Below are 72,089 nucleotides of genomic sequence, written 5' to 3'. Positions count from 1 at the left end.
GTTCAAAAAGTTTCTTAATCTCAAATGTACTTTAATAAATTCTCCATCATGAAGATCCAGAAATTTTGATTCTCCAAAGTGATACACGCTAATAGTATTATAATCTTAAGGTTATGCAATTCAGAACAAGGGATTCAAAATCCAAATATATGTTATGTTCAGTTTGTAGAAAAAGTGAATTGCATTCTAATGTTTGGGATCTATCTTTAAGAGAGGCTCTACCTGTATTTTTATTTTTTTAATGTATTTCTTATTAGGAAAATGGAATGCTCAAGTTTCAGGTTCATTGTTCTTAATTTACGCTGATTGTTTTAAAAGAGCACTATGATGCCAATGATGCAATTAGAGATTCTTAAGAAGCCTTTTAACGCTATTTTCTTAACCCCAGGATCTGACTTTGATTTGCTTCTCATGTAGCATGCTGATAAAGGTGTTTTTTAAAAGAATGCTTAATAATTTTGAGTTTTAGTCACAATTAACAAGATAAAAATTAACACATTGGAAAACTGGATGACTAAACGCCCCTGTCATGTTGTTATTTGTTAAATAATAAGGATTTGCCTTTGCCAGGAGCCTTGGATTTCAAGTGCGCTTGTGACCTTCCAACAAAATGTTACAGCAGATGATAGAACAGTAGAGTTGAGCAACCCTTTTCCACTCTTTTCTCAGCTTCTGGATTATAGTCTTGGTCTTAAATCTGCTGTCAACTCTCTCAGAGTTTATTGAGAAATCCAAGGTACTGAGTCAATGGTAATAATTTTGCTTTCAAGTAAAAAAAAAAAGAAAAACTTATGACATGCCTAACTTTGTTTTAAAGACAACCACGAAATGAAGTCCTTGCTGCTGTGACTGGGCTCAGAGAGCCAGACCTAAGGGAAATAAGTTAGTGGCCTAATAAAGCACCGATGATCACCAATGATCAGTTTACAACAGGCCAGGGGATATGAAAACCTCTTCAAAGACCTCACAGAGAAATCAGTGATGCTGAAGATGCACTTAAGAACAGCTTAGAAAAGGCTACAGCTACTCTGTTACAAATTCTTTTCTCCTGAAGTTAAACCTGTCAAAAATCTCTTTCCCCTTGGAAAAGCATACGTTACCACATATCAGTTGAAAAGCACTAAGAGAATTTAGTGGGACAGTTGAAAAGTCCCTTTTGGTGGGCGAAATAGATCTTCTGGAAAGACTGCATCGGAATCAATGGCCCCAGGTTTCCCTTGAATGGTGGCCAGGCAGCTGGGTAGGAGAGTGATTTACAGGACTGACTAACAGGTGTCATGCTGGGCCGGTAGTATATATGGAATGTGTCCGTGGAGGAGAAAATAAAATCAATTCTGTAATGAAATATTTGACTGTAGTTGGCAAAAGATAAATTTCAGACAAGGAGTCGTCCTGAGGCAATTCAGTAGGAAATGAGGGACGTTGTACATTGTAGATAATAAGGAAAAGGCCACAATCCACACTAACATCCCAGATAGGTAGCTAAAGAAACAGCGCTTAGAATTCACTAATTGTCAATCATTGAAAAACCAAACAAAATAAACACAGAAAACCCAAACCACAGCAATAGGGCTTCTCAGCTTTATTGCCAGTCCTGAGCTGCCTTCTTCTCTTTCCTGACTGTGACGCAAACTTTACTCTACATTCTCCAGGTCAGTTGACTGTACTAATCAGATCACATAACAAATCACTTAGTTCTACCTTCTGTTCATTTCTGCGTGTGTGTGGACACAGCTACAGAACTTGTTTTTATTTTGAAATATTATTGATATTCCCTCTAGATGTTGTATCTCTCTTTTTTTTATAAACAGCCCTATGAATCCCTCCAAAATAAGCATGCTTATTGTTATTTGGATTTTAATTTCTCTGACTGCCAATGAGGTGAGCATGTTTTTAATGTTTGTTAGTAGGATTTACTCGTCTGAGAGTTGGCTCATTGTTTGGAGTCCCTGGTTTTTTGAGCTTTGCAGGACATTTGATCTGGTCTGAAATGTCCATGGAGACTCTGGGACTGACCCATCCTCCTCCCTCACATGCCATGACCAGCTGGCTACCGAGGCAGGAAGGGTTCCTATTGGCCATGCAGCCACAGAGTGATTATTGGACCAATAAAATATCATAGTCTTTTAAATGTATTAATCCTGTCAACCAAAAATAGAAATAAACTCTAAGAGCCATTTGAACCCAGGCCTGCTTTCTAAGTATGGAGGTTCTGGACGGGCCCACATTTCAAGGACCTTGTATCATAGACCGAAGGTCTACATGGGTGTTTTGGACAAGACCAAATGTCCACTAATCATTTTGTTTATCCCATTCTTATTAATTTTAAAGAATTTTTATACAATAAATATTAGCCTTTTTTCTATTATATGCATTAAAACTGTTTCCAAATCTAGTTTGTCTATAGATTCTGTTTTTGACATCTTCTAGCTGTTTACCCCCCGTCCCCAGACCCCAGGCTTCCAGGTTTCTGAATCTTCTGAATGATTTCCCCAAGGTACTTACTTTTTTCTGAAAAACATTTCACAAACTCCATGTTGATTTTCTTCTGATTACTGATGTTTAGATGATGGAAAATCATTTCCTTCCTACGATTTATTTAAAGAAGAGCATTTCTTGTCCTTGACCCTGTTCTCTAAACACTTAAGTTCTGATGTGTGATTACTCTTCACTGTGGCCGTTTGCTAGGATGCGATTCCAAGACTCGTGTGGCTCTGCTGGACTCAAATATGATACCTGATTCATCATAATTTTTATGACTTTATATTCCTTTGCTTTATTTGTTGGACCAGGGCTGATCTGTGGTCCACTGCGCCTAACAGTTGATGATGCTTTATCTCCAAGGACTTTCCTAGGACAAGACTTGTCACCACCCTACACACACACACACACACACACACACACACACACACACTGCGTGCACACTTCTATTTCCCCTTTGTCACCCTGTGTCCCCTCTCTTTTTGCTTTTCCCTTCTACTTTGACAAAATGACTTTGGGGGTAGGATGGGTGACACAAAAAATCAGTAATCACATAGTTTTCATCTCAGAAAAGATTGTATTGCTGAAACAAAGGGCAAACAGCAAACAGGCAGAGACAGGTCACCTTTGTACCTGCATGTCCTTCCAGGTGGACACGCTCATGCCCTCCTTTTGAGGGAGAGCAGGGAGTCACGAATCCTTCACTCCACTCTCCGTGTGGGCTCCATCAGCCCTGAAGAGCGTGGACGCTGTCCCTTGGGGTGATTCCTAGCCTAGCTCCCAGTGTTGCTGTGAGTTTTATATTTCTTTTTTAATGCTCTGCAGTTATTTCAGTAGCAAGCAATAACAGGTCCCATTTGGAGCTTCTAGGCAAACCCCATTTAAAAAATGACAAAAGCGTATCTATCCACAGAACTCTAAAACATGTTACTGCACACTGATCATTTAGTTTCATTCATAAAACATAAAACTTAACATTTTTCGCTAATATGGCTGCTCTCCTATGAAACCTAAGGAAAGAGAAGTCACCTCTATTCCAAGTGAGAAGGTTTTATTCTACAAACATATTAAGTAAGGAAAATGTTAAAGGAGAAGAAAGGGTAGGGGAGTAGACCGTGCACCAAGTCAATGCTTTCTGAAGCCCTGCAGGTGCTCATGGTCCAAGATTCAGAGTCATCTATGAAAGCGCAAGCTGGGAAGCAATAAACGCTCACTGCTGGGATCGCTGTGGGAGGCAGACTTCTGAACGCGTTCCTAAGTCTCCCCGCCCCCCCCCACCCCGCGCCAGCTGGAGAACACTCCCTGCAGAACCTCTTCCCCTGGAGGGTGGGCAGAATTTGTAGAAACACTGAGATTTTACTCCCTTGACTAGGTTACACTCTCGGATAAAGATGTAATTAAAGTCCCTAATTAGTTAACTTTTAAGTAGGCCTGACCTAATCTCGTGATGGGGCCTTTCTATCTGGGCCAGAGGCAGATAAAGTCAGAGGCTTGAAGTGAGAGAGACAGGCGTGCTCTCCGCTGGCCTGGAAGCCAGCCAGCAGCTGTGGCGTGGGCGGCTGCGGGGAGGCCGAGAGGCAGGCGCCTCCAGGAGGTGAGGACCTTGACTGACAGCCAGCCAAAAACAAAACAAAACAAAACAAAACAAACAACACAAACATATCAGTTCAATAGCTGCAGAGAAGAGAATTCTGCCAAGAACCTGAATGAGCGTTGAGACCCCGAGCAGAAGACCCAGCTCAGTCACGCCCAGACTCCTGACCCTGGAAACAACGAGGTAATAGATGCCTGTTGTTTTAAGTCACTAAGCTGTGGTGACTTGTCATGCAACTGTAGAAAAGAAAGGCAGGCATGAATGCTGATGCTTTGTAGTTAAATGAACTAAAATATAATATAACATGTAAAACCACATAGCACAGAGCCTGGTGCAAAGTTGCTATCAATACTTATTAAATAATTACTCATATCCATTTATGTTACCATCTTTTCCAGGCAGTATACAATAAATATGATAAAAGAATTATGATCCAATACTAGTATGAAAATGAATATACATGATCAATTCTGAAGAACTTTCTATTGAATGCCTCCAACACTGTATCCTAGTGTCTTTATAATGTAGACTGTGTGCTATTATAAATGATAAAAAAACCACCTCATTTTTCCAGTCTAATTACAAGGAAGAAAGGGCATACTTATCCACTGAGTGGTGAGGTTTTATGGTGATGACTACTAATGAGTACAAATGAATGAAGTGGTTTTCTCTGTTTTTCTGTTTCCTTTATTTTACTAATTTTCAGGGCATTGGTTTTGATATTTCTTTCTATAATGCATCACCTTCTGGGGAGTTCTATAACACCTCACCACAAACTGGGTGACTTCTAACAGCAGAAATTTATTGTCTCACAGTTCAGGAGGCTGGATGCCAGAAGCCCTAAATCAAGGTGACAGCAAGTGTACTTCATTCTGGAGTCTCTGAGGAAGTCTCCCTGTCTCTCTTTGAGCTTCTGGTGGTTGCTGGCAACCCTTGGCAATCCTTGGCTTTTATCTTATCACTCTAGTATCTGCCTCTACTACCACATTGCGTTCTTTGTGTCCCTGTGTGTCTTTTGTTTCTGTCTGTTACCAGGATATTTCCAGTGGATTCATGGCTTACCCTAATTTATATGATCTTCTGTCCAGCTCTCCTTAATTACATCTGAAAAGACCCTATTTCCATGTGACATTAGATTCTGAGGTTCCAGGTGGACATGAATTTTGGGCACACACTGTTTACCCGACCTCATGCAGTAATAGCCATAGAACACAGCACTCCACTGGACATACATTGGTTGCTTAATTAGTATGCAAACAAATTCATAATTAAGTAATGTGAGTAATTATATAATCAAATAGTGATTTGTTATATAATTAAAGAGAAAGAGCAGTGTCAAAGACATAAAATATAGACTGCGATGAATGGAAGGAACACCAGGCTAACTGTAAAGTGATCTTAAGTTCCTTATCAGATAGAAGATTATCAGCAAATTTGTTAACTCTCTCTCAGTTTTATCTTTTATGAATTAAAGGAATTATACATGATGATCTCAATGGTGCTTTCTAGTTTCAACATTCTACGATTCTATTACTCTTATCTGTCAATCAGTTAATTTGTGATAGTAAAATGGCATAGATGCCAGTTGGGAGATATCAGTGTAATTTTTTGCACTAATTTTTCTGTTTCAACTTAAAGGAAAAGATAAAAGTAGCTCTACCCAAGGGCCTGTGCTTATAAATTCATGCCAAGTAGGTTGAAGGAAACTTCCACTGTTAACACAAGAAGGAACTGGAATTTGGATCAGTATCTAAAGACTAAATAGAATTCATGAGAATTTCATACCAATACGAGTTTGGAAACAAATTAATAGGTTTAAATAAGTGAATGGTGCTCATAATTCTTTTAGGACACATGGAAAATATGCATCCTAAGACCATAATGTGCTCATTTATGTGGAACTTTTAAAATAGAACAAAGAATTTATTAAGAGAATGATAAAGGAATAGAAGAAACTTGGCTAGAAATGTTTCCGTCCTCTCATCCCCATAAATCTATCAAAAATTAAATAAAACAGAAACCCTTCACCCTGGTGACAATTGCAGACATTGCCTGCCCACCAGCCCTGCCTCTCTCTCCAGCCCATCTGCCCCCCCCACCCCCTAGCTCGTTCGTTCTTCCTTTCACTCTCTGCTCAAATCTCTACCGACTCCCCATCTGCACCAACAAATGATGTTTTCCTCTTTCACTGAGAAAAGAGTAATGATGAAAAACAACAAGCAGAAGAAATAAGTCAAGTTGATCAAAAGATACAAACTGTTATTAAAAACTCAGTAAGGCCTGGGTAGGTACTAAGGTACAGCATGTTGCCTCTAGTTAACGGCACCGTACTGTGTACCTGAAAGCTGCTGAGACAGTAGATCTTGAAAGTTCTCATTGCATACAAAATTGCAATTACATGAGTTGATCAACGTTAACTAAACCTAGAGTGGTATTATTACACAGTATATGCATGTGTCACATCATTATGTTGTATACATTAGACTAATACAAGGTTATGCACCAATTATACCTCAGTAAAACTGAGGTAAACAAGAAAAAGAAAGAAGAAACATCCGCATGTGCTCAGCGACATCCGTTATAATGCCAGGGCCTTGGCATTGCCTGGCTCCCTGTCTCTCTGCACCAGCCGTCTAGGCAGTGACCCATTGGGCAGGCACACGGGTGCTCCTCTTAGGGCCTCAAAAACACGACCCCAGCAATTCTCCCCTGTCTCTCTTAATGTTGTTTTGTTTTCCTCTGTAGTGTTCCAACATGTAATCTCTTCCACTTAAATTTCAAAACTTCTAAGCAACAGCTATCTTGACCCCACAACCTCCTCCAGTTATCGCCCTGTTTCTCTGCTTCTGTTTGCAGCAAAAATGTCTTGAGTTATCTAATTCTTCTCTCATTCAGCCTGGAGCTAACTGCAATCATACTTTCATTTGAGCCCTGGAAAGCAATTCCTTTTGAGGCCACAGTGACCTGCGTGGTGACAGCAGTCAGCTTTTGGAGGCATGCCCCATCTGCTCCCGGGTGCATTCGGAACATGTTTGGCCCTCTCCTCAAAATGCGACCTTCACTTGGGCGTCCACTGCTCCTCCTGCATCTCCTGCCATCAGCTCAGCCACTTACTCTCTTTCCGTTCCTGGATCCGCCTTATGTCCCTGACTTCTCAAGTATCCACCTTCATCCTTACCTCTCTGTTCTCTCTGTAGCTTCTCTCCAACTCCATATTCCTCTTCTCGGTGTAGGAAATCATTCAGGCTCCCATGGCTTCAATTTCTCCATGTTTGTCTCCTTTGATGCCGTGACTGAAATATCCAGCTCCTTCCTTCTTGGATGACTAGTAACATCAACTTAAAATATCATTACAGTACCATTGATGTCCTCCATCGCCAGTACTGCCATGCAGAACCAACCTAGAAATATCTCTTGCTCTGATGATTGCAATGACCACCCAACTAGTCTTCCTCTGTCTCTCTCCTCTTCGTCCCAGTCTCCTCCATGTGGCAGCCCCAAAGAATGTTCCAATGAGTGAGTTAGATCATTCCAACCCTCTGATAATGAGAGGAAAAGCAAAGTCCTGTTAGTTACAAAGCCAGCCCTACATGGCCTGGTCCTGGCTGTCTGTCCTGTTTCATCCCCTGGCACCTTCCCCTACCCATGACATACTGGTCACACTGGCCCTCTTGTTGACCTTGACCACAGCATGCTTTCTTTAGCTTCAGGACCTCTATAGTTTGAGTTCATTCCCCCTGAAATGTTCTTCTCATTGAGTTGCTTCATTTTTCTGTTCCAATGTGTTTGATTATAGTGGTCTTTCCTGACACCTCTAAATAAGTATCAGAAGAAGGGTCCCAGTGGGGGATTTGAAGCCGCCTTCTGATGTTGTTTTCCTTAACTCTGATGTGTTCTTTCCTACGGCATTCCCCCACTCTGATTCCATGTATTTGTTTACTTGTTTGTTCATTGATTTTTCTCCCACTAGAACATAATCTTCATGGGAACAGTTACATCATTTTTGTCCTTGCTGTAGCATGAGTTCCCAGCTCAGAATGTAGCACACTGTCGGTGCTCCGCAAATGTTTGTTAAATGAAGGAATCACACAGGTAACAGCAACTAAACATAAATTCTGCAATATGACTTCTAAATAGTTAGTTTATAATCAGTATTTTTCTAAGTTGCATTTTACATTATGTGCGTGCACTCATTTATGATGGGGAGATTGAAGGCCCTGAGAACACAGTTGAAGAGGGAAAGAGGTTTTTATAGCTGAATGGAAACAACTTTTCCTTCTTTCCAGTATATAGTCAAGTAAATAGCATGAGTTAACTTGTTCAATTGGTTTTTAAAATCTACTCTACAGATTAAACAGCTGGCACATTCTGCAGATAAATCCAATAGCTCTATCTAATCTTTGCAAAATAAATTTAGAAAAGTGCAACTAAAACACAAGCCACTGTCTGTGGCCTGGATGAAGCAGGTTGACCTGCCAGACGGAGAATGAGCTTTGGGGACAGATTTGGAGTCACATCTTGTGCTGCCACCTCCTCATGATGGCCTTGACTGGATTCTTCAATCTTTTTCAGCTCCATTGTCCTCCGATGTGGGGATTTTCCCTCATATATACAGTAGGTGCTTAACGCACGTTAGCTTGTCCATATGTTTTTAATAACACATAGCTTCGGCATTTCACTTAATCAAGAGAAAATGTGTTTGATTTCTATCAGCCCTGGGTGTCTCGTTTTACTATCTGACCAGAATAAAATGTTCTCTCATAGAATTATCTTTTCCTTTAAAAGAGCTCTTGAAAATCTCTATCTTTTTAAATGTAGATAATATTGCCCTACTCTGCACTATTTATATAACTGTTATTACACAAATACTTCGAAAATTATATTAAAAAGTGTTAATTATTAAATTATTAAGAATAAGGTAATTTGAGGAATACCTAATCTATTTAATGGCTAGTAAATATGTATCAATATATATCTACCAAAAAGTGAAATATCAAGACATTTATTAAAATGAGATACTTCTTGAATTACACACAAGATAATGTTACAGATTACTACTACCATTATGGAATCCTATTGAAATTGTGAACTTTATTTAAATTTTCCCTATGCAACACAGGTAGTCTCCGCTTTTCACACTGTTGTATTAATAGACACACGAGTATATCAGGAAAAATAAAGTCTTACTTTGCAAGATGCAGGAGAATCCATCAACGCAGTGCTTTGTAGTTGTAAAAATAACATATTCTGTGGCCAATGTTAATGTCGGTGCTATCTTCTTCACTACAGAGCCACATGGCCTAGGGAACTTACACCTGTTTTCCCTTAGTCCACTCATGTAGAAAATGAGGATAATAACAATGTCTCCTCACGTGTTGTGAGATTTAAATGAATTAATAAAACAAAGCTTTTAGAACAGAGCCTGGCACTTTGCAGCAATCTATAAAAGTTAGTGATTTATTTTATTCTTGTTATTTGTGACTCCAGTTCTCTGTTGAGGTTCCTGGACTGATGTAAAGATTGAATACCAAGAAATATGACACCATTCTTTTTGAAAAGTTAATGTCTGTTCTATATCAATAGAAGGTCTGACTTAGGCAGCAAGTCAGCTTCCTTAATTGCAGCATTTTCAGGTTATCTCTTAATATTTACATAAGAAGCAAATGTGAGTTGATTTGTTGTGTTCATCATTTACTAGCTTTGCAACGTTTAATCTCTCCAAACCAGATTCTTCATTCATAAATGTAGATAACAGAACCAACCTTCCTGAGGTTATTGTGAGCACTCAAAATATTAATATGTATTTAATAGGTATTATCTGCTATTACCTATGAAATAACAAAAGAAAGATTTTTCTAAAAATTGTCTGGTCAAAATGCTAATAAAACCAGCTACAGAATTCTAAGAATTGAGTTATTAGGCACCGTAGTCTCTTTAATCTTTTTCAGTGCTGTGAGCTACTATGTTGCTTAACAGGTAGACAATCATCCTTATAATTGATGTTTTTTTAAATTAAACTGCATGGAGTTGTAATATGCTTTCAATAAAACACACCCACACTGCATTAGTGTGATCACTTGGAGGTTCAACAACTGGGAAACCTGAGCTACGTAGACCTATTCTTATTAAGAAATACTCTCCCACCTCAGTAAAAATTACTTAGAGAGTTAGTAAGTACATAGAATTTTAAAACTCTAACTTCAGAACTTCTTAAAATGCTTTTTAATATTTATAATCTCCTAGGAGAAAGTAGTAATTTGTTGCTTTGTTTTGGGGTCCCCTTATGGCTTCACAGAGTCGAGGTTTCATCATCTCTTACTCATCCAAAGCTTTTAGGTTTCATACTCTTGAATTCCTTCCTTCCTTCCTCTCCTTTTTTTCTTTCCCTTTCTTTTTTTTTAAATTTAGATTTTAGAAAGGTACTGCATTATGTATGCTATATGCCCTAACAGCTTTTTGAAGCAACGCCTATAACAAAATTCCTCACTAAAATTCCCCTCACCAAAATGTATAAATACTCATACAAAGTGGCATAGACTAAATAAATAAATAAATAAATACGTGTCAGTTTCTTTTTGAGCTAAATCATTTCACACTAGGCATTACTACTTTGTGACTTTTGGGAACATTTTTGATTTTCAGAGCTTCCAGGGCTTTGGAATTTCAGATAAGGATTTATGAAATGGTTGCCTTCTATAGTCCAAGTTTTCTCATTGCAAGAGTTGCGCAATGAGAAAATGAGGGAGCTGAGAGCTGCTTTGTAATTTTTCTCATCTTCCTAGGCTTCAGTGTAAAGCAGAGAATCACACATTCTCCACGAATGCAAGGGCGCCGCTCAGCCGCTCCCTTGCTTCCCCACCCTTGTGTATCTTTTCATAGGGAATAGTGATTGACGCCCGTAGGCGGTTTCTTCGGATAGGTGCTCAGAACTACACCCGTAGAGCTGCAGCTTTGCATTTTCCATTGAAGACTCACTTTCTCTCATTGCTCTGAGATCAACCGTAACATGTACAGAAACGTGTCAGATAATAGAAGACAATATTGTATTACTAGATTGTAACACTTAGGACTGTGAAGTGACATAGGGTTTCGGGAAAGAGAGCAGTTAATGCGAATTATTCCACAGGATTTAGCTGAGGAAGTAAAGCTGCCATAGTTTGTTTGTTTGTTTGTTTGTTTTTATACCTATTCCAGAAGAGAGGCAGGAAGGACATCAAATAAGTTAATAAAAATAAGCAAAGGAAGAAAAACAATATTTATGGAGCAACTACTCTGTCAGACCACATACTAGATTTTTTTAATGCACTATCATTTTAGAAACAACTTATATGGAACAGAGAGAGCTCAAATATGTGCTGGTGAAAAAAATGTGTCTAAGGATTGATAGACAATGAAGCAGTCCGTAGAGTTTACTTACATTGTGGTCTGGTATAACAGACAACAACTAGTGCCTTCATATCTTATGTGTAAGTAAGAACTGTACTAGCAGGATGTTTCTTTTACTTCTGTTTTTCATTAAGTTGTTTAGCAGTACGTTGTTTAGAAACAGAGTTCTTTGGTGGGTCACGTGGAGTACAGACTCTTTGGGCAAAGTGAGACTAATGGGCTCTCCCCTTGAAAGTGTGTGCAGTGCAAGATCTGCCCCCCGCCCCCGCCCCCCTCTACCCCCCGCACCCCGCCATCAGAGAGGTGTTGATCCCTCGGACCTGTGAATGTTATGTTTACATGGGAAAAGGGACTTTGCCGATGAAATTGAAGTTATGGACTTTAAAACAGGATTATCCTGGATTATCCCGGTGGCCCCAATTTTATCATAACAGCCCTTAAAAAGTTGAGAACTTTCTCCTCCGGAGTCAGAGAGAAGGCAAACAGGAGGTGGGATGATGAGGCCGCAGGGCAGATCTGAGAGGTGCAAAGGAGGGAGACAGCCAGATCTGCTAGTGTGGCCCTTGAAGATCATGGGGACCACCAGCCAGGGACTGCAGGAAGCCTCCGGAAACTGAGAAAGATCTCCAGCGGACGGCCAGCCAGGACACAGGACCTTCAGTCCTGCAGGTTGAGGAAACTGAATTCTGCCACAACCGGAAAGCAGACTCCCTGGGCTGAGTGAATACTTGGTTTCAGTCTTTTGTGAACAAGAGCATAGAAACCAGCCAAGCCCCATGGAACTTCGGTAACAAGCACAGAAACTTGCAGAACTGTGATATAATAACTTTGTGCTGTTTTAAACATTTCAAAGTCTGATCATTTGTTATGACAGCAACAGAATACCAGTGCACCGTATGGCTGAGTAGATGGACACATTAATAAGTATATGAATGCGTTTACTAAAAAGACAGACTTTTTATAGTCGAAGGTCCTTGGCTTTGGGATTTTTAAAAATCCTTTTTCCAAATTCTCCACAAAGGCATCCTTCCCCTCCAGATGACATGGCTTATTAGTGTAAAGTGGTTTTTAAAGTCTTGAGGAAAAAAAAAGGCTTAAAATGCTGACACAAAGCCAATTAATTTTCCATTTCATGAGTTAAAAAATTAAGGGAAACTTAGAGAGAAATTCATTTATTTTCAAAATCATGCTTTCCTTCTTTTCTCTGGGGCAAAACAGCCTCTACTTTAATTAGGGAAATCTTCCCCAGATTTGATGTTGGATAATAAATTCATATATCATAAGCTTACCCACTACTCCTAGAGATCATTTTTCATTCAGAACGTAATAATTCACACACATTCATTAACTCTGTTTAACAGCGCTAATTACAATGGATGCTAAAGTCTCTCATACTTCATTTCTTTTTTTCTCAATGTCATCTCATCAGACCTTTAGGACTCATGGGTTAAAAATATTACTAATTATGTTCACAAGAGCAGGAGCCACAGCTAATTTACCGGGGGGGCCTCCGTGCCTGGTGGCAGGTCCTCAGCATTAAATCTCTGGTTGTAGAACTTAACTATTTGCATTCAATGTCTATAAAAATGTCTGTTGTTCCTTCAGTCATTCATCATACACAATATTAACTCAATGTCAAAGATGTTGGTTTAATAACTCCTTGATGGTAGTGAATAAATCCTGTATGGACCCTAGCAGAACAGTTAAATATATGGAAGCTTATCATTATCACTTCTCTCAAAAATGGCTAAGTGGAGCGTGCTAGCCTAAGGACATCCTAGTAGAAATTAAGAGATCAGAGGTTTATTCCTGATTAAACTAACAAATGGATGTATGGCAGCAGGAAAGCCAGCGGAAATTACTATTTCCTAGGCTGTAAGTGTACTAGGAAATACACTATTTCCAGGTGGCAATTTGTCCATCCCTGACAATAAGAATTTAGGCCACGGTCCTCTGAGAGTCCATGCATATTTATGACTCTATCTGAATAAAGCATCTAGGTAAAGTAACTTTGGAAACCAGGGTTTTGTCTGTTAAATGTGTGGCCCAGACAGATTGCTAACTGACCTTGAAAAATGGTACTGTGCAAAAGCAAACCTTCATTCTACTGTAAATGTTGTCCTTTCGTTCTTATCATCATTTTAATGCTATGACAAGGCTTAGAAGGCTCGAGAGGTTATCTTGCAGCAAAAATTCTAATAAAAAATAAACATACTAATGTTTGCATTTTGACTTTAGATTGGGTGAATAGTTAAAATGGCTTTTTTTGGCTTGATTTCTTTTTTTTTTTTGTATTTGTAAAATTTATTGTGATCACACCTTAGTTTGCTGTTAATATTTTCAGTTTATAACAGTCGATGGATAATTATCCATTTCCTTTATATCATCTTGAACAAGACAAGAGATGGTTCATTTTTATGACTTTATGATATATATTTAGAAAGAACTGTATATTTCAAATATGTTTAGTCAACATTTCAAAACTAATTTTTATTTGCTTTGTTTCTTTATCATTTGGCAGTCTTAGTAATAAATATTGATTTTTCTTTTTAAACTAAAAATAGTAATTTTTAATTATAAGATTTATTATCATCAGGTCAGTTTTTAGATTCCTATTAAAAAGACAATGATCTGTGAAAATAAATACATAGAGAGAAGAAAGAGAATGAGAAGACACAAGGAGAAAACACCAGCCACTCAAGGCAGAAGACACTTAATGCCATCTACAAATAGACTGTTTTATATCTTCCTTTCTAATCTAGAGGCCATCTTTTACCTGGTTTATCTATCCAGCTTTCCATATGTCTATCATTATCTAATTATTTATTTTATTTTTTGTTTTTAATTAAGAGAGAGGTACAGGGACTATGACATGTACATTCAGTTGTCTAAGAGAGAAGATGAACAGAACATATGTTTTGAGGTTCTTTTGGTGTTTTTTTTTTAGTTTTAAGGCTCTATGGTTGCTGATAAATATATAGAGTACCAAACACTGCACATTTTATGGGTTACTAATTTATTTTTTACCTTTGCACTAATTACAACATCCAGCTCAGCATTTCATGAAAGCAGTGAGAATTGATATCCTTCCTGGGATACTCATCATAAGGGGAAAATGTTTAATCTTTTACCGTGATAGTTACTGTAAATTATTTTGTATGTCTTTACCAGGTTAAAAAAGTTTAATAGTAATCCTAGTTTTCTGTGAGTTTTTTAATATTAAGTCAATGTTGAAAATTGCTGAAGATATATTTGTGGTTGTAGAGATAAGCATATTTTTTCAATTTTTAATTTGTTAATGTGGTAAATTCTACTGATTGGTTTAAAAATGGTAAACCAATACTGTATGCCTGGGATAAATCATACTTGGTCATGACACAATAGCTTTTTATACACTGTTCAAGTCAATTTGACAAAACTCAGGAGGTGTTTTGGGACCTATTTCCTCCTCCTCTAAAAGAGATTATGTAGAACTGGTTATACTCTTTGTCCTTAATTCTTTTAATGGAATTCTAGTAGCAAATAACTAGTATTGGTGTTTTCTTTGTGGAGAGAAATTTAAAACAAATTTTAGTAAATAGATATGAGATTATCAAGATGTATATTTCTTCCTGGGTAAGATTTGGTAGCTTGTATATTTCAAAAAAAAAAAACATGCTCTTTGCCTCTATGTGGTCAAGTTTTTTATCCTAATGTTCATAATGTTACTCCATTATCCTTTAAATATTTGTTTGATCTCTTAATGAAATTTGTTTTATTTGTAAGTATAATTTCTATATCCTGAAATCCACTACTATAAATAATAGCAGCAAAATATTCACTCATATATTACACTTCTTATTCCTCTGAGCTATTATTGGATCAAAATATAAACAATGCACCTATTTATCCTATTATTGCAGGATTAATGCTATACTGACTTTTAGCTACTTAACAAAGCCAGTATATGAATTGCTGATAGATATCTTTCAGCTGGATTCAAGACACTACATAAGCATCAGTATCATAAAACATATATTTAGTATGATTTAGAGCTATGAAAAGAGTTTAATCCTCTCAAGCCAGTGTCAGTTATAACCGAAACACAGAGTCGTGTATTTGTGAACTTTATGGTTAGGCAGATGCCACACCTCTATGACGCATGTCCCCTCAACCTTAATGTTTCAATGTGTCTTCTGTACTTATAGCTGTTATCTCCTACAGTTCTCTCCCTGAGGACTTTTTCCTTTTTTTTCCCCCCTTCTTTCTTTCCTTTTTTTTTTCTGTGCTGAAGTTCCTGGCAGAACAGTGCGTGAGAGAATGAATGTCTCCCAGCATCAGCTCTTAATTAATGGAAACAATCCGGTTCCCTTATGCTTTGGGTGGAATAACTGAAGGGAGAGCACACTTTTCCTGGAGTCCCCAAGTTGGACTGAGTCTCAGTTTTTGTTTTCATTCCTTAGATATCATTAGCATGTCATTTTATAGTTTACTTATAATATCATTATTTTATATCTATATCTTGTTGTATATATCTAGATAGCGTTGTTATTGTGAAAAAAGGAAAGAATAAATACCAACACAGCTACTAATGGCTTTGTGGCTTAAATCCATTTGTTTTAGAAGGTACTAAAATGAAATCTAGGCTTCCTGCATTTTTAATAATTTCTTTAAGAGTTTTCATTTTGAACTCAAAATATTCATGAAAATAAACCTAGAAAATATCTCAATTAATGTTATTCAAATGATTTGCTCTGTTCCCATAAAAGTGAGTTATTTAATGGGTTTAGATTATTGCTCTGGAACATTAGTCATTTATAATTATGTCTTGTTTATAGAATTAAGGAATGAAAAGTTGTTTTCTTTAATGATCCAATGATGCAGTAATCTTTTCCTTTTCAATTAAAAATTAATTTGCCTGCTAATGAAGACAAATAAAACATCAAATCTAATTAAGATAGTGTGAAAGGTTGTGTTAACCTCAGTAACAAGGCCTAACAGACAACTAACTACATAAATACCAAAACTTGTTCCTTTTTCTAGAAGGTCCTAGGGGTAAAGGCAGCTGCAGACCATTATTTCTCTTTTTGTTTTAATTGCCTTTAATAGATGAACAAGAAAAAAACATTATAAATAATGCACCATACTATTTTGCATAAGGTAAACAGAACAAATGTACTGGATGACAAGTTTATAACAGCATTATTTTAAGAGCCATGCTGCTCCTTGAATTATCTATATTTCTCCTGTCTCGTTGTCACTCAGCTAGGACAAAATGTATTGAAAAAGGAACAAGAATAAATGAACAGTAGAATAACTAAAAAAAAGCATTAATAATAATTAGAAGACAAGAAAGTCAAGGTATGTCCAGTTGAAGTGTCTTAAAAATTATGTAAGTTTGGGATTATAAAAAAAGAATAGCAATAATGATGTAGTTATAAAACTTTATTTCCACACATTTTCATTGAAATATTTACTTAATTTTTGGTACTAGATTAGCTCCTAGGGTTGTGAGGATGATTAAAAACGATCAAACCCTTAAGAATTCACAGTTTAGCAGAGAAAGTAGAGATGTAAAACAATGAGCTTATGATATTTATCAAGATAAAAATTTGTTCATTGTGTTTATGGAACCCAGAGGATAAATGATGTATTTTATCTTGGGAAATCAGAAATATTTAATAAGAAAAATATAAAGAGGTTCTTAAAGAACAATAATTCCAAGTATTAGGCAGTGGACACATGCACTAAAATTGCATGATATTTCCATGGCAATCGGAATGATATTTGCAAAGAAAAAATGGTAAATGGTCATTCTTAAGTCGTTTCTTGTATCAGTTTGCAAAGGGACACAAATTCCACAAAGTTATATAGTTGCAGCTATATAGCAACAGATGGTTCTTAATGTTGTCTAAACTATGATGTTAGATTAGATTAAATAATTTGTGTACTACCATAAAAATACCAAAATGTAGCCAAATTAAAAAAAAAAACACATTGTAGGGGTTTTTTTTCCTATGAAAGTTTTCTGAGATTTTACCTTTTCTACCCTTGGTGTAGGTCTTGGTTCTTAGGGTAAAAGACCACTGTTGGCACTGCTCCCACAGCAATAGGCAAAGAATGTAGTCCTGCTGGTGTCTTGCAGAAATAAGTTTCCGATAATTATAAAAGCTTTAGTGAATTTTATTTGACTCACATTTTTAAAAATACATGAATTTTTGTATGATGAGTGGGTAAAAAAGCTGTGGTACATTTACACAATGGAATACTATTTGGCCATAAAAAAGAGGGAATCTTACTTTTTGCAACAGCACAGATGGACGTGGGGATTATTATGTGAAGTGAAATAAGCCAGCCAGAGAAAGACAAATACCATATGATTTTACTCATATGTGGAATTTAATGACCAAACTGAACTAACAGGCAAAACAGACTTGTATACAGAGAACAGACTAAGAATTGTCGGTGCAGAGGAGGGCGGGGAGACTAGGTGAGGAAGGTGAAGGGACTAAGCAAAACAAAAAACAAAAAAGAAACCCAAAATTCATGGACAGAAAGCATTGTATTGATTACCAAAGGGAAAGCGGGGCGAGAGAGGAAAACAAGGATAAAGCGGGGGATGAATGGTGATGAAAGGAGACGTGACTCGGGGTGGTGAACACACAATACAATATTCAGATAATGTATTAGAGAAGTGTATACCTGACACCTATATAATTTTATTACCTGAAGTCACTGCAATAAATTCAATGAAAAGGAAAGTTTAACACACAGAGAAAGGCAACATAAGAACATACTGAAAATAGAAAATGTATTTAAATCATCGTTTTTCTAAATAAGAAAGCTATTCACATATCCAAATGGTAAGTTCACTGAAATAAATATCAACATTTTGGTGGAAAATTAGTATTATTTTAGTAACAAATTATAAAAATGAATCTAAATTAAAATGAACTTGATTCTTGCACTTTGTTATCAGGCTTTTTAGGGCATGACCTAAGATAAAAATCATATGATTAAATCTGCTTAAGTTTTAAGGAGCTTTGGTATTATAAGCTACGAAGGAAGAAGTTAAGATGTAGCCCTAATTTATCCATCTCTTCATGCTGCTATTCAATTAGTCTATCAGCGGCTCAGTGGTTGTTAAATACAGAAAAAATTCTGTACTGGCTAATAAATACCTACCCCCTTGAGTCCCATGTATTTCCATATTCACGTTACACTCGTTGCACTGGCCAATTTCTATGACTTCTCAAACTTCCTCACCATTCAACAGTCAAACCGTCAATGCCTAGCATAGTAGGACAGCTCCATTATCAACTTGGCTTATAAGTACATGTTCTATACCAGTGGTTAAACGTTCACTCCTACAATTATTCAACAAACATATTTCAAGTAAATGAAATATGCTGCACTATACTAGGCAACTCGTGTACAGTGAATTAGGAAAAATTAACAAACAAGCAGGAATTCTTCTAGCCTTCATGAAACTCTAGTGGGAGAACAAATATTAAGTAAATTACCACAAACTAGGTACAGAACTTAAAGAACAGGATTGTATAGAAGAATAAAAGGTTGATCAAACTTATATTTAGGGATAAGATAAGCCATCAGCGGCAATTTAATTAAGTCCTGAAAATGAGCAGATATTAGCAAGGCAAAATGTGTTTGGGCAGAGCTAGTGATTTTTTTTTTTTTTTGGCTGTTTAGTCAAGATTGGATAAGTAGAGAAAAACAAGCAAAAGCACAATATAACTTATTTTCAAGAATTAAAACATACAAAAAATATTGTTTCCTTCCTACCCATCTCAAACATATTTTCAAAGACAATGCATTAATTAAATCATCAAAAATGTGGAGTGAGAATAAGTTGTGAACTTGAAATCCCATCTAAATTTACAAAAAAAAAAAAAGACAATATATGTGAATATTTTTTAAAGCATAACGACTTGGATCTCAGTTAGAGGAGGACTAGAAAAATATGAGCAATTCCTGACATACATAAATAGATGTGATTACGTTGAAGAAGAAAGCAACAGTCCGCTAAATGAGAGGGAAACACTATTGAAAAAGGGAGTGTTCAGGACCAGCGCGAAGGCTGAATCACTGGTAAACTGAGAAGTGGTCATTAGGTCTTTGCACTTAATCCCTGGCGTAGGTCTGGCAGCAGGTGTGCTGAATGTGAGAAAATGGATCACTGGAGCAGAAAGAGTTAATTGGCCTCCATTTCTCAGTCTCATCATTTTTCTTTTGTAGGCTAATATCTCAAGTTTTTTTCTTGGTACATAGTTGCCCAGTCAGGGATTAGGTTTTCTGACTTTTGCTGAAGGTAGGTGTGGATTTGGAACACGGATATTTTTGACATTTCTCAGACATCATCAGCCATCTGCAGTACTGATCTGTTTCTCTCACTCAATTAGGTAAGATGCAAACCATTCACATGTCTAAGCTACGACAGCAGAGAGACTCCACAAAAACAGTAAATTATATTTGTTTCTTATGAAATAGTTCAGAGTAGTACTACTCTTGCTATTTGCTAGTTGGCTGTGCTCCAAAAGATCAGAGTTCATTCATAACCCAAATTATCTCTTTCTCTCTCAATCTTTCATTCTTTATCTCTTTCTCTCTCATCATCATCATCATCATCATCATCATCATCATTATCCATCTAGATTCCGGCACTTACCACGATTTGTAATCACACACCATAACTGATGGTGCTTTACCTAGTATATCTGTCTTGCTCCTTTTTCTAGAAGACTGTGAAGACTGGATGCTGGTTCACTTCAAGATGTGCTTTCCAGTCTGTAAAATGAGGACTGAAGTCAGGCAACACATGGAGAAATACAGTTAATGCCATGCCTAAGAATTCATATTAATGAATATTCCTTCTATTCAAAAATATATGACAGAAGCATATATGCATACAAAATCATTTGGAAATAATAGACTTTAAAAATTTCATCACTGAGGAAAAATACCATAGATAGGGAAATTAACAAAATAGACAGTTAATAGTGAAGTAGCAAGTTAGAAAACAAATCAAGAAACTTTCTGAAGTCTCAACACATCAGATCCTGGAAAGTATGACAGAAACATTAAAAATTTTAGTAGATAAGAGGCAGAGTTTTGAAAGACAGCTAAGAGGAGTTCTAGAAAGAGGATAAAAAGGAATGATAGAAAAGGAATATTTGAATAAATTATTGAGGCCAAGCCAAAGAAAACCAAGTGTTTTTGGTTGGAATGCAGCTTGAAGCATTAAACCAGTACCTGTCATTGAGTTGGTAATCAACAAACAGGGAATTTTGCTATTAATATCATCACTGACCTGGGAGAAATCACCATACAACTGGAAAGGCAGCACAAGCTATCACATGCAGGTATCACAAAATAATTATTTTCTTATATTTATGATTAGAAAAATATTCTATCAAATCACATAAATCTAAACGTGACTATGATTCATTGGGTTACAATCATGTTTAATTATTTATTTATAATTACATTTAATAACAAAACACTTTTCTTAAGACATGAGTTTTGGTCTTCTGTTGGTGGTGAATTTCTATGTTGACATTGCTAAGTAAAAAATACACTATAACAAATGTTTTAACTGTTAAAAGAATTTGTTATTGCTGAGATAGCAGACTCTTGAGGCAAAATGCTCCATGAGTTAAATGGGCTTTTTGTCAGAGCGAGAACTTTGTGCTTAAAATGCACAAAAATTGTCGGTGCATAAGTGATGCACATTTTTCAAAATGTTGATCTTCCGTAGTTGTAAAACAAAAGTAAAATTTAATCTTGAGACTATTCTTTATGTCGTTAAAACAAAATAGTTCACATAGAAGCTATTTTCCACTAGTATTGTTTTCAGTCTAAAAGAAAAGCAGGATATCTATAGCTGGGCAACGCGAGATCATCATAGACAGGAGGCTAAGGGGAAGAAACCCTGGGCCTTTATCTCAGGTCTGAACTTCATCACGTCATTTAAAATCTCTGGGCTTAACATCCCTTCCCTGTAAGGAGATTGTGGATCATGAATACCCACACTAATATGTATGTGTGTACAAAATTATATATGTACACATATATATACATATATAGTTATGTTACTTTTATTCTATTTACTTCTATTTCAATAAAAAATATTTACAAAAACCTGAAACAGACCAATGCAAAAAAATTTTCATACATGACTTTATGCCATGTAGACTTTTTTCCCCTCCAGAAATACGCCGTACCGCATAGAACGTTGTTATGTATCGTTAGTTCCTTTCCTTGCCTTTTTCTGATTCTAGAGGCTGCCTTCCTTTCCTGTTTCATGGACTCCACTTTTAAAGCCAGCAGTGTGGCTTCTTCACATCTCTCCCTGACTCTGGTCTCCTGACACCCACGCCTTTGTGAGCACCTTTGTTAGTACAGTGAAGCCCCCGAGACAGTCCAGGATAACCTGTCCTTCTCAAAACCCTGAATTTAGTTACACATGAAAAATCCCTGCCATGTCCAATAACATATTCAAGGTTCAAGGGATTAGGGTATGGACATTATTCTTCCTGCTAGAGTGAGTACAATTTACGTAATTTAGCTTAATTTTATTAACATATGACATAGCAAATCGGATAAAGTGCTTCTTAAATATCAAATTCTTGTCAAATGCCTTAATGGTAAAAAATGAATGAATAAAACAACATCTGTTTATTGTAAAGTATATATGGCAATGGATTTCTCTTAAGTAAAAGCTTGTTTTGAAAAAGATGTTATTTTTCCAACATTTTGGACTTACTGCTATATAAACTTGAACTATTCTACAAGGTTAGATAAACATAGCCCCAGATTTCTGAAGAGAGCTTGGTAAAGCTGTGAGCCCTGGATATGTTGCTGACCTAAGGTATAGAACAACAACAACAAGATAACATTGAAAAAGCAATTATCCAGAACTTCTGACATTTTTTCTACTGTGACGAGGCAAATCATGGAATAATTGGTCACGACGCCACTTCATCACAACACAAAAGGTGAAACAATAGTGACATCTTTCAATATATTCATTGGTTTTCCGCGTCTGTATAAGATGGCACTAAAAAATCACATAAAATCCTAAAATATATTTTATCTACTAGCAGGAAAGTTCATCTGATTGACCTTTGAACTCCCATCATTTTGAGAGGTTTTCTCAGGAAATAGATACTAAATGCAATGTTCTCCTCTCTTACACAAAATATACTGAATTTTCAGAGGACAATCTTTGAGCCATTTATCGCTAAATTAAAAAACAAATCTCTATTACTCTTTTTAAATAAAATACATGATTTTGAGAAAAAATGCCCAGGGACAGTTTCACTGATGCACCAAAATTGATGGGCACAGGTAGCTTCGTAAGTGAGATAAATCTTTTGGCTCAAGGTCACATAAACAGCATCCGTCAAGCTGCCAAAACACCCAGGAGCTTATTTGGTTAACCCGCCATTTGGAAGAGGACACTGGAGGAGTCCGCGCGGCCCAAGGCATCCTTCACCCGGCTGCAGACAGAAATCTGCGGATACGTGGACGTGACGCATAGCGCTCTCAAACCTCAGCGGTTCCCTTATCTCAGCCAACCCAGCACTGAAACATGGATTCCTACTTGTTTTCTTGCTGACGAAGCCGTCACTGGCAGACACCTTGCCAAATCGAATCTCACTGACTTCGAGAGAAAGCAAATGCTAGACCATAACTTCGCTGCGGGACGTATCGGAGAAACCCGGTTTCCTTTGACACGAGCTTGTCACTGTAGAGCAGCGTCAGCAATGGGAGCCCACATTCCATTCTCAGTTACGGGCTTTTGTGAGTCAGCGATTTCAGCACTACAGTGCCATTAAGCTGACTCAAAATCCAAGGACTGCACAAAACAAAACGGAACTTAATCATTGTTAGATCAGAGATCTCGTTAGCATTTCAACACTGTATTCATGGCAAATAGCAGCCTTATTATTTAAGTTTACTTTAGGTTGGAATGAAAATGTTCTTCCCTGTTTAATTGATTTCATTAAATCTTTTTAAGGAGAAACAGTTGTATGGCGTGAAAAACAGTAAGAATCAGAAAAACATTTTAAAATACATTTGTATACATTTTATACATCAGGCAAACATTTCCACTTCAGTAACTTGCACAGGTGAAACGTTGTGCAATTGTCATCATATGCTATTTTCTGTAAAGGCTCATTGTTTCATCAGATTATAACAAGGGCCCATGACCCCGATATTTAAAAACTAGTTTAAGGCAGGACCTTTATACCACATACCAATGCACTTATAATTACAGTTACTGAAAATAAATATATTTATTTAAAATGTCCCCAAATGTTGTGCATATTAAAAAGGTAAAATACAATTAAATGAAATTTATATACAGGTGGGGCAAATAATATGGAAAATAATACAATAATTAATAAATTACAATACAAGAATAAACTCTGTGTTTTCCGTTCTTACAGCTGTAAACCTACTTTTGCCCCATCCTGTATGTTAGAGACAAGAACTATTAATCTGCTCTCAATCTGCCACAAATCCTTATCCCTCCCTCCAATCCCGACACTCTACAGGAGAATTTAGTTCTTAAAAAACTTCTTTGCATCTTCTGTGATAAAGAATATGGAAAATGTCTAAAAAGAGTAAAAATAAGAAATGATAAAAAAAAAATCGAGAGACTAAGCCAGGTTATTTAAAAGTTATAATTTGAAAGAGACTTGAGAAAGAACAGTAGACAGAGAAAGGAAGACAGAGAGACAGAATTAGAAGTTTATGGGGTTAAAAAAATAACATAGATTAACACATATAAAAACACTTGGAACACAATATGGTACAGAATAAACGCTAACAAATGTTACTTCATTATATTCGTTCTCATTATTTTCATTGTTGTCATCATCATAACAACCATCACCACCGCATGTTGAGGGACTAAAATGTGAGAAGCTTCAAGGAAAATGGAAAATGTCAGAGACTTTGAGGTGAGCATACAGATAGCAACTTTTAAAAACTATTTTCCATCGCATGCATTTTGGATCCCCTTCCACATTCTTTGAGATGTTAAAATGGAGAGTAAATTTATCTTAAAGCATCATTGACTGTAGTTTTAGGATTATTTAGATATATATATCCGAGCAGGTACCAGGTCCCGGAAAAACCCCAGTTCTTGGGTAGATGATATTTTGAAAACGGGATTTGGGACCTGCCCTTCAATATACAGCTGCCGCTCAAACCGACATTGTCCACCCACCCTGAGGCCAGAGTTGCACGTTCGGGCACAGAGGCAGAGCCAGGCAGGCAAGAGCCATTGTGCTTCTCAGAAAGCCAGGGCCATGCTTGTCCCATATCCTGCAGATGCCCTTAAGGCAAGCAGAGAATTAGGTTTCCCCAACCTTATGAAAGTTTACCAAAAGTCCCTTATGAATTGATAAAGTGGAATTCATTTTCTTTTACCCTCCCTGGAAATCCTTTTTCTTATAAAATCAGTTCTACATCTAGAGCTTTGGAGACTATGTCTCCTAGGAATAGAGCTGCTACACTAGGTTTTCTGTTAAAAAGCTTTCTAACCATTGGCTGAAGTTCTTCTTTTCCAAAACTAAACCTCCATGTGAGTGACAAGAATGGAAGACATTGAATTCTGGTGACTCAAATGATTCAAGGATGGAAAGGTTCAGAACCTGAAAAATGCTAGACATTATAAAATACCAAAACTACTCATATTTAATTTTTGTGGAATATTTCTTTTTGTTCTAGAGTCTACATAAAGCTGAGTGGATGATGCTTGGAATATTTATGTCAAATTTATAACCACATGTCAGCCAGTTTCACCAATATGTTGGCTCTGAAAGAATTACCAAGGCAGGTCACTTGTTAAGATTGGAACAGAACAGTCGGATGGATATGTTTTATATAAGGTAACATAAAATAAAGTTTTGGTACATTCAAGAAGATTGATATCCTCACAGAATCTTCACTGATGATACAGCTATTTACTTTGAAAATATACTGCAAAACTGTTGTCTTGGGCAGTTGGAAGTGAGGCTAATATTCCTTTCCTTCTAGAAATTTGACCTGTCCAATGAGGTCTTTGTGTGTGTGAACAAGTGTGTTATGCACCATGGATGGACATCTGCTCCCCAAGCCACCCAGGACTGGGGTTAGAGACTGTTACAACTGATTTGCATTTTCTGTAGTGGGTTGACTTACACATAGAATGAGCAAACCAGGTGCCCATCGTCCCAGGATTTATAGGCTTCGGACAGAATGGAACAAGTCAAGTTTGCTCCCACCCAGCGGAAAACTTTGGTGTCTATGTGTATTATTTTAGCAAGAGGAGTGAGATGCTTTGACTACTCCCAGAAGGGAGTGAATCCAGGACATATACACTCTGTTAAAAGATATACTGATTCCCTATCCAAATTCCAAATTAACTTAGAAATAAAATAAAAGTGTAAATGTATGGGAGCCGATATATCACTTAATGTAAGATAAAGCAGACATTGGAGAATAGAGTTCATGTTTGCAGAGAGCTGGGCTTCCTAATACCATATTCCTAGACCTGCCAGCACTGTAAGCACCAAGGTCAGATACTGAACCCGCCCTCCTTCCAGAGGCAGAGCCGGCCCTTGGAGGACCGCAGCACAGTGAGTGTTCTCTCCGTGGATGTTTCACCCTCAGAAACAAGGCAGGAAAAGGGCTGGCCTTGTGCAATTGGGTCTTTTTTCAAAGTCACTGATGGAAATAGGCAAATATTCCTCTGTAAGAAAGCAGTGAAAAACATAAAAAAGATGCCAGCAGAGTTAAACCATGAAAAAAAAAATCCACAGTGTTAGGGCATTGCCTATACCCCGCTCCTTTGATAATCCTTCCCTCAGAGCCAGAAATCTTAGAAAGGAAGTGGACTGAAATCCAAAACAGGTATTTCGTGCCCAGGAAATAAGTCATTTACAAGACTCAATGTATTTTCCAGAAAGGCCCTTGATCGACACCACTAAATTGAGATTAGCTGCAAAGATCCCTTAGTTGTTTCTCTTTGCAGAAATGTGCATAACCTAACCCTGGGGGAAATGTGATGGGATTGCTATTTATTAACTTAGGGGTGAGTCCTGCCTTCCGATGAGGAATGGGGTGCAGACAGTCAACTTATTGCCAGCTATCTGCATCTCAGGACACAGCAGAGCAAACACTGATTTGAATGTGTGTGGTTCTCGTGTGCTTGTAATTAATTTTTTTCATTAAAACTATAGCTTTATCTATTTGGTGTAATTGTTTTCTCTGCTTGCCAAATCATTCTGGGATAGCCAGTATAGTAACACAAGATGTCTAGATGCATCATCATATATTACTGATTGGAGAATTGATTTGCATATAGGAAACGAGGAGCAAATTAAATAGACTTTGCAGAGACTTCTTGCCAGAGAGCAAGGAAAGGGAGGTCTTTGTATCGAAATGAGTGCTCTGGGGTCCATATTAAGTGAGAAATAGAAATAAGTCTGTCAAAACCTGGGATATATTGTTTATACCTCTACTGGAGGATAAGATAGTCTCAGTTGGGTGGTGCCAATTCGACATACCATCTGTCATAGGCACATAACTACACCAATATTTTTATTAAAAGATAATGATCTTACCTCTACTCATTTCATATTCAACCATCCACATAAGCAAGGACAATTTTTCTTATGTTTGTTTGGGAAAACTCTGACAAAGGCCATTCTTTTTTCTTCCTTCATTATTGCACTTGAAAGTCTAATTTCCCTTGATGAAAATCAGTTTTTCCAATGACAGAGAAAAGTAATTAAATATGTTCAGTTCATCGCTCACTTATCTCATTGCCAGCCATCTAAATAGCTGAATAATTGGGAGAAGAGAACAGCGGAAACAGTGATACGAGTTACAGGAAATTAGGAGCCCATGATTTGCCTTTCTTAGCACAGCCTGGCATTGACCTTTATATGACCAAAATGGGTACAACGGCTCATATTTACTGCCCTGGGTGTTGTGCCCTTCTCTGTCACACACTGATGTGAGCATAGCCGGAATAATTGAAAGTGACGTGTGTTGACACGGCTACCTCCATCTGTTTGAACTTGAAATCCAGAGACCAAAGTGCAGCAAATAAGGTGTCAGACATGCATTTTGCATTTTGCTTTAGCTTTTAAGCTTTCTTTCTTTTTTCATTAACTCTTTCTCTTTTTTGATATAATCTTTATTGTATTTTTTCCCATTACACCTTAGTCCCATTTTATCCCCCTTCCCCCAGCAAACACCACACTATTGTCCATGTCCATGAGTCCTTTTTCCTAAGCTTTATTTTTAACTGAAGATTTTCCATTAAATGTTTTGTTAAAAACAAGACCACTGCTTACTTGTGCAATTTAGTGGAAAGCTAAAAAAGGAAATGAGAATTCTTATACTTTGTGACTACTGAACAGAGCTGACTAATTATAGTGGGGAGTCTTTGGATGCTCTAGTTTCCTAATTGGATGGAGGGCTCTCACAATTCATAAGTGACAGAGCCGTTCTGAAGTACATCTCCTCTGAAATTGACACATGGAGACACAGTGCCAGCAGCCAGCAATGACCTTAAAGCCAATGGTGTGCTTACATATATTTATCTCTTCCTTATTTGGGCTATCATCTCTTGAAGCACCAGAATAAAACTACGTATTTTCTCTCCTCAAATAATCTAAGACCTATGTAATAAATAAACATCATTTACTTAAAACGGTATGCTGTTTACCATATTCTAAGTCCAAAAGAAATATAGGAACCCTAGCTATTAATAGAAAACATATGCATTTTCAGTCAGTAAGATGGCTTTTTAGGGTAATTATTCACAGATGATTTTTTTTTTAACACCATTACAGGCAACCCCGGCCAGCTATAGCATTCAGGCATGTCCTTATCTGGACGCCTTTGGAATCATGCAGGCAGGCCCTTCTTATTCCAGAAAGCGTGCCAGAGTACAGGTAAATAAGAGCAGTATTGTTTTAAAAATAACAATGCACATGATTTATTTTTAAGCAAGAGCTTTGAAGATGTTAGCATATGAAATATCAAAAAAATTCCCTGTAGAACTTCTCTGATATCATAAAACATGATGATGTTTGTGTGAGGCAGTCAAAGGTGCCATTTATATTCTAGTCTGGCAAGCGCTAAATATACTCTCTTCTCTTAATTCTGCTTCCGTAAGTGTAAAAACTAAAAAGCTGGTTCTATTCAGTTTGTACTGGATCGCCCCTGTTCTCCATTTGGAAACTAATAACAAAACCACACATCTCATAATCCTTTCTTAAATTCCCTGCAGTCTTTCCGGCTGCCCTTTCCCTCAGGTCTAACCTGGGTGCAGAAAAAGATCATAATACAGGCAATGTGGGTAAGATACAGATCCTGAGCTATGAGGTTTGAAAATAAATGGGACACTATTCTAACTACAGGGGACAAGCGACAAAATCTGGGGTTAGACCCACCCTGTGGCCTATTAGTATTATCAAAACCTCATGTCTTAGGAACTGATGTCACATGAATGGCTTTACTGCGGGTCCGTTCCTCTCTCTCAGTCCTGCCTTATCAGGGCTTGATTTCTTCCCCAGCTGCATTCATGGGCTCACAGCATGCTAGGGCTCTCTTAATTCTGATACACATTTCTATTTGTTGCCTGGCTTTACTCCTCAGAGACAAAATTGCTACCAGCATGTAATCCTTCTAGTTTATGAGGAAAGACAACATTTCTTTCCTCAAAGCCTATACCAACCCCAGGAAGAACTACCGGTCCCGCTTTGGTCACATGTGACCAAACCGACGAGGTTCCTCATCACCGCTGTAGTGTGAGGGTGGGGTACTACTTGATTATTACCACGAGGACCATAATGGCCGTCCTGGGAAAGTATGCAATCACAAATAATCCCTTTTTTTTCAGTCTCACACTAGCATGTAGATGGGATTTAAACCTAATTTCTGACAATGAAAATCCTTGCTTTTTTTTTTTTTTTTATTCATCCTGCTGTGTGTTCTACACATAAAGATAATAAATGATGACAAGTTTTAGGCAATGCATTTTTTTAACAGGTTTCAATTTGTTCTGATTCAAGTGGCCTTATTGATGTGGTTCTCCATATGCTCTTTGACAGTGATGTATTCATTTGTTAAGACACTGGTTTTTGTTAGTTTCTTCCTTTCTGTATTAATTATGGACTATACCCACATCATCAGATATGATAGCTTTGGCTGGCAATGAACTCTTAAAGTTGGTTGTACAGACATGCTTCCTTTTATTGTGGTTTATTTTATTGTGTTACACAGATATTGTATTTTTTTACAAGTTGAAGATTTGTGGCAACCCTTCATTGAATAAGTCTATCAGCACAATTTTTTCCAATAGCATTTGCTCACTTCCATTTCAGGCCACCATGATAAAGTGAATATTGCAATTAGTGAGTCACACGAATTTTTTGGTTTTCTAGTGCATATAAAAGTTATGTTTACATACAGTATACTGTAGTCTATTAAGTGTGCAAGGCATTATGTCCAAAAGTGTTCTATATATATATATCTTGATTTAAAAAAAAGTACTTTCTTGGTAAAAAATGCTAACCACCACCCTGAGCCTCAGCTGAGTCTTAATGTTTTTGCTGGCGGAGAGTCTTGCCTTGATCTCTGTGGTGTCGCTGACTGATCCGGGTGGTGCTGCTAAAGGTTGGGGTGGCTGTGGCAGTTCCTTAAAATAAGACACAAATTAAGTTTGTTGTATCAATCGACTCTTTCTTTCATAAATAATTCCCTGAAGCATGTGATGCTCTTTGTTAACACTTTATTCACAAAACTTCTTTCAAAATTGGAATTGATCCTTTCAAACCTTGCCTTTGCTTCGTCGTCTAAGTTTATGCAATACTCTAAATCCTTTGTTGTCATTTCAACAGTCTTTTGCAGCTTCATCACCAGGAGGAGAGTCCATCTCAAGAGACCTCTCCCTTTGCTCACCCGTAAGAAAAAAAACTCCTCATTTCTTCAAGTTTTGTCATGAAATTGCAGCAATTCAGTCAAACCTTCAGGCTCTGCTTCTAACTCTAGTTCTCTTGCTATGTCCACTACATCTACAGTTGCTTCTTCCACGGAAGTCTTAAACCCCTCGAAGTCCTATGTGTGAGGATTAGAATCAAACTTCTTTCAAACTCCTGTGAATGTTGATATTTTAACCTCACTCCATGAATCAGGAATGTTTTCAATGGCATCTGAAATGGTGAATCCTTTCAAGACATTCAATTTACTTTTTCCACATTCATCAGAGGAATCACTATCTATGACATCTATAGATTTACAAAATGTATTTCTTAAATAATAATACATAAATGTCAAAATTACTTCTAGATCCATAGGCTGCAGAACAGATGTTGTGTTAGGTTTTGTTAGCAGACACACAAGTGACACTGATCTCAATGGCCATCGCCATCAATGCTCTTGGGGGACCAGGCGCATTGTCAAATGAGCAGTAATATTTTGAAAGGAATGTTTTTTTCTGAGCAGTAAGTCTCATCGGTGAGCTTAAAATCTTTAGTAAATCATGCCGTATAAAGATGTACTGTCATCTAGGTTTTTATATTCCATTAATACAGAACTGACAGAGTGGATTTGACAAAATTTTTAAGGGCCCTAAGATTTTTGGAATGGTACATGAGCATAGGATTACCATGAAGTACCCAGCTACATTAGCCACTGAAGAGAGTCAGCTTATATTTTGAAGCTTTGAAGCCAGGTGTTGACTTTTCCTCTAAAACTAGGAAAGTCCTAGGTGGTATCTTCTGCCAAAAGAAGGCTGTTTTGTCTGCATTTGAAAATCTATGGTTTAGTGTGTAGCTGCCTTCTTAGCTAGGTCTGGATAACTTGCTGCAGCTTCTCCATTAGCACTTGCTACTTCACCTTGCACTTTTATTGTTACTGAGACAGCTTCTTTCCTTAAACCTCATGGACCAACTTTTGCTGACCTCATACTTGTCCTCTGCGGCTTCCTTACCTCTCTCAGCCTTCACAGAATTGAGAATTAGGGCTTTGCTTCACATTAGGCTCTGGCTTAAGGGGATGTTGTGGCTGGTTTAATCTTCTTTCCAGACCACTTAAGCTTTGCCTGTATCAGCAATAAGGCTATTTTGTTTTCCTATTATTCCTGTTTACATTGGAGGAGCACCTTTCACTTGCCTCAAGAACTTTCCCTCTGCTTTCATAACTTGGTTTAACTGGTGCAAGAGGGGTAACTTTCAGCCTTTCTCAGCTTTTCACAAGCCCTTCTCACTAAGATTAATCATTTCTAGCTTTTAATGTAAAGTGAGAGACGTGCAACTCTTGTCACTTAAACAGTTACAGGCTATTGTAGAAATATTAAAGAATAGCACCGGCCATATATGTACCCATACTGCCCAGTGGTAACTCACACAGCTAGAAGCACTTTAAACATTCTGGGAAAACAGTGCTAGAAAGGTTTCTTGTCTATTCCTAAGAGAGTGCGTTGTCAGTGGAATATCATATACAAACAGGAAAAAAATATTACTTATATGGAATATTGTTTATGTAATCATTTGAAATGTTTGAGTGGTTTTCTTCTGTTATCATAAGCTCTGCTAATATAAAGGTGGACATCAGTTTCAAATATGTTAAAATTCAACACATATAACATTTCAAGTTTTTGGGTAATTATTAATTTGTCTGTTTGATGTAATACACTGGACATGTCCTACTGTTCCACACTTAATTGCTATAATTATGTCACTTAAGTTTAACTATGAATACCTAAATTCTGAAAACTGTAATAAAAACTTCCACTTCCACCATGATTTAAAATTTTTCAGTTTTTTTAAAATGTAGATTTAAGAGGAAAAACACCAGCACTTGTTTTTTTTTAAGGAGACCGTGGATGTGACCCACTCTTTCTTTCTTTGAAATGATTGCAATGTATTTAAAATATTTGCTAGCAGGAAGTCATCGACTTGAAAGAGGCATTAAAAAGTCAGTTTCTGCTCTGGCTAGGTAGTTCTGTTGGTTGGAGCATCATCCTGTGTACCAAAAGTTTGAGGGTTCTATCCCTGATTGGGGTGCATGCGGGAGGCAACTGGTTGATGTTTCTCTCTTTCTCTCTCCCTCCCTTCTCCCAAACCAATAAGCATGTTCTCAGATGAGAATTACTTAAAAAGTCCATTTCGATTTAATGACAATAATAGCTAGATTCTAACTTTCCTAAAATCAGTGAAAACACTTCACTTGTGTTCCCCAGCCTTCCTGTAATGGGGCACATCCAGGCCCCCGCCCCGCCCCCGCCGCGCGGTAAAGGGTATTTGTAACGGGGTCCAGAAATTGGGGTGTCCAAGAAAAATATATTCTCCCCACCCCAAGGCAGGTCACCGGGGCGGAATGGGAGCCTTGAGCAGGGCCTAGGAGAGTCATTTTGCATGTCAATAACAAGATAGCTTCATTCCTCATGTGCAAAGAGGGTTATTTTGCATGTCACTAAGGCTAATCAGGAAGGTTTGAAAGACTTAATACGGAATGGAAGGTAACTGGGAGAGGAAGGAGGAGAGACGGGGGCCTGTGGGAGAGACTCTGGGGAACAGTGTGAAGACCATGCGGGGAGAAAGAGGAGAGAAATCACTCTCGCTGGTGGGCCAGGAGAAGGTGCCACATGGTTTTGGATTAAGAGCTGGAGATTGAGGCGATGCAGCGAATGGTGCTGAGACCCGCGAGAGGCCTGCCGAGCCGAGGCCCGGACTTCTGTTCTTTTTTCTTTTGAAGGACGATGCCCCTGACAGGCCCGACTGGCCTGACTGGGCAAAATGGGGAAGGCAGGACGGTGTGTGTTGGTAGGTGTTTTAAAGGGATTTTGAGACTTAAGGGTGACATGTAGCCATTAATCAAACCTGTATAATTTTGAATAAATAGTTCCTCTTCACCAAACTGCCATTCAGAGCCCTAATTCCAAGGGTGGCGGGCAAAAGACCTACAACTGAGGGACCCTGGGGAAGTGGGGAGGGGGTCTGGTCATTGTGTCAGTAATAGCATCTGGGCAACCCCCCCATGGCCATTTGTTCAGAAACACTCCCTCTAGATTTTCTTTTGTTAACTTTTTTTCCTAGAAGCATCAAAGCATTGGCTACCCTGTAAAAAGCTTATTTTGCTTCTTGGTTTTGCTCATTGCAAATTTGGGGCAGCAAAGTTTCATTATCAAAATACCTCTTGAATTGAACCAATATCATCTTTAGGTGGTTAGCAAAACTTATTTTGAATTATTTAGAACAGGGAAGTATGTAAATTGTAAAGCATTTTATAAATATTAATTACTAGAATAGATAAGTCTCTTTGGAACTGGAAAATATTGACTCTTAGCTGTTATTTATCATTTAAGTGGATAGCAAGATGTATGTTTTTCTTGTTCAAAATGAGATATTGAATAATATTTAGTTAGTCTAACTGAAAATAATTTGAAAAACACCTGTAACATAATTATTCCATTATGTTATAATCATTTTAAATATATTTGAAATCATCAAAATAGCATTTTAGTAGTTTTCTAGAATAAGTCTCATAGACTATGACTTTAAAGTATTCAAAAAACAAATATTTACTTATCTAAATACCTAATATTCTGCCAGGCACTGCAGAAGAGGGAAACGGATTAGATGACGTACTTTCCTCATGAAAGAACACGCTCCTTTGAAAGGCAGGACAAGCAGAAAATAGCTTTTAAATGCCACATGGGAACATATACCAGGTTATATCACTTATCTTCACCTTGATTAAGTCTGTGCCAGAAAGAATCCAGCAGACGGCTGTAGTATTAGCAAGAGAAGCGGACATTTCCGTATGCAGGATGTTTGAGCAGGGAAAGAGGATACACCAAGAGTGCCATTTCTCCTGCCGTGAAGACCTAGCCTGGGGACAGTCCATTTAGAATAAACACGTATTACATCTATAGCACAAAATAAGACAGAGAGATGCTTCACCAAAGGGGAGATTCTTACTGAATAATTATCTTCATTTATAAGCCCATGATATTTACTCTGTAAAACTAATTTACTGTCATCTAAAAATGGTTATAATTAACATTTTCCTGTGTTTCTGGTAATTTAATGTCTGTAATAGAGAGTGGAAATTATGGTTAGAATAAATCCTAACTTTATGCTCTGTATGTTTTTAAACAAATTTCAAGTTATTTAGTACTTTATTTTGAATATAATGAAAGAAAGATCTAAGAATTTCTAGCTATTAACTGACAAAATTATGGAGAAACTTCTAACTTTAGATAAGACATTTTTGAGTTCAGGACAATTGAGTCAATAGTGAGTCGATGGAGATGTAAAGCAACAAATTTACCTTCACTCTCATAGCTGACAGATATATACATGGATTTGAAGACTATTGAAAGAGAGAGAGAAGAAACTTAAATAATAAAGATCTGATTTTATTGTAACAATGGAATAACTTCTGTTTTTATCATAACACTCTGAAATTTTCAAAAGACCTTTAGTATTGGTCATAATTCTTCTAAGAAGCATCTGAACAACATTTCAATCATATTTACTCCTGACAATGTGTACTTCAATGATTATAAAGAAAGTCCTAATATTGCTACTTCTGTCAAGAACTTCAATGTTCCAGTTTACAATTAAGTTAATAGTAAATGAAGAGAAATATAAACCACAAATTATAAATTAATTTACTCACTTAGATTTTAGGTGTTAGATTTTTCATATTTGTATAACACTTTAGTAAGAAACAATCAGACAAACACTGTTATTTCCTGCTTTCTTGATTTCTAAAAAGATGTACAGTATGTCAATCAACTGGAATTTAGTAAAATTTCCTACTACGTCACAACCTTTAGAAAGAGAGTGAAGAGTATTGAATGCTTTATTTGCTACTATGTTTCTTGAAGTTCCTAGAATATAGTAAATGCTAGATTAATAATTGTTGATTGAATGAATAGCATGACTTCCTCTAATCTGCCTTTCAAATTTCACTATGTAGAGGCTGGAGGAGGACTATGTGTGGACATGCTTCTTTCTAACTGAAGTTTGCCAACATCTGCCATCATCTTTAATTCCCTTCATCCAGGGAAACAGATACTTCCCATTCCTCTTTAAATCTAGTTCCTTCACCAATATTTTATAGCTTAACTCCTGTTATCCCCAGGATCAGACTAAACTACCCTATCATCTACCTCTCTTTCCTGTTGCTTTTCTTCCTCTATTATTTTACCTGATAAATATGCCTCACCTTTGACCCAGTATTTCCTTCTATATAAACCCCTACTTCTCCGTTTTCATTCAATTTGTGGTAGTGCACTTCCTTACTTCTCTTTCCTTATTCAGAAACAATAGTCAGGATTTTGCCCTCACCGCCCACTGGAAGATGTTCTTCCCATGTTATTGCAAAAATTGGTTAGTTTCTAAATGAATAGGTACTTTGGGCTGGTAAAACACATAATCGGTTGCCATCTTAAAGCTGTGTTTTGACTCTACCACATTTTCTTCTAGTTCTCTGGTAAGATTTTCTCTATTTAAGGGCTTTCACTATTCATTTGCAAACTATTTGAGTGCTCTTCTTACACCCCCCTCTTATCTCTTATACATTAGTGTGTCTTAAACTTCTATCTTAAACCAGCACTATTTTCATGCTATATACTCTCCCTGGGTGGTCTCATCTACTCAAACTTTGAACTACTCCTTCCATGCCAGTAAAATCCATTTACTCCTCCATTAGTTTTATTCATTAACACTAAAATGGCTGTTGAGTATCCAAGCCACATATTCAAAATTCCAGAAATAAGTAGAAGAAACAAGGCAAGTATATGATTTTTGTCAATATTCTGAGGCCAGAGTTACATCACATAGTCACACTTATTGTCAAAGGCAATCCAGACGTGTAGTCCTTGACTGAGAAACCATCGCTCAGCGACAATCCTTCCCAAAGGAAGAGGTAGCCACATTTTGGTGATGACATTTCTGCCATAATTATATTGCCCTCATTAAATCTCCAGTGTCTGGAATGTCTAAAATTTTACTGTTGTAAGACCTACTCTCCCTTAAAAACTACATTAGTTTATGGGCTAACTAAGGTTCTATAAACCATTTTTAATAAAAGTCTCGTAGAATTAATTTAGCCCAGATATTATATTTTCAAGCATGACTTAGCATACTTTCTTGCTATTTCTTCTTTCCTTCGCCCTCAAAAATATAAAAACTAAAATTGTTATATTTTTCCAAAAGTAATTTTATTCTGTGAAATTGTTTTAGTCCTTATTCTATATTTGTTCCACCTGTCACACTCTAAGGGTATCTTAAGGAAGTTAAAAAAAAGACTGTTGCGCTGTTTTGGCTTAATGCTGAGAACAGTGTTGACTTGGTTTGCAGGCGTTAGCCGTTCTCATCACATCTGACCCAACGAACTTGAAAGATGTGTTCCACAGCTTGACAGAAACAGAGAAATTCAGCATCATTTTAAGTGTGTCACTGCAACCTTAAGGATCCTGACGAGACAAATATTTGAGAACTGCGACAATAGTGCTGAAATTAAGCTTGATACTGGATCTGAAATTACAATTCAGTTGTAATTCCTTTCTGAATACACGTGTGAGCGACACAAGAGAATTCTAAATGCTGGAACACCTGCTCATGCTCTCTTTGCTGCTCTTTCAACCGCAGTGTCCCTTTCTCTAAAATTTACTTTTTCTCTTAAGCAAATATATATTTGTCTATATTGTGGGTGATTATTTAAAGAACAGTCACTAGTCTTCCCTTTGAGACTTTCAGTGGGAAAATATTTACTTACCAACTAGGACAAGCTCTGTCCTGCCCTCATTCTGTTCCCTGCCTACTCCCTCAAGTGAATTCATAGAGGGCTTCCATGACGCATCATTCCCAGATGTGACCTTTCATCGAAACTCTAGCCACAACGTTATTTCTGAGAACTGGTCATCGCCTCCCGTGTATATATTATCATCGTAGATGGTCACGTTTTCGCATCCAAATGTGTTATATTCCCCCAAATTCAATCTTTCTCACCTGCTCATTTTCTCCAGTGGCGCTGCTTTATTTCAATATCCAACTTTAATGACCAAGGATACTTGGCTCATGGGTATATAACCTTGGGACAGCTTTTCTTTTAATGATGCAACTGTTGGAGGTTAGTGTCATGTCAAACATTTAGGACGCAGTCTTACAGAAAGAACTTTCTAAGCAGAATCTAAATATTCGGTTTTCATGAAGAATGGAAGGTGTAGGTATTCAAGTTCTCATTCCAACTCATGCTTTCACAGGTGTTATTAATATATAATACCCACTCGCCTGCATACTCTTAATTCTATCCTTTTCTACATGGAATAAAAAAAGTCCAACTTATTGAGTGTTACGGCCCCTTCAGTATGTATGTCAATATCTAGTCATAGATGTAGTAAGCATTTTCCTAAATCCAAGAGGTATCCTCTCATGATTGTAAGTTTCCATCTGAAACATAAATATTTTACTGCTGGAATGTTCTACTCTGAAGGAAATTTTCAGTCATTGTAGTGATCTTCGCTGACAAAGGCACAAACCTCAGTGTGGACAGCCTAATGAGGTCTTAGCCCCAGCGGAGGTAGCAAATAACCCGTTCCCAGGTTCACATTCTATGACACTTAGTATCAGCTGCCAACATTTTATTATATTGTGTGTTTAGTCTGGGACTCAAACCTGCTCATGCAAGATCAAGCTGATTTTATACAGTGTTTGCTTCTCTAGCCAAATAGTAATACTTGTCTCGCAAAAGGTCTTTAAGGTTCTAAGTACACAAGAAAAAATTACAGTAAGTATTTAATTGATAAATTTGTAAACTATAGTTAAGATTTGATAAATCTATGAGCTAGACTTAAGATATAGGTTGCAGATGTTAAATAGAAAGGGGCAGATTTGACTTGCAAAATCTTTAATAACAAATTGGCTAGCGGTTACTGTAGTATGTTGGGAAATGCTCTGTCTGGTTTTAGGGACTGTAGCTCCGCCGACAGACAAGAGGGCCCTAAGGCTTGAAATAATCAGGGAGGCCTTGGAGAAACAGGCCCCTGAGGAGACATAACCTGCCCCCCCCCCCGCCCAGCTGGGGCAGAGTCCCTGCTTCTCTGCTTGGCCCTGTGATGGTCGTTTGTGGAGGACGGGTAAGTCACCTCTGCAGGGATAAGAACCTAAGCCAGACATCTACCGGTATGGGAAGCAGACAAGAAATTGGGGGACATGGAGAAAGGGCAAAAAGGCCCGCACCCCTCGGCTCGGCTCGGACGTGGCCGCAGTCCTCGTTCCGTCCGAAAGCGGTCTCCCTGTGTCTTGGCCGCTCCCTCCCCCTGCCTGGCTCAGGCTCGAAACAGCACCAGCGTCAGTCCTACACCAGATCTGGCGGTTCCCAGGGAAATCAGGCCTAAAAGTAAATTCTTTAAAGTGTGCTTTGTTCTTCCCTCAGAAGCGCTAGCCAGCTCAGGCTGGGAAGGCAATTTACATTATTCGCCACCCTACCCCTATACTCTTGGGCCCTCCTATGTTTACTATGCTCTCCTGTTTAGTCATCTCTCTTGTTTACTATTGTCCTCTCGGATCCCTGTAAATCAGTGTATTCCTGCCATTTGTTTTCTCCAAAACATCACCTATTCTCTGTAAACATTAACATACTGATGTAATGAGATAACCTGTGCATTCCTGTTACCTGGCCCCACGGATACCCCTTTCAATAAAAAAAGCCGTTGAACCAAGGGCCTCCGGGCCTCCCCACTAGAGGGATGTGCCAGGTCCCCTCTCCTGGCACACAGAGAAGTGTTTGCGAGGACTCATGTTTATTCCCCGCATCCGTGACACCCCCAGATCAGGCTCAGCGGGATTCAGAGCCCTGCTCCCATCTCAGCGGGCCCCAGACGGTAACCCTCAGATCCCGGAGCCCGGCAGTCCCCGCTGGCGCTCTCCCCTGGCGCTCCCCCCATACTCCGCGCCGCGACAATAGTATATTAATCATCAAACAAGACTAGTCTGAATTTCGTGCTGTCATGAAACCAGCCTTCATTTTTCTCCAAAACCATGAGCAAGGTGTATCCTCTCTCCGCCTTCATCTCACTGACATTTCATTGTTCCATAGTTTTCTTTCACATACTTACTGTGATTTGTAATATTTGTCAATGCTTTTGAATTCCTTCTATAAAAGTCAGAAGAAGTACAGAGTTTATACTCAGCATCGAGTTATGAATTCTGTGCAGTTTGTCAAAAATCATGATCATAGTTCATTTTGGAAAAAATAATTTGGCCTTTTTACGAGACTAATAACACCATGCTGGACAGTCTGATTCCAGTCAAGTTTACTCCAAGATTCTGGAAGCCAAATAACACATTTAAGACAACACTGTTCGCTTTAAACACATCTCTAGGGGAAACAACGGGGCAATAACATTTAATAATGCATTTTTATGGGTCAGAGCGAGAGGCTAGACTTACAGTTTTCTTTCCAATTTTCTCCAAAGTACTAAAGAATATCAGTTTTCCCTGGTATTTGGCACCAATAGAGGAAATTGTCTATTGCTGTCTCTCCCGCTCTGAGAAGTCAAATGGAGCACCCAAGTCCTGCTACCTGTGCTCTGCCATTTCATCATTATCTTGACTTTTTACCTTGATAATTTTTTAAATTTTGATTTTCTGGTTATTTCATATTCAGAAGTTAATATATAGCCTGCCGAAATCATTATCTTACCATGTTTATTTCTATAAACATTCTTATAAGAATTACTTGTAGTTTTATGTATCGACTTTTCTTGCCATTTTCCTATCTGTTATCTGTCCAGTCTGGGGGGAGGGGGCAGGGGCTGAACTGGGGAAGTAAAGTACAAGTCACGGCCCTCCCAGCAGCGCCAAGAGAAAGACTCAATTACTAAATGCATTGCATATGGCCATGCAGCTTAGTAGCAGTAAAAGTTAGGTCCCCTGTGCTTATAGAAGTTTTTACCACATCAATTTACATATTTCTAAAACTAGCTCTTTAAGCCTATTTAGTTTCTAGAGTCATTTCTCTTCATTTTTAATAAAACTCCCCCCAAACGTCTTTACATTCCCACTTTCCTTTGTCTGTGAAAAGCCTGCTTTCTGGATCGCATGTGAACGCTCTCTTTGTTCTTTGAATTGACTCAGCCTCTGCATGCCGCTAAGTGTTCTGTCCGTTCCTTGAATTTCTCTTGTTTTCCGTTTCACTATCTCATGGTCAATCTCATGCCTCTCAGTTACCTTATATGAGGAAGGTATTGAAGGATTAGGAGCAAAAGAACATCACAATTTACTTTATTTTTTTTGTTCAACACACATTATTGAGAACTTGCCATGGGCCAGGCACTATTCTGAAGCAGTGGGGGGAAAAATCTTGCCTAAATGTAGCTTGTGTTCTAGTGGGAGAGGACAGACAAAATACAGACAGAAAGAAGACAGAGCAGGGGGATAAAGTGCACCAGTGGTGTGTAAATGTGAATCCATGTTCTGCAGAGAAGCAGAGCCAATGGGCTGTGTTCAGAAGGCCAGAGAGAGTTTTGTTTTCAGGGATTGCCTGACTGAAAACAGGCAACCAGAAGTTTGCTAGCAAGTCAGAAATTTGCAGGGTAGGCAGGAGGCTGGAAATTCCAAGAATTCTTTTTGTCACAAATGGCGGTATTTCATCTTTTCTTATGGCTGAGTAGTATTTCATGGTATATATGCTCCACTTTTTCTTTATCTAATAATCTATTGAAGGACATTTGGGTCATTTCTATGTCTTGGAAACCATGAATAGCGTTGCAATGAACATAAGAGTGCATATATCTTTGTGAATAAATGTTTCTGAGTTTTTCAGGTAAATATCCAGAAGCAGGATTGCTGGGTCATATGGCAGCTCTATTCTTAATATTTTGAGGAACTGCCTTACTGCTTTCCATAATGGCTGTACCACTCTGTTAACAAGTGTCTCCTCAATAAATTTAAAAAAAAAAAAGAATTGACGTTGCAGTCTTGAGGTCCAGGGCTGTCTAGAGGTGGAATTGTTTCCTCCTCAAGGGACTCCAGCTTTTTCTCTTAAGTCCTTGGACTGATTAGATGTTTCTCACCCATATTATGAAGAGTCATTTTCCTTCCTTGGGGTCTATAGATTTCAATATTAATCACATCTACTAATACTTTCACAACAACATCAACACTGATGTTTGATTCAACAACTGAGCACCACAGCTTGGCCAGTTCTGGTGAGACAGAAGCATCTGGGTCACAGTGTGGTGTTTTCAGGTAAAAGCCATCAAACTAAAGGCATAAGGAATACATTTCACATTTGGGAACAGAGTAGCAGAGATAAGTTCATCGAGGGGCTGATCCTTTGTGCCTTTGCACAAGGGTAGAAGTCTGGCTTTCCTCTTAGTAATAAGAGAGGACTTGGGCACATAATCTTACTTAGTCTTAAAATAATCCCCAGGCTGCTATAGTAACTACAGACTCTGGGGAAACAAAGGCAGGCACAGGAGCTCCCTCAGAAGCTTATAGAAATAATCCAGGCTGGTGTCCATGGCAACTCGAAATAAGGTGGTAGGCTTTGGGTGGTAAGAAGAGATAAGAGACATGGGAAAGAAGGTATTTGAGGGCACTGTTACTGTCCACCTTAGAATTCTCATTGCCTGAGTGTTTCTGTAGCTTCCCGTTGAATGCCTGCTCAGATGGCAAATTGCTGAGTGACTTAACTTTTCAGTGCACCGTTACTGCAGAGCTTTCCTGCTGATGTGTCCCAGCATACCGGTGTCTTGGGGAACGCTAAGCCCTTCAGCCTCAGAGCATCTGCAAAAGGCTTGGGGTGGTTGAAGCCACTGGGTCCCTTGTCAACATCTGCCAGCGAGCTTGCCTGGGGCTCCGAGTTTCCTCCAGTTTACTATAGGGGGCCATATAAGTAGTATCATCTGTGTGTTTATGTGTGTGCACTCTGATGTGAAAATGAAGAGAAAGCATTGTACTATTGTATAGAGTGAAGCTCCCTTCCCCCAAATTTTTGAACCATATTTCCTATCATGCCTTTATCATTTTTATGCTTAATGGTAGATTACATTTATAGATATATACCTTGCTTTTTACATACCATACAGTGTTCCAGGCATCTTACATGTATTATCATGTATAATTTAAACAATAACTGTATTCAGTATAAAGCATAGTGAAGGAAAGTAACTTGCCCAAGGTGCTCAATGATAAGAGTGTTGTGGTGGATGTAATTTGTTACTTCTCAGAGGCAAAATGGGTCTTGAATCTATGGCTCTTTCACAACCCTTTTCATTATATGTTCAGTCTGCTCTCCATTTTGCCATCCTCTTTTTAGATTCGATCTGTATGCCTGACAACTTACCTTTTATCTTTTCTCCCTGCTTTCATTTTTGTCTTGTACCTTATGTGCAATTCTTCTCAGCATTCATGGAAAGCTTGTCATGAAAATAAGCAGGTTAAACAGGAAGGAAAGGATATAAAGGACTGAAAGATTCGCAGTGAAAGATTCCCCCTGGGTGGGAGGCTGGTCAGTCATTGGCACCCATCATCCCACCCAAATCCTGCTTCTCCTGGCATATCAATCCCTGATGAGCACTAGACAAAAATGACTCAAGCTCTTTCTTCATTCAGCGTTATTTTGAAGACTGAAGGCTCCAGAAGAATAGATATATTTAGCAGGGATTTCTCTTTATTTGTTTGCCTAAATTGTCTTAACACTTTAAGATTCTAATGTACATTTTCTTATCTATTTTTAAATTATAAGACAAGCCATCCATGTCACATGACATGAATCAAGCATCACCATCAAGAATGTAGGAAATAGACTAGGCACAAGCACTGTAAATCAAGCAGTACAACTACAGGAACAGGGCAGCATTTACACTGGATAAACGTGCCCACCACGACCATGTGTGCCATATTTTGTTATGATCGTTCTTTAAGACTGGGTTTCACCCACCTAGAAATCTCTGAACTGAGGTATATTATAGTCATGCAGAAGGGATTCTCATTATAGTTGGGTTTCAAAATACAGTATATGAAACAAGCAAGGTATTGTAGGCATGATCTGCAGTATAGCAGGGAGATCACAGCACGTGCTAGGCGCTTATAGGTTTGTAGGAATAATCAATGAAGGATCCCTTTAGCCAGGCCTTAGACTACAGGTAAAAGTGGGGTACACTTTGATTTTTCTCTGAAGTATATATATTGCCTATTCAAATAAATAACAATGTATGTACATAATGAAATGCCTAAATATATAAAATAAATAATGAACAAAAGGAGAGAAGTAAATAAGTTGCAGAACTGTATAACATTAGAAGCAAAGCAACAAGGATAAAATTTATACCATCAAAACTTACGCAAAAATACAGAAATGAAGTAGTGGACAAATATGTGTAGGTTCAAAAAAGGGACTTCATACAGAAAGAAATATATGCTCAGAAAATAGCAGCTTTAAAATGAGAACGTAGTTACAGGAGAAGAATTTGTAGCAGTCCCTTCCTTCAGATCTCTCTGGTAAGAATTCCCTGAGAGGAGCACATCCAGCTGATGGTCTTTAGCTACAGTACCTGGGGATCTATCATGGTGTTCATTGAGGTCAAGGACCGCTTCCTTGGCAGCTTCTAGCCAATGACCAAGCACAGTGGAGAGGCTGGGGCCTGGCCAATCCTGTCGAATATTCACGCTGAACCTCCCATTGGGCTGCCCTAGAGGTGCACCCAAGTCTCAGACCCTTTCTACTCAATACTCCTTCTTCCCCCTCCTCTTTCCACAAGCATCAGGCCTTCATCAATGTCAAGGTTCTTGACTGCTTCTGTTCTTTCTCCCCTTTATCTTTCACAGGCATGCTCCCCAGGAAACATCTTCTATTTCTGACTCCTTGGCATCTGCTTCTGGAAGACCCAAACTAGCACAGATGTCAAATAGCCTTATTCCCTCCACAAAATGTCTCCTCTGACAAACCAGAGCATTCTCCCAAGCCTTAAAAATCCCTAATAATATAAACATATGCCTTGAAGAGATATGATAGTCATTCTTTTACCAGGAAAATGAATTGCATAATTACAGTGGTATATAATATAAATCAATTGAGTAGAACTTAGGAGAGTTTAATTTAGCTGGTGACTAGCAAAGATTGGTGTGAATAAGGTAAGCCCCGATGCATGTGAATCATAACAAGGGATTGAACTAAGTGCATTTATTGGTCAAGAGTTGACATAAGGTAGTCAGGGTGCACTTGATAGGAGAAGGTCTATCACATAGAAGTAAATAGAGAAGTTCTGAAGACCAGTCTACAACATCACAATGTTGCCTGAAGCCTTTATGGGAAGTGATTGATTGCGAGAAATATGTAGCAGAAGTAATGACCTGGTGTAGAAAAACCATAGTAAAAACTCTGGTTCTGGTCTCAAATATTTTAGTAATATCCACTGAATTTTATGTGTAGTGAAAAAAAGATACTTGGAGAATTTTGAGGTTAGAACACTAGCATGAATATTAGTGACTGTTTTTCTTGGAACATTTAGTATTGTGTTTTTATTTAAAATTAACATCTTCTCTCTACTTTAATATGCCAAAGGAAGACTACCATTTGCTATTTAATATCTGTATATGCATGTCATTCAGAATATATTCCATATTTAAGTCATATTCAAATCAATTGAGAATTTTGGAGGGCCCTTGAAAAATAAGTGGCATCATATTCTAACTCCAAGGCCAAATGTCATATCAATTTTATCAGTCAAAATAATTTTATTTAAAAATATATCTAGATTTCTAATCATAAACATGAATTAAAATTACATTAATTTAACCACTTTTAAGTTCTTCTAAGAACAAAAAGTTGTTTGTTTCTCAAGATGAAAAACATAGGTTACAAAAAACAATGACAAAGCCATGAAAGAAGCACCATTTTTAGATGAAAATATCAAATGGACTCAGAAAATTATTGACCAAATTTACACAGAGTAATCATCTTGATTATTTTTGCCATTCTTCTTCTTTTGACAGTCACAAATAGAATTAAACTGATATCCTTTAAAGCAACAAATTAAATACAATGTAGACTTACACTACCTGAGACATTTAGGATAAATTTCCATGCTACAAAAGAATGATGGACAGACACTAAAATAATCATAAAGGTTGGGAGAGTAAAGATAGCACTTGAAGAAAGAATTATGATGTCTTTGTTCGTGATGTACATGGATGTTTGCCCGTGCTCATTTTAACAGTAACTGCTGAGTGTGTTTCCAGGCTCCAGAGGACGCTGAGCATTGTTGTGAGTTTTTAAGTAGATCCTGTGCTTGCAAGGCAAATCCGGGTAGCTTGCTTCATTTTCTTTTTCCAGTTTTGTTTTGTTTTGTCTTGCTTTTTTGAAAGATAAAATTTATTGAGGCAACATTAGTTAATAAAATTACATAGGCTTCAGTGTACAATTCTAAGATACATAATTTGTATATTACATTTTATTCCCAGCACCCAAAGTCAAATCTTCTTCTGTCTTCATATAGTTGACTCCATTTATTCTTTACCACCCCAAACCCCCTACCCTCTGGTAACCACCACGATGTTTTCCGTGTCTATAAATTTTTGTATGTTTGTTTGTCTTGTTGTTTCATTTGTTGCTTTCAGTTTTATATCCCACATATGACTGAAATCATATGGTTCTTGATTTTTTCTGACTTTTTCACTTACCATGACATTCTCAAGATCCATCCATGTTGTCACAAATGACAGTATTTCATCTTTTCTTATGGCTGAATAGTATTTCATAGTATATATGCACCACATCGTCTTTATCCAATTAACTATCAAAGGACACAAGTTGTTTCCATGTCTTGGCCAATGTGAATAATGCTTCAATGAACACAGGGGTGCATATATCTTTGCTAATACATGTTTCCAATCTTTCACGTAGACACCCAGAAAAAAGATCACGGTATCACTATTAATTTTTTGAAGAGCCTCCATACTGTTTTCTCCATAGTGGCTGTACCAGTTTACATTCCCACCAGCAGTGAATGTGGGTTCTTCTTCTCCACAACCACTTCTCCAAGCACTTGTTATTATTTGTCTTGTTGATAATAGTCATTCTAACAGGTGTCAGGTGGTATCTCATTGGAGTTTTGATTTGCATTTCTCTAATAGCTAGTGAAGTTGAGCACCTTTTCATATATTTGTTGGCCATTTATATGTCTTCCTGGGAGAAGTGTCTGTTTAAGTCCTTTTCCCATTTTTTAATTGATATTATTTCATAACAATAAAAGTTGTAAGTTGGTTATTTCACAATGAAAAAAAGAAATAAATTAGGAGACCCAGGAAAAGAAAAAATATATATGTGGCTATCTTTTCACAGTCTCTCTTTCTCTGCATAGATGTATGTGTCTATATATTTATATTTTTGTTGATTTTTTTAAACCCAGCTTTAAATTGCTTAGAGAGTTACACTGTTACATTTGCATTATATATCTTCCACTTCAAGAAAAATTTTCTTCTTTTCACTTTCAGGTTCAGGTTTTGCTTTTTAAATATTCTTTATTTTAATACTGTCTAGGAAAACTTAACATCTTATTTAAGTTGTAGTTGTAATTAAGTAATGAAAACTTAATTAAGATGTTAAGTTTTCAACAATTGTAGTGAATTTCAGTCCTACCAAAAAAGACTTTGTGCTAGTTGAAAAATGTTTTACCGTGCTTAGGTTTGTTTGTGCTTTTTTCTTTGGCATGATGTCACTTTATCACATGAGAACAATTCTTTAACCAACTTCTCAGTGAACTAACATGCAGAATTACTGCATCCTGACAAAGATCTCCCTCACACTGTTCTTTTTAGTTGCATTCATCCCTCTCCCCACAACTCTCTCTAATTCCCAACAATCATAATTTGTTCTCTAGTTCTATTATTGTTGTCACTTTGAGAATGATATATAAATAGAATAATACAATTAGTGATTTTTGAGATTTTTTAAAAACTCTGCCTAATGCCCTTGAGAAGTGTATCCTTTGTAGGTCTTGAAAACAAATAATTAGAATTTAAAAGGAGTCAATAAATAATAGCCATGAATGTTTAATGTGAGTATATACACATAGAAGTAGCAGGTGAAACTTCTGAGGATATACATTTGATTGTCTCTTTATATGTTAGCAGTTGAGAGATACGGGACAATTATGTACTCTTTAAGTATGGTACTTATTTGCAAGTTTAACAGAATGAAAAATGTTTACAGATATTTATCTGCTTGCTATACTTGATTTTTAATTCAGAATTTTGTTTCAATATTCTCAAATTAATAATGTAATATTACACATTATCCTTTAAATCAGTGATCTGATTTAACTAAAGTATTACAACTAATAAACAATGAAATAATTTCAAAATTGGTACTGAATTAAACAACAGCTATAAATGGCATAATAGCTAAATGTAATCATAAAACCTAGGTACAAAATTTCCAATAACAAAAGACCACTATTGAAGAGTCCCCCACTTAGAGTAGGGAAAATATATTACTCTAAAATTAGGACAACTGTTGTCCTTGTTATTTCAAAATAATACTTGAAGGAATTTGTCTACTTAAGTAAAAAGGGGAAGTTAAACATCAAACACCGATGTCTTCTAATGTTCCTGATCCCTCAGCTCCTCTGGGGTTCATAAAGCATGATAGAAAATTCACTGCATGCTCATCTACCCATATAAAAGTCATGAATAAGTTGTTTGAAAATAAGGAATAATTACAGGAATGCTCCAAGGAATGGGGTACATTGGAACAGAAATAGGCCTTTGAGCAATTGCAGTGCTGGCCTATCTAGCTACCGTATTGTTAAACCTGAATATAGCAGACAATTTGCCTAAACATATTAGAGATACGACATAAAGATTTAATAGAATATAATAATATGCATATTCTAAAGTACATTTTAAATAAGCCCTCAAATGTTAGACTTCACTAATCCTATTTCTTTCCTCCGTGTTCCCCAGTGACTGATAATAGAATTTCTCTCTAGGATTTATATCTTGTCTATGCATGAATTTAAGAATGAAAGTATATTCCCATGTTAATTACTATATTTTTTTCTGTGTGCATTTCTTTTTAAGGACTGATGTTTTTCACCCTGAAGGATCTTAGAGGTAACAAAACAAAAATCTTGTAATTTGTAAGTAGCAGATTCTTGAAGATGAATTGACTTCCATGATATCATTCTTTCCTGATTTTTCCTTCATGATTTTTAAAACACTTTTTAACATTCTCTAGCTTGAACTCTTCTTCCATCAACACTTTAAACATGAATATTCTTCATTCTTCTATTCCTGAACTTTTATTCTTACTCTGTGCTTATAATCCTTATCTGAAAGTTATGCATTGTTAACTCCGCTTTTTTCTACCTAGACATATTTTTTTCCTTAAGCCTCCTATTGCAAACTGACTATGGGCATTCTCACCCTTGAGCTCAAAATATCATAAATTGTTTTTATTTCAGCCTAAAACTTACTTTTTTCATTCTTAATTATAATTAACAGAAACACCATCTTCATAACCATCCAATCATCCAAATTGAAGGCTGTGGTCACCTGAAGAGTTAGTAATAAGCTTAAATTTATCCTGTAATTGTTAGAAGAGAACATGCGCATTAGCATGCATTATTATCATCACGCGGTTCATTTTATAACCCTATGGCTCTTAATTTCCGTTGTAATAATGTTTTGCTTATATTTGCCAGAATTTACTTACCAGAGTCTTAATTCTCTTCTGCAGGTTACTTTGATAGCCCTTGTGTTTCTCCCAGGAGCATAAATCAGTTGTTTTCAAACTGTTTTGACTAGTGTCCACAATATGAAGTATATAATCTCCCTGTCTTTGTGCTCCTTGTTGCTTCAATTAAAGGTGTCCTTAAGATTGTGAAAGTTCACCCATAGAGTAGGAGCCGGCGAATCCATGCAGAAACAAGAAGACTTTGGTACATCTTAAGTTCTCATTCCCCCAAAATGATGGAAGTCATCTTCCTTTTCGTGTTCTCTCATATGTAAGTAAGGGGACAAAAAATGGTCAGTCAGTCATGACATGACACAGTATGTTACTCTCTTCATGCTTAGGTTGGGGGTCATAGGAGAGGAGTTCCCAAGGACAAGAGGGTAATTACACTAATTCTATGCTACTTTCTAAGGTTAGCATATACACATGTAGCCAGATGTTTCAGTATCAATATTTTGGCTGGATTTGTCTTTTTTTAAAGACAATTTTAGGTTCACAACAAAATTAAATGAAAGGGAGAGAGCTTTTCCTATACATTCCCTCCCTCACACATGCATAGCCTCCCCCATTATTAGTGTCTGCTGTCGGCGTGATACATTTGTTACAATTGCTGTGCCTACATTAACACAGTATAATCAACTACTGTACCTAGTTTATATTTTAGTTCATTCTTGGTGTGGTACATTCTAGGAGTTTGGACAAATCTATAATGACATGTATTCACCATTGCAGTTTTTCACTGTCCTAAAAATCCTCTGTATTTTGCCTATTCATCCCTCCTCCTGTCAACTGCTGGCAACCACTGATCATTTTACTCTCTAATTTTGTCTTTTTTAGAATGTAATATATTAGGAATCATACACTATGTAGCTTTTTCAGATTGGCTTATTTCACTCAGTAATATGTGTTTACTTTTCGTCCACATCTTTTCATAGCTTGATAGACCATTTTTTTAGTGCTGAATATTCTATTATCTGGAGGCACCACCTTTAATTTATCCTGCACCTTCTGAAAAACATTTTGATTGCTTCCAAGGTTTTGGCAATTATGAATAAAGCTGTTATAAACATCTAGATGCAGGCATTTGTTTGAACATAAGTTTTCAACTCTTCAGGGTAATGACCAAGAAGCGTGATTGCTGGCTCGCATGGTAAGAGTGTGTTTGGTTTTGTAGGCAACAGCCAAACTATCTTCCAAAGAGGGCAAACCATTTTGTATTCTCACCAACAACAGATAAGTGTCCCTGTAGTTCCACATCCTGGCCAGCATAGAGGATTCTTTGTTCTGGAATTTGGCCATTCTAATAAGTGTAGAGTGCTTTACTCAGCCAGATTCAAATGCTAATCTCTTAACATATGAAAATTTATTCACAAACACACTCAGAAAAGTTATGTTGGAAACAAAAGCTTGATCTAAGTTTTATTTACATTCTTGTGTGCTCTCCTACTCCTTATCATTATCTTTTCTCATGTCACCAAGCCACAGTCACATACAGGCCTGTGTTTGGTTTTCCTCAAGGACATCAGTGGTAATATCTGGGCTTTTAGTTAATTCAAGTCCTGCTTCTATGCAGGAAAATTAACTTCATTGATGTTTTCTTCTGTTCTCTCTTCAGGGATCCAACGGGACAGGGTTCTCCAGAATCTGTTTCCATGTCCTTGACCTTTGTGCTCATTAATGTTGTCTTAGTCATTTTATTCCAGGTCCAGAGAATTCAATCCCACTCATTGTTTAAGACGATTTTCATATTCCTTCTGTTATTCAATCTTTCTCTTCCATTCTGTTTCTTTTCATTTATTTTCATTTCTTCATTTTAAGTCATTTGCTTCTTTTCCTTAAGCACATATGTGTTTTTAGTTTATGGTGTTTTTTTTTTTCATTTCCCTGAGGATGCTATTTATTTTTATGTTAAAGTTAGAATTTTTCAGTCTAGTGATTTTCTTTCCTGCTGTTGGTTTTATTCAAATAGGCAGTGATTTTATGTTGCCTGCTTACTTTTCATGAAACAAAAGCTGATCTTGTAAAATATTTATAGCTGAAGTGTTTTCTAAGCACTCTCTGCCTCCTGACAATAAAAATAAAATTCCATACAAGACAGGGGCTGTGCTGACTGATCTGACGTGGGAAGACAGGGGTTAGAGGTTGGCACTTAGATTAGTGAACAGGCTGTGAACATTTAGATAAACGGAAAATGCATTTTCTAGGGATGCACTTTTTTATGCCCTTTGAAGTAACCAAATGGAACGAGGTCCTGTTTTACGTTTTTTGCCTGACGTTAATGCCCATTTTATGAATCCCTGTAGCAAATCTTTAGTGTATTTTAAAAGTTATCATTTTGCATGTACCTTGAAGGCAAGCGCCAAACCTAACAGCTATGATACCAAAAATAATGGCACAACTTTCCCAGAGTCGAAAATTAATTGATTTAAAGACTCGGCTGTCTCTGGCTGTGGGACTTGTCCAAAGTTTTGGTGGGAAACCACACTTCCGGAGGACACTATGCTTTCTGTCAGTCTCACTGTTCTGCAGCCCGGCTGCTTTCTCCACCAGCCTGAATTCATGAAATTCCTGTCTCCACCAGCTCCATCAGGTCTAAGGTGTTTTGAGCTTCCTTCAGCGCCCATGACCTGAGAAACCTGTGATAGCTTTCCAAGCTCCCCAGGTTTCCATGAACTATTTTTTATTTTTACGTGACTCTATCTCATCAATTAAATTTGAGGTTAAAAAAAAAAAACCCTTTAAATATTTTTTGTGAAGTTAGACATCTTAATCAGTAGGACTTCTGGAAAAGTTTTATGTTTACCTCAGATGTTGAGATTTGAGGTAATCGTACTCCTCGCCTTAGGACGTGTGATTCCAATAGACATTGAAGCTTCCTTCCCGTTAGTTTATTTTATCCTTCATTTCTGAGCCTAATACATATCCCTCCCACATTCCCTCAACTGGTTAGATGTGCAACACCAGTGTTGTTGTAGTTCTGAATTGCTGTAAGATATTTTACATGTGCATTCAAAGTATTTTATTTTTATATTACATTTAGTTATTTTTGCTACAAGTAATGCTGACATGAACATCTTTATATTAATTCTGTGCCCTGGCTACAGTTATAGATTTTTTGGCAAATGTACCCAAGAGTGAGGATTTTGAGTGATACAATGTATGGGTTTTCAATTATACCAACTAGGGCAGAAATGTTCTCTAAACAGCTGCAACAAATTTTACTTAAAACAACCATGTGTTAAAATTGTTTTCTCATTAAGCCATTGTTAATATACAACTTTATTTTTTTGCCAAAATAATGGTTATAAAGTGGTACCATACTATTGTTTAAATTTGATATTTTCTAGTTACAAGTGAAGTTGAGTACCTTTTCATATATCTGCTAGGCATTTAATTTTCATCTTGTATAAACTGCCTAATAAAATGTGTTTATTTACTACTTTTAAAGTGGGCTGTTTCTGCTGAATTTTGAGTGTTTTCTAATCCCAACTTGAATTAATACACTGAATATTCTTATAATTGTTAAATAGTTTCCACAAAAGTGTATATGGAAAATAGCCTATTGAGATATCTTTATTTTATCATTTATTTCCTTATACATTAGATGCTATTTCTACAGTTTCTAAGTGAACATACTGATCTATTTCATCATATGCCTTTCATATACTGTTTTAATTAACAAGGCTTTGTGGACTATTCTAATATTCAGTATAGCTAGTATCTCTTTTTGCTTCTATATTTCAGAGTTTTCCAGGCTATTTTGCTTTTTAAAATTTATAACTGTGATTTTAAGAATCAATTTTTCTTAGTGTTAAAAAGAAAAATCAGTATACATGTTTATTTTGGAATCATATTTATTTCATAAATATCTTGAGGGCACATTAACATTTTTTATGTTGGCTCTTCCCTTCCAAGAATATGATATATTGTCCATTAGTCCAGGTGAACATCCGTGATTTTTTCAACATGTTCCTTAGATAGACTTTGCATATTCTTTCATTAAATATGTTTGTAGGTTATTTTATAATTACTGCTGTAAATGAAACCTTTACTTCCATTATAATTTCTAGTGAGGTTGGTTTATACATGTGAAAGATTTATTTATATATATAGTAATTGTATATCTTACTAGCTTACTTTCTTATAGTAATTTTTAGTTCATCTCTTGGGTTTTCTAAATATGTGGACTAATCTCAAATAATCATTTTATATGATCTTTTCCAACATCCATACTGCTAACTTTTTTTACTAAGTGCAAAAGCTAGTACATGTTATTTGGAACTGTATTTCTTAATTTCAAAAATATGAGGATTTTTCAGTTCTATCCCTTATTGATTTCTTATTTAATTTCATAAGAAGGTCAGAAAAAACACACTTCATATGATTTCAGATTTTTCATGAATTGTTATATGACCCAGAATAAATTTCACCCACGGTGAAATTTCCATGTATACTTATAAATACATGTACTTTTTAATCAATATGGAATAATTCTGCATATTTTTATAATGATAAAACACGTTAAGCTGCAGAACTTTTCTCTTTCTGTATATATTGAAATAATCATGCTTTGTTTTTCAATTTCCTCTATTATTATGGTGGATTACTATTTGTAATTCTACCTAGCTGCCACACTTAAACAAACATTGAATATATTTCTTTGCTATTAATTGAAAACAAGCAAAGTATCTATTTACCTGCATTATAAATTCTAACTTAAAGCATGAATTTAATAGTATAAACATTTGCTGTATTTTTATTTATGTTAAATTATAAATTTTTATTTATAGTTAATTATACATTTAAAACCTTGGCAATTGATGAATAAACAAATTTTCAAATAATTTTTTGTACACTGCAGGTTCAGAATAAATATATTTGTTTAAATTCATTTTCTGGTTGTTCTGAAAAATCCTATTACTTTTTTCCTAACTTTTAAATCTATTTGAAATTTATTTTGCATTGTGTTTTAGACATATAATATTTTCTGAATATTTTTGTGCATGTATATGTTTTTATGTGCTAAGAATGGGACCCTTAAGAGAAACATAATTTGTATGATCCTCTGGTTTTATAGAAGCAGAGTAATTAAGTGAATGTATTTGTAGTCATCTGTGCTGCCGTTACAGATGTGTTATTGTGTCATGTACAAAGATAATCACATTCGAATGGTTGCTTTCAGGCAGCTAGGTTGCCCTTGCCACTTTTCATTACGTTTGTTGCAGTTGAGGAGGTACTCAGTTAAAACCTAGTAATTCAACTGAATGTCAAAGAGTTTTTTAGATTAAGAAGTTAGAAATGTAACCTGAGCTGAAATGACAAGTGTAGCTGTCAAATTATATCTTAACTTATCATGACACTATTTTGCATGTTGTAGAAGTATATAGTGCAGTATAAAGAGCATATATTTGAGATGTGCATTTTCAAATCTTATTCTACTACTTAGTAGCACTATGACTTTGGATAAATTTCTGTTTGCTACAGTCCTGTGAAACATGTGAATGCAAGACTTGTTAACTCTCAGAGCTTGGTGATTGGGGTTCATCCTTCAGGTCACATCTATAAAATTTAGGTCACAAGGTATGTTAATAAGCTCCTTCCAGAAAAAAATACTGGTGGCATGGTTTTATTGTTGGAGATGCTGGAGGTAGATGGGGGAAGAAGTGCACATTGCCTTTTGGGGGTTCCAAGGAGGCTCACAGCACAAAAGAGCTAGGTATTTGGGGGGCCCATCACTCAGGTGGACATCTTAAAAGCAGGTGCTAAACGTACACTCTAAACCCTTAGTTCTTCAAGGAGAAGGTGGGAGTTGGAGGTCCCCTCCTGTTTGGATGGCACTGTTTAGTTTATGTGGGAATGTGTCTTAGCCTTTGTTTGCCAGGCATTTAGATATGGGTACTTCTCATTGGCTAGTGTCTAGATTTCTCCAAGGAAGTTGCTCTGCATGTAGCTGTACATTTGATGCATCCATGGGAGGAGGAAACTTTGAGAGCCTATTGCATTGCCATGAAGGTCCCTTTCTCCAAATGTCAAAACAGACTTTGGTTCCAAAAAAATGTTCTTGAGTAAAGACACTAGTGTTTCCCACAGACGCAATCTGCAAAGTGAAGGGTTATAATTAGATGGAGGAAAATGTTAAATACAGAATTTACTTGAGAACTGAGAATTTCTTGTAGACACTTTAACAAAAGGTACAGTAGATTAATTAGGTATTCTGGGTACATCATGACCTTTGTATGAGTTCTTGGTCTCCTTGATCCCTTTTGCCTTTATTAAGTCATCACTCCACTGTAGATCTCTGAGACAAAATGTCACACCTGTCCTTCTCAAAAGTGCTTCCATACCTTGATAAATGTACTCTTATCACTTGGCTCTTTGATACATGCCTAGATTGGGGGGGGGGTGGATAATGGTTAAATATGGTTTTATTTAAATAAAATATTTACATGTGGGAACTCTAATTCTTTAACTCTAAAATGTGACTGATGAAAGGCATCTACAACTCTAGACATTGAAATACATAGATGATAGAGATATAATGAAGATATATTTTCATTCCTCCTGAAATCAAATTCTATGAGTATGGATGATGCCTAAAATTCTGTATGAATGTATCTCTCTTATGAACATGAAAGAAGTTTTAAAACAGTACCTGATTTTTTTCAAGTCAAATTAGTTATCTTAAACTCATTAAAGTTAAAATTTGATTCACTAGATCTATATTGACCTTAAAAGATAATTATGTGATTTTTTTTTAGCATACAAAACATTTTTATATTACCAGTTTAACATGTCTCTTAATCATACTGATTTGTAGTTTCAGGCTTAAATGTAACTCATGCTTTTGGAACTATTTTATTTGACCCTACTTGTATTTGGGGGTGTTAGAAATAGGATTCTTATGTTAAGCACTTTTATGGACAACTTTAACTGCAGAGAATCTTTTAAATTTTTCTGTCAAGTTAAGATAGTATTTTTGATGTATTTTAAAATGTTAAAGCATTTCATCATTAACCAGTGTACATAAAAGGTAGTATCAATTTGTTAGTATCCAGACCACTGAGATTATCTGATGCTGTAAATTAGTTTGAATAAATTAATCACAAGATGGTAAATACTTAAACAAATGCCTTTAGATTTGTCCCTAATAAATTTAGTTTGCAGTCACTCTTCCTTCCCTTGCCCTTCAATCTTTATTTCCATTTTTATTATTTAGTGCTCCAGTATTTAGTCCATATGTTCTGACTTAAGTATGGTGAGCATGATTTTGATTCAGTCTTGCTGTTTGACAGCTTTTAAGGGCTTTGCATCACAATTATCCATAATCATTGATTATTTTCTGCATTTTACTATTCTTCTTACTCTTATGATACATAATTTCTTCCTTGGCATACTTTTGGAAGCATGTATTTCTATGAGCAAAGTATTATGCAATGATCTCCATCACCTTAAATGTAAGTACACAAATTCAGAAAATAAATTATGAGTTATTATATACTGATAATTTATAATCATTTTTATCAGAGTAGATTGGGTATAAAAATACAACATAAAATTAGTTAATTTTTCCATAATTTACTATCATAAAAGCATGTACCTTAGGGATACCTCATCAAAACCATGACTTTAAAAATATAAATGATGTCCTAGATAATTCAGGAGACAGTGGCAATGTATCCTCAGCATTTTGGATATCCTTGCAACAGTTTCTATGCTTCGGTTTATCTTGTATGTTTGTAGTTGTATAGGTATTTGACATAATGAATCAAGCTATAAAAATAAGCAATATGTGGCATTGTAAATCTTCATTGGCTTACTTTCTTTTCCCCCAATAGAGTTAAACTTCATTTTACATCAAAACCTTGCAATCTGGCTATCTCAATCATTCATCTTCTGCACATGTGAAATCGACGCATAAAATGACAGAACAGTTTGTTTCACAGTGAGCAGATGTGGGTTTACATTTCATGACATCCCATCTGTTATCATCATATATCTCCTTGTCTCATAAAAATTGTTGGTTCTTCGAAAGATGTTCACCAGTTGAAGACTCTGCACCAGCATCCAGGCTGAACTGTTGGAGATCACTCTCTTCTCACACAGTATTAGGGCTGTCTTTGAGGCTCTTTGGTGTACTATGGAGAAGAGGACTGGCTGATTCTTCCTGGATAATCTGGTGCTTACTGGTGTACCATGGACCTCTTACAAATATACCACATATTCATATATAATTAAAGTAAAATCTGTCAGATAGAAATGTGAAAGAAATGTTTGTAAAGTAAAACATAATGTGGAGTGAAAATATGAATAAAATAAAAGGTTAAAAGGAGGGAAATGCAATGTTAAACCAACATCAAAAAATATACTTACATGTGTTTGTTGGAAACTGCAAACACTATCTCATGAGTGTACTAGTCACTGGCTCAGAAAAAATTAGCCATGGTATTCAAAAGGAACAGTGCTGAAGGTGGTCAAGTAAAAAGTATAAAAACGATAGAAACATTTTAAAAATATGATCCTTGTTTCATTTAAATGAATTTCCATAGTTAATGAAAAAAATATTAAAAAATGTGATTTTGGCTATTGTGGCAGGCAGCCTCTATGATAGCCTCACAGGACCCCAACCTTTTGGTATCCCCTGCCTTATGTAATTCTCTTCCATTGAGTAACATGTTTCTAAACAATATGTAACATTACAATGTTATGATATCACCTATTGCAATAGGGAAAAAAGGGATGAAAAACACAGTTAAAAGTCAACTTGTCTCTGGTAGACTGGCTGTAAATTATCTGACCTCTTTAGTAAAAATAAATCCCCACTTATGCATATAATATGTGTATTGTTCTTTCTTGCTGCATTGCAAATTACCTCAAAACAGTGTCATAAAAGATGACATACCTGTGACTTCTGTTTCTGTGGGTCAAGTCTTAACTCTGTCCAACAGCCGCAGAGCACACATTCTCCTCACGCACACATGGAACAGTCTCTGGGATAGATTATATGTCAGGCAACAGAACAACTCTTAACAAGTCTGAAAATGTTAAAAGTATGTTAATCATACTTTTGGAAAACAATGATGTGAAATTTGATATCAATCACAAGAAAAACAACTAGAAAATTCACAAATACGGGGAGATAGAACAACATGTTCTTGAACAACCAATGGGTCAAAGAAGAAATCAAAAGAGAAATAAAAAAAATATCATGAGACAAATGAAAACAAAAAGACAACATATCAAAGCTTTTTGGATACAGCAAAAGCAGCTTTAAGAAGGATGCTAATAGTGATAAGTGCCTACATTAAGATTAAAGATGTTAAATAAACAACCTAATTTTACAAGGAAAACCAAGCTAAGTTAAAGTCAGTTTAAAAGAAAAGTAAATAACAAAGATCAGAGCAGCAATAAATAAAATACAGACTAAAATACAATTGAAAAGTCAATAAAACTAAGGGTTAGTTTTGAAAAGATAACACAGTGGCAAAACCTAGACTAACTAAATAATAAAATCAGAAATGAGAGAAGAGACACTACAGCTAATAACAGAGAAATACTAAAATCATAAGAAACCAATGAGAACACTTACATACCAACAAATTAGATAATTTAGAAGACATGTATATGGTCCTGGAAATATATACTTGATCTTAGAGAAAAACCTAGCTTTTCACTGTTGAGTATATGTTAGCTAAAGGCCTGTCTTACATGACTTATATTGTGTAAATGCAAATGGTCTTAGAAGCTTACTTGGTCTTTGAAAACCACCTACTCTTTGTAAAGTTTTCTCAATACTCATGTGAAAAAAATACAACTATTTAGCACATTGCCAAAGTGTTCTAAACTGGAAACCTGGGCTTCATTGCTAGGACCAGCTTTGAAAGGAAAAAAAGGTATTCTTTAATTTATTTTTTAAAAATTTGACAATAAATACATTGTACTTGCATTGTTACCTACAAAGGTATATATGTAGATGTTCATGTGTGTGTAAGTGTATGGTTGCACACATAAAGAATATACCATGAAAATAAATTGATATCTAATATAAGCACATTTTTCAGTTTAAGACATGCAGCATCTATGAGGGTATATTTCCATAGAGTAATGGCAAACTTAATGCCATTCTTCTTGAAAAAAAATTCAATAAAATTAAAATATATATATATATATGCACCTTATTTTAAAAACAGGCAATCTCATTTACTTAGGAGTTGATAATTTGTAGTAGTAATTGTTTTCACCATTTATTTATTTTTCTAAATTATTGTGTTGATATTCCAAGTCAGTTTTATTATTTGTTTATACTTGCTTTTAAATAATAGTCCCTAGCTTTTTTCTATTTTGCAGTTGAATTCATTCCCAAGTTTGCATACCATGTGCTAAATAGCACCATTTAAAAAAGGATAATAGAAATTTAATAGATATGTATTAAATTAAAAACAATTATTTTATCCAAAGTAGAAAATAGGAAAACTGATGCCCAGAGGTTTTGAAGAGTTAACAGACTCTCAGTATGTTTCATTTGTTCTGAGAAAAGATTGTACAACTAGTATCAAAATCCTACTTTGTCATTGTCATTAATATTAATAATTTACAGACTGTGTGACAAGTATATTTGTGTGACTAAAAGACAAAATTTTATTTTATCCCAGAGAGAAATATTCGAGAGATCTACTCTATCCATCATTGCAACAGTGAACACATGAACATATTTCTGGAGGATTAAGATTTCTGAGTCAACTGAGTCCATCTTCTTTCCTCCACATATAAAAGCATTACTTTAAGAACATTTTAATTAACATGTTACCAATTATTATAAATTAGCATAACTGCTAAAGTATTTTTATAAAAACACACTAGTGATTTTTTTTCTACCTGCCTCTATATTCTTTATCCTTGTTACATATGGGAATTTTTAATGGCACTTCTATTCTCCATAAAGTGAGACCTGGTTTTTCCGTTGGTTGAGCATAATGATTATCTGTTTGAGCAAATATATTCTAAAGTGACATAAATAAGATTGAATACGCTTGAACTGGAAAATATACTTTTATCAAATACTTTACTTTTTATAATTTTATCTATTGGGGGATGTGGAGGCTAAAAAAGGTACACAGGGCAGCTGAAGATAAAAATATATCTTCACTACCCTGTGGGGAGCATATATCACATATATATTTAAATCCAAACACATTTTGTTTAAAATAATAATTATAAAATCTCTATCATGTGGGGTTAACAAAGAGGTCATCATTAAAATTAGTCAATTTTTACTTTATTATAAATCTGAATTTGCTTCTCTCTAACAGCTTCACGCTCTTAGGAAGCTCATCGAAGAATGAATGCTGACTTGCAATCTTTTTTTTTTTTATGACTTCTTAAATGGACTCAGAACTCCAAGCAGGTTCCCTGTCGAGTAGACACTCGGGTGTAATGGCACATCCTGTTGGAGGGCAAGAGTGGCTCAGGGCAGCCCTCCCCACTGGGACCGAAACATGGCCCCTGTGGTCGCTCATGCAAAGGGTACTACCGTCAACCAGACTAACCACAATGACAGCCGTTTAGTGAAGGAATTATCACAGACAATTGATTATGTGGAACGTGAATATCTAAAACATAATTTTTAATTGCTGGGGCTCCCGAACTTCCTTAACCAGAGAGCCCCTTTTCACAGAATACTCACTGACAACGAAAGAAGTACTCCAGTGTTTCTCTGGCAATACTTTGAGAAATGCTAGACCAGGGCATCAGTCCGGCAAATGTTTACTGTGCCCCTAAATTTTGACAGGGCACATGTTATAGACACTTGGGATTGATTAGTAAACAAAACAGACTGAAAAGTCCCAATTCTAAAGGGGTTTTTATTTTTGTAGGAACAATATTGTTTAAATTTTGAAGGCTTTTAAATGATCCAAACTTAATACTGTGTATTCCATCTAATTTTCTGCAGTTTGGCATGTGTATAACTGAAGCACAAAATAATGAATTTTACTTTGAGAATTTAAAAAATATAACCATAATCTTCCTGTTAAAAATAGGGTAACACCGGTAACAGCATAATTCCAGGTCTGGCATTTTAAATTGTAATCATTTATTCTCTAAAACCTTATTTATTTGAAAAGAATAGTTTCTCATCCTTCAATATATTCAGTGTAAGAACAGTACGAATCTATAACCCCAATTAGTCCACATTTAGATCTTCATCCTCTCGTGTTAATTTTCAACATAATTTTACAGTAAAACTCTAAGTCATGATATGAGTAACATAAAGTAACAAAATGGACTTCATTCCTGTGCCTTCTTGTGTCTCTTCCCTCATATCCTCCTCCTTTCATTTCTTGTTCTAATTTTTTTTTATTAATAGGTGTCTTACTACTCTCGTTCACAATATTTGATATCACTGAGAATCATTGTAAGAATTCTTTAACATTTTTTCATATAGATTTTCTAATGTTTAATGGTAAACAATGTCACTTTTTCCTTTTTAGAGAAAAGTATTTTAGGTAGTGGAGGAAAACCCCTAAACGGAAGCACAACCTTAAAATTCACAGAAAAGTATCTCTCTCAAAATGTACAGCTTGCTAATAAGCATAAAAGTGAAGGATTTGTTAAAAGGTCAATTTTACTCTAAGCTTTTATCAGTTCAAAGACTAGCCCTGTGGGAACATGGGTTATCTTAAAAAGCAGAAATATCTTGATGATTCCAGGAGATAGGCTGAGAAGGCAAAAAACCTAGGAAACTATACAGTAACATTAATTTCACATGAAATATGAGTATGGAAACAGCCTTTATACTTCAGAACCAACGCCGTACCCTTAGAGTGTAAAGATACAAGCTTAGTAATAACACAAAAAGCTGGTATTTTCCAGTGTGAGGAAAGTCTATTTGGAGGAGATGAAAGTTAAACAATGTGACGAACAACCCCCTACCAATTACATTTCAGATCTATTTAATTGATAAAGAATTTGAACAAGACTCCTCAAAAATGCATGTGTGCACACATTTAAGCTGGTTGATTAATTTCTTTTTTAATGTTGGAATTTCTTCAGCTGAGTATGTAAGCCAGGGAATGAAACAGACATAAAAAGAGGTGAACCTGTCCAAAAGCAGTGACTGCTATTTTTTTTTAACCTCATTCCCTTTCCAGCAGAGAAATGAAAAATGTGTCAACTAAGTGTTTGTCTAGTCTGGACTGAGAAAACGTCGATGAAATTATATCGGGTTGCCTTCTTTTAAGTTGTATGTTTACACCATTTGTGTTCAGATACTGCCCTGTATTCTCAAGCTGCCTTTTACTTTAACTGTATTCATCACTGACTTGTGATGAAGTATGATGAATTATGATGAATTATGATGAATTGCAGAGATCGCCTGCAGAATAGAAGACACTTTCTCCCAGTACAAAATGTATGCATCCGCAGAAAGCAACCTCACCATGGATTATTTATGATGTTTCCATGTAACATTTCTCTTCACTCTTCTTTTTAAAATACACATCTTCTTAGACAGAGTCACTTGTGTAGACCATAAAATCTTAGAGTGGATGAATTTATGGAATCTAAGTAAGACAACCTAGAAACACAGGATCAAAGGAAAGGGGAACAAATGACAAAAAACAGGAGAAAAACATCAGAAACAGATGGAAAAAAACAATAGAAAAGTTGTGGAGTAGGATTCTGTAATTCCTAATTCCGGGGCTTATTATTTATCATTAGCTCATTGTGTCACTCTAAGTAAGTCCACATCTCTTCGGTCCCCAAAATGAAAGGATGGGACTCTACAACCCCAAGGATTATTTTCAGCTTAAAATGCTATGAAATCAGTTTACTCCCTTATATTTCCTGCAGCAAGTTCTGCTCTCCTCGGCTCACTGAAGGTGAGCTCAGGATGGAGAGTCAGGTGCATACGCAGGGGCCACCCTGAGAACAAAGCCTGAAGTAAACAGTCCTGGTGAAGAGAAGGGTATGGAAATGGCTCAGGTAAGTCTCTCCTTCCCTCTCAACCTGGGTGACTTAAATTCTGTTACTTTACAAAGAAGAAAGGAGAGTAACATTTACAGCCTACTAACAGGAAGTACGATATACGTTCGGTGCACTTAAGAGTTCCCTCATGGCCCAAACAAGTTCCTGCAGGGTGGAAATGCACTTTCCTACAAGGATGTAACTTATACCTGAGAAGAGCTGGCTTGATGCTTTGCAGAAGGCTGATCACTGCATTTACAGAGAGTGCACAAGTGTAAAGCAGTTAATTTACCTTTTTTGTCAGTTTCATTGCAACTATTTTCTCCAATAAATAGCAAAAGTTCTTCTTGGAGAGGAAAGTAAAAGGATTTTTAAAAAATCAACTATTCATTCTCTAAAAAATATATACTTTTGTATGATTATGCTAAGTTAAATTTGAGCAGGGGAACAATTGCTTTTGTTGCTTAATAGAAGTCTGTATCAAAGTAAAACTTGGGCTGGACAAAGTTAAACAGGTGTGAAAGAATTTATTCAAGGCTATTGCAACAGGGGAAAGAAGACAAAACTCAGTCTGAGGTCAATTGCACTAAAACAAAGGGCTTTTTAAGAGATGGGGGCAGGGAAAGGAGGGTGGAGAGAATTATAAACCATCTATATTTTGCTAACTGGCCTAACCTCCCCTGTCCCCCCTCAAAAAAAAGTAACATTCTTATAGTTTGTAGATAGTTTTGTAATTTAAAGCAAGATGCCCTGTGGAAGTTTGGGCTCTTCCCAGCCACAGAAGCAGGGAGTTAGGGCACCATCTTCCTTGATAATTACATTTCAAAGAGGTGGTTTTCAGGTCCTTGAGAAAGACAGTCCTAGGGTGTGAAACTGGCAAAAGGCTTTTAAAAATGATTTCCATCGCCAATGGGTAGAGAAAGAGTTTACGATTATGTTTTCTAAAGTAAACGCTCTAAGAAAAGGGAGATCCAGACTTAGATTCAGAAAGAAGTCTGTTAAAGACAAGTCCAGCAGAGGGGAACAGGAGCATACCTGAGTTAAACTCAAAATTTTTCCCCCAAAATGTATTTTTTTTAACTTTGAGAGTCATAATCATCACTATCAACAGAAACAACAAACACAGAGGTTTTAGTAAATGTGGGACCCTATACTAAGTATTAGGATACAAACAAGTGTAAAACGCAGTTCCTGTTCTCTGGATGTTTCTAGAACAGAAGAGGAAAACTCAGAGATAATGGACAATATAATATAAATTGGTGTGTTTTGAATACCATCTGAGAAGTGCTGGCAGAGGGACTCTAAGACTCATCAAGGAAGAGTGGCTTAGGTGTGGAAGCTGGCTTTCATATGTGAGGTTCTTTCAAATTCACCTTTTGAAATTTATTATTATTATTGAGGTCAGAGGCTCTTTTAACTATATATGTATATATTTAAGAAGGAAAATGGGCCAGGATATTCTAGATGTGAGTAGAACTGACTTGAATATGATTTTTTTCCCCAAACTGAGTGCTCTGGGGTCCCATAGAGGAACCAGTGCCCCACAAAGGAGTTTCGGTGGGAGAGACAACCTGGAGCTTCAGCACGATCCCTGCACCTCATAGCAGCTCTCTTTTTATGTCTTTCCTATCAAGGTTGTAAGTTTTTTTGTTTGGAAAAAAAAAATTTACTGCTTTAAGAAGGATCTGAAAAGCTGTAGAAAACAAAACAAAAAAATTTCATTTGAAGAAAATCACCTAAACATAACCTGATAGTACCATATTTATTTGTGGAGATGTTCACATTTGTAATTTTGCCCCTCCTCTATGCTCCTCTTGCACAATTACCAAAAAAGCCACTTGCCTCAGCTAAAAAGATAGTCATTCTTTCTTCCTAATTCTCGTTACACGGGCTGCAGCAATGCTGTCTTTGTAACCGTCTTCTGAGAACCAGGAATACAGAAAGGGGGAAAAAATGTATAAGCAGAGAGCCTGAAAACATCAGAGATTTACCCTCTAGAAATTCACATCATAGGGTACCATTCCAGTCCTTATTCATTCAATAAAAGCACATGGGACTGTCGGAATTATAGACCCAGCAGCAGTACACAGTAATTTAGGTAGCCCCGAACTGGCAAGAGTTCACAACTGATGTATACCGATGTGCACTTCACACAGGGGTTGTGCTTGACAAATAAGCTGAACATGATAAAACCGTAGGTTATACCAGATGGGAAGCCCTGATGATAGCAGTTAGGTCCCTATGTGATTCTCTAGAAATAAAATTTGATTTTCAAAACTTTTAGTGAGGTATACAGCTATAGGTAAGAGTAAAAAACAATGTAGTTGGTAAAAACCAATTTATATTAGTTTTGCACTAATATTGAAATGAGATGCTCCAGAGCAAGCACTTTCTGAGTATAGGAAGAAATCAGAAAAGACTAAAGAAATAGTTTGGATGCATAAAACATCTCTGGTAAGCAGCTTCGCGCCAATGCTGACGTTTGGTGAGGTCTGTCGGGGTTTAGGAGAGAAGAGGTAAGCAAGCAGGTAGCTGGGAAAGAGGTTGATCTACTTTGTGAGTTTTCATTGGGTAGGCATGGGACCAGGATGGGTTTGAACATAAATCTCAATATCGACAACAAAATCCACCTAGAAAAATGATCTCAGACTAGTTTGCTGTTCCAAGTTTCTTCCTTCCTGTTTTCATTTTTTTCCTAATATGTTGTTTTCTTTCTTAAAAAAAAAAAAAGAGGGAGAATGAAGCACCAGCTATTTACCACCTAGGCCAAAGAGATCAGATTAAAGTCCTTTCTTTTCTGCCTCAAACTCTCTCTTCCATCCTCACTTCCTCAGTGAGAGATTGATTACTCCTTCAAGCTCCAGGCTAGAGTTTCTCAACTTCTTCATTTCAATACGAAGGAATGTGAAGGAGCAGGTCCCCCAGGGCGGGGGTTATTTTGCACCTTTGGCCACTGAATCCAGTGCAGTTCGAAGCAATGACTGATTTCTAAAGCCTCAGCAGCTCCGGCCCTTTTCTGACTCAGGTGGCATCTGTCCTGCAGCAGCATCACAAACCCTGACTGGATGCTAACAGAGCTCAGATCCCTTAATTAGAGCGATTTGAAACTTCAGGGCAAAAAGATTCTCTGCCAACTTCATTCGGCAAAGCCCACATCTGCTTACCTTCAGAGAGTGCTTTCAGATGTGCCTTTTTAAAACAACCTATTTTATAAGCGATTTCAATATTATTTGACATTGCTGATTTTATTTCATGCATTTTTAATGGGTCATCTTTCTTTATTTTGGTGTCCTGAGTTAATTACCCAATAATGAAGGGTGCCACTCAAGAAAAATCCGATAAATAATTAACCGACTGGAATGCAGCGAAGGCCTCATTATCTCCCTGTGTCTTACCAGTGCTGGAGCGTAGCTTCTGTGCTTTCCTTACTTTCAGCACTTGCCTCTAAAGGACCCGGAATGCTTTTCATTTTAGAGTGGTAATAATTAAAAGGCCTATTTCCCTGCCTCTGGTTTTCTGAAGCATGGCACACACAGCACTGTGTGGGAGGAAGTGAGATGTGTTAACATAAGAAACATCCAAACCTGCAGGGAATTTTTGAGTTTATTCCATAAATACATCAAAAAAGAAGGCATTAAGGAGGGCTACATAAAATTCATTGGTGGTGGATTAGGGAAGTAGGGGGAAGCCAAGGGGGGAAACCTCAGAGATTGGATGAAGACTAAAATGAAGAGACCGATACTTCTTTTATGTCACGGGGTATAGAACGGTTAACAGTGAACATTTACAGCCTGTAGAGATGGTGTTTGAGCAACCAGGTAACAATGAGGGGCTCCCTGGTCCCTGCTCTGTAAGGGGTGGTGCCCTGCGGCGTCTGGAAAAAGGGGGATTACCTGTCATTCTAAAAGTGTGTTATCATAGACCCAAAAAGACAACAGCCAGGTTTGGTTAAGGGAAAGATTGACCTTTATCAGGGAAGATACCAGCCTAGGACATGACTACCTGCCATGACTCACCTTTAGTTACGAAGTTTCCATTTCCAACCATCCTTTGTGGTTACTCCCTGTCTCTGAGTTTGCGAGGACACCAGGCAGGCCTCCCATGAGCTTGTCAGGTTTAGTACGTGGCCCCTTTTTTTGTCCACAGGTGCTCCCTGCCCAGAGAGCAGAATCTTCTCCAGCACAAAGAACAGCGCGACAGGACAGATGTTACAACTTGTTCATTTCTGAGGGTGGATCGTTTGGTGTCAGCTTTTAGCAAGTTCGCTATGAAATGATTCAAGGGGCCCCGTTTGTCCCCAGAGACGTGCTGAGGATGACGTAGAGACGCTCCCCTGTCCTGCACTGCTCACTTTTTCAGGGGAGCCATCCCTGGCACGACTCATGTTGTGCTCAGACCAAATTTGTGGTGGAACAGTTGCCATAAGGAGCTATGTTTCTAACTCTTCCATTTCTGACTAGGAAGACCCAGCTGAAGCTAACTGTTATATTTCATTCTCGCACCATTTCTTCATTGTTTCCTTACTTCTTACATAGGTTTATATGGGCCCGGTTTAGCTTGTGAGGATATCTTACACAAAGAGAACTATGGAGGAAACACATTTTAATACGTAGCATTTTTTTTCTGTTGTGTACTTGTAACCACACGAGACCAGTACCAAAAGCTCCAAATTTTGCTATGTTAAGGATAAATAGAAATGAAAACTAAGAGCCTTAATTGCCAATCTTGAAAACAAGGAAATTCCCCTCCCTTCCCTTTTGTCAGAACACTTACTTTAGAAAACTTGCAAGTAGTCTCCTTTTTTAAAATGTGTAAATCCTCTTGAAAATGAGGTAGGGTTTTCTTCTGCTTTGTGGCCTAGAGCTACCTTTCTAGAGGACCCACGAGCCATCTCTTTGGAATGTGAATATTGAAGAAGGCAGAACTCCTTTCTGTGGCAGGGTTGGAGCCTAACTTTTGTGTCAGCCTGGCTCCAGGTGGCAAAATTACCTCCTGTTAGGAAAAAATATGGAAAGTCATTTTTTCTCCGAATAAAGTCACTTAGCCAACACAGATAGTCACTTCAATTACCAGGTGATTTAGGATAAACGATGTGTGGCAAATGATGCTGTCAAGACCAATCACCAGAGGACTAGTTATTGTTTATCTTGAAAACATGTACGAAATAGATTGTATATGCTTGGCTACGTTAAAAGATGAGATGTTTTCCTGTCTTTGCAATCTCTTCGCTGCCTGCTTACAATGCATGTCACATCTGGTTTAATGCTTATTCAATATTGAGCTGTTTTCTTTCTCCAGTAACTTTTGGAAGAGATTTCCTGGGTTGGCTGAAGATTTTGTTTTTAATTTTATTTCCCCAATAATTCCAACCACAGCTGGCCAGTATGGAGACAAGGAAAAGAGGACTCATTCATTTCCCGCTGACCGGAGAAAGAAGATGGTGGGAATCCACCAGCATTCTTACCTCTTAGGGTATTTTCTCACATTTAATTCTTTCCCAACATATTCAGGTTAAAATGTGACTTTTCATGCATATATTTGATCTTCATCAAACTTATCTCTATGTTTCACAGTCAGCTGAAGTCGGTTAGTAATTTTCTTCCATGGCACATCGACAGGTTAAGTCCTAACTCTGCAACGTAAACATAACACTAGAGGTAAACACCAGTCTTTTAATCAGTCCTAATTACTTTTACTCTGTCATATACTGCGAAAGAGGAATTACAGAAATTATGTTCTGAATTCCAATTAATTATGTGACTAATTGTTGTGTAACTCTGGGTAAATTATGGTTCTTCAGTAGTCATGATTTACCAAAAAACAAAAAACAAAACAAAAAAAACTGTTCAAAGTAGAGAGCTCAAAAAGGCAGAAATTAAAAATTGTAAAATATTTTATGTTTACCCTAGCACACAGCTGCCTTGTGTTTGAATTGTTAGAGAGTTAATCACATTAGCATTAATTGGATACTCATATATGTAGACCTGCACTACTTTCTTTTATGTTTTCAGTATATTGATAGTATTAGTGATGCTTTTACAAATCCACTGTATTTTATTCAATGCTATCATTTGGAGAATAGCTATATATTTGTCCCAAAGGTGCTGCAATCCCTTGGAAGACTTTAGAATTCCAGATTAGCCACCACAAGCAGAAACCTCTATAGTCACCAGTACTGGGGTCGAAAAATCTTGCTTGTAATGGAGGAATTGCTGGCAGCTCAGCATGTATGTGTAAGAGAAAGAAAAACTCTAGGGAGTACATACTTTTGTGAGTTTTACTTCCAAAGGCTCTACCACAATCTCAGAGTAAATGTTAAAGAAAATTCTCTTTGGGCTTCTAGAAAGGAGGAGGAGAAAAATAATTAGTGTAAAAAAAAAAAAAAGTATGTTTATTGCTTAAAAAAAAAAAAGACTGCCCTCAAGAGAAACATTTAACTAGTGTCCAATTTTGGGGTATTTTATCAGAGCCTAACCAACCTGGGAGAAGGGATGTACGCAAGTCCAGCACACTTCAGGCACTCTGTCCCATCTGTAGGGGAGGGGGCTGAGACAGACGTGCAGAGTTCTGGAAGAGAAGCTTGCTGAAATACTGAGACTTCATCATAGGATTTAAATACTTCTCCTTCCCGACACCTCACAATCACATCTCTAAGGGACAATGTACTGCAGTTGCTTTTACCTAGCACATCATGTTTGGCTTTCAATAAAAATTAGAGCATTCTAAGAGGCAAAATACACAGTTTGAAGACACAGAACAAGCGTTAGGACCAGACTCAGATATGGAACAGAAATCAGAATTATAAGACAATAGAATGCTTAAACAATAACAAAACAGAAACCTAGATGATGTTTTGTATGGTGATGACTTATGAGATACAACACCATGGGGTGAGCTATATAAGAAATAATTGAGCAAGTGGACCTCAATAAAATTAAAAACATTTTCTCTGGGAAAGACAAAGTCCCAAGAATGAGAGGAAAGGCTACAGACCAATAGAAAAATATTTGCGAAAGACATATCAGAGAAAAGACTGTAGTTCAAAATAGGCAAGAAATTATTTTTTTAAATCATGTTTATTCTATTACAGTTGTCTCAATTTTTCCCCCTTTGCCTTCCTCCACCCATCCCACCCCGCCCTCTACTCCCCCAGTCAATTCCCACTCTGTTGTCCATGTCCATGGTTCATTCATACATGTTCTTTGCCTAGTCCCTCCCCCTTCTTTCCACCATTGTCTTCCTTCCCCAACCCCTCTGGTCACTTTCAGTCTGCTCCATGTGGTTTATTTTGTTCATTAGTTTACTTTGTTGAGTAGATTCCACTTATAGGTAAGATTATGTGGTATTTGTCTTTCACTGACTGGCTTATTTCACTTAGCATAATATTCTTCAGTTCCATCCATGTTGTCGCAAAAAGTAGTTCCTTCTTTCTTTTTTTAAATGCAGATTTTATTTATTTATTTTTTAAATGTCAAAATCCATTATAAAGTATTAAAAAATTTTATGTACACACACACACTCAAACACATACACACTGAGGATATATATTCATATATAACCTCCTAACACTCTAATCCTGAGTGTCCTTAAACAACATATGTCCCACAGAACATCACCAGAAGACCATTGCATTAATAATATTTTGCTCATTGGATCTGATGAGGAAGAAGAAACAAGTACCTTGGGTGCTTCAGTAAGACACAGGCATGCTAGAGGGTAGAAGGTTAACCCTATGACATAGAAAAGTGTTCTATGATGAAATTTTTAGTTATTCAATGGTTGAGTTATTCAATCCATTATAAAGTCTCAGCAATTAAAACATGACACCAGCACAGAAATAATCAATTAGATTAATGAAATAAAATGAGCATTCTAGAAACAAACATATATATCTGCCAAACAATGTAATATATGATTCAATTGATATTTCAAGTCAATGGGGAAAATAAGGCTTATTCAACCAATAAGATACATGGACCACAATTACTTGAAATAAAACAAATACAGAGCCCTATTTCACACATCATACAAAAAATATTCAGGTGAGTTAAAAATCAATATGTAAAATCTAAGGAGTTTTAGGAGAAAATACAAAACAGTATTTTTCTTACCCTGCAGTGCAATATTCAAACCCAGAAGCTATAAAGTAAAATATTGACAATATGACTATATTAAACATTTAAGACTATACAGTAATATACATATAAAAAAAGGTAAAGGACAAGTAATAGAATAGGAAAGTATTTGCAACACATCTAAAAAAGGGTTAATAGTTTGGGTTTTTTAGGAAAAAAATTCTACAAACATTTAGTCAAAAAATGGATAAAGAATACCAAAAAGTCATTCAAAACTTTTTAAAAATAATACAAATAGGCAAGAACTATACAAAAACAGGTTTAGTTTAAACAAATAATAAAGTAACAATGAAAATAACATCATTGTCACAATCAGATGAATAAGTATTAAAAATATTGGTAATATCAAGTATTGGTGACTGTGAAAGGAACTGGGTATTCAGAGACTCTTTTTCTTCATTTTCTTAAAGCAGTCCCTTTTGTATTTCTTGCAATGCTGGTTTGGTGGAGGTGTATTCTTGAGCCTTCTTTTGTTTGAGAAGCTCCTTATTTTGCCTTCCATTTTAATTGAGAGCCTTCCTGGGTAGAGCAGTCTTGGTAGCAGACCTTTGCTTTTCACGACTTGGAATATTTCTTGCCATTCCCTTTTGGCTTGTAGTTTTTCTGTTGAGAAATCAGCTGCTAGCCATATCGGGGCTCCCTTGTATGTTACTTCCTCTTTCTCCCTTGCTTCCTTTAGGATTCTCTCTTTGTCTTTGATATTTGCCATTTTAATGATGATGTGTCTTGGAGTGGGCCTCATTAGGTTCCTCTTGAATGGGACCTCT

At 36.7% G+C, this 72,089-nt stretch overlaps 1 pseudogene; it reads right to left on the bottom strand.

Annotated features, from left to right (window-relative positions):
• Positions 1-22,887: 22,887 nt before the first annotated feature.
• Positions 22,888-51,852, bottom strand: LOC129064664 (tigger transposable element-derived protein 1-like; annotated as a pseudogene).
• Positions 51,853-72,089: the final 20,237 nt, after the last annotated feature.

The sequence above is a fragment of the Pteronotus mesoamericanus genome, unplaced genomic scaffold (genome assembly GCF_021234165.1).
Source record: "Pteronotus mesoamericanus isolate MK-2021 breed Mesoamerican mustached bat unplaced genomic scaffold, CSHL_Meso_final contig_169, whole genome shotgun sequence".
In the NCBI taxonomy this organism is placed as follows: domain Eukaryota; kingdom Metazoa; phylum Chordata; class Mammalia; order Chiroptera; family Mormoopidae; genus Pteronotus; species Pteronotus mesoamericanus.
This window is presented reverse-complemented; position numbering and strand designations above follow the sequence as displayed.